At 32.9% G+C, this 72,089-nt stretch overlaps 1 protein-coding gene and 2 long non-coding RNA genes across 7 annotated transcripts; 2 read left to right on the forward strand and 1 right to left on the reverse strand.

The window, feature by feature from the left end:
* The first annotated feature begins 17,205 nt into the window (after positions 1 to 17,205).
* LOC139903008 (uncharacterized) lies at positions 17,206 to 20,587 on the forward strand. Of its 3 annotated transcripts, none has more exons than XR_011777866.1 (3): positions 17,206 to 17,726; positions 17,844 to 19,919; positions 20,031 to 20,587. It is a non-coding gene; the product is annotated as an uncharacterized lncRNA (long non-coding RNA). The 3 variants fall into 3 exon arrangements; XR_011777867.1 differs by having other exon boundaries at positions 20,390 to 20,587; XR_011777865.1 differs by having other exon boundaries at positions 17,844 to 19,122; positions 19,209 to 20,587.
* A 10-nt stretch (positions 20,588 to 20,597) lies between these two features.
* LOC139903007 (uncharacterized) lies at positions 20,598 to 23,683 on the forward strand. Of its 3 annotated transcripts, none has more exons than XR_011777863.1 (6): positions 20,598 to 21,563; positions 21,702 to 21,861; positions 21,940 to 22,107; positions 22,208 to 22,303; positions 22,811 to 22,920; positions 23,403 to 23,683. It is a non-coding gene; the product is annotated as an uncharacterized lncRNA (long non-coding RNA). The 3 variants fall into 3 exon arrangements; XR_011777864.1 differs by having other exon boundaries at positions 20,598 to 21,321; positions 21,481 to 21,563; positions 22,811 to 23,683; XR_011777862.1 differs by having other exon boundaries at positions 20,599 to 21,563; positions 22,811 to 23,683.
* A 19,251-nt stretch (positions 23,684 to 42,934) lies between these two features.
* Positions 42,935 to 44,752, reverse strand: LOC139902622 (uncharacterized). The gene is made up of 3 exons (XM_071885230.1): positions 44,626 to 44,752; positions 43,403 to 44,430; positions 42,935 to 43,321 (listed from the first exon to the last, which is right to left on the reverse strand). Exons 1-3 carry the CDS (start codon positions 44,750 to 44,752, stop codon positions 42,935 to 42,937), a joined length of 1,542 nt encoding a protein of 513 aa, XP_071741331.1.
* Between the last annotated feature and the right edge of the window lie 27,337 nt (positions 44,753 to 72,089).

The following is a 72,089-nucleotide window of genomic DNA, read 5'->3' on the forward strand; positions in this document are numbered from 1 at the left end:
AATCGAACAACACCTTTCCAAGGTGAAACTTTAAGCATGACCATCTCGCCAATTTCAAATTCTATATCTTTTCTTTTAATGTCAACGTAGCTCTTTTGTCGACTTTGGGCGGTTTTTAATCGTTGTTGAATTTGGATGATCTTCTCGGTAGTTTCTTGTATTATCTCCGGACACGTAATCTGTCTATCCCCCACTTCACTCCAACAAATCGGAGACCTGCACTTTCTACCATAAAGTGCTTCAAACGGCGCCATCTCAATGCTTGAATGGTAGCTATTGTTGTTAGAAAATTCTGCTAACGGTAGATGTCGATCCCAACTGCTTTCGAAATCAATAACACATGCTTGTAGCATGTCTTCAAGCTTTTGTATCGTCCTTTCGCTCTGCCCATCAGTTTGTGGATGATAGGCAGTACTCATGTCTAGACGAGTTCCTAATGCTTGCTGTAATATCTGCCAGAATCTTGAAATAAATCTGCCATCCCTATCAGAGATAATAGAGATTGGTATTCCATGTCTGGAGACGACTTCCTTCAAATACAGTCATGCTAACTTCTCCATCTTGTCATCTTCTCTTATTGGCAGGAAGTGTGCTGATTTAGTGAGACGATCAACTATTACCCAAATAGTATCAAAACCACTTGCAGTCCTTGGCAACTTAGTGATGAAATACATGGTAATGTTTTCCCATTTCTATTCTGGGATTTCAGGTTGTTGAAGTAGACCTGATGGTTTCTGATGCTCCGCTTTGACCTTAGAACACGTCAAACATTCCCCTACGTATTTAGCAACATCGGCTTTCATACCTGGCCACCAAAAATGTTTCTTGAGATCCTTGTACATCTTTCCCGTTCCAGGATGTATTGAGTATCTGGTTTTATGAGCTTCTCTAAGTACCATTTCTCTCTTATATCCAAATTTTGGTACCCAAATTCTTTTGGCCTTATACCGGGTTCCGTCTTCTCGAATATTAAGCTGCTTCTCTGATCCTTTGGGTATTTCATCCTTTAAATTTCCCTTTTTTAAAACTCCTTGTTGCGCCTCCTTTATTTGAGTAGTAAGGTTAGTGTGAATCATTATATTCATAGCTTTTACTCGAATGGGTTCTCTGTCCTTTCTGCTCAAGGCGTCGGCTACCACATTTGCCTTCCCCGGGTGGTAACGAATCTCAAAGTCGTAATCATTCAACAATTCAATCCACCTACGCTGCCTCATATTCAGTTGTTTCTGATTAAATATGTGTTGAAGACTTTTGTGGTCGGTATATATAATACTTTTGACCCCATATAAGTAGTGCCTCCAAGTCTTTAATGCAAAAATAACCGCCCCTAATTCCAAATCATGCGTCGTATAATTCTGTTCGTGAATCTTCAATTGTTTAGGCGCATAAGCAATTACTTTCGTTCGTTGCATTAATACACAGCCGAGACCTTGCTTTGACGCGTCACAATATATCACAAAATCATCATTCCCTTCAGGTAATGACAATATAGGTGTCGTAGTTAACTTTTTCTTCAATAACTGAAACGATTTCTCTTGTTCATCCTTCCATTCAAATTTCTTCCCTTTATGCGTTAATGCAGTCAAGGGTTTTGCTATTCTGGAAAAGTCTTGGATGAACCTTCTGTAGTAACCAGCTAGTCCTAAAAACTAGCGTATGTGTTTTGGAGTTTTCGGGGTTTCTCATTTTTCAACGGTTTCAATCTTTGCTGGATCCACTTGAATACCTTCTTTGTTCACTATGTGACCGAGGAATTGAACCTCTCCCAACCAAAATGCACACTTTGAAAACTTAGCATACAGTTTTTCTTTCCTTAACAACTCTAGCACTTTTCTCAAATGTTCTTCGTGCTCTTGGTCATTCTTTGAGTAAATAAGTATGTCATCGATGAAAACAATGACAAACTTGTCAAGGTATGGTCCACACACTCAGTTTATGAGGTCCATGAACACAGCTGGTGCATTAGTCAACCCAAACGGAATAACCATAAACTCGTAATGACCGTAACGCATCCTAAAAGCAGTCTTTGGAATATCATCCTCCTTCACCCGCATTTGATGATACCCAGAATGTAAATCAATCTTAGAATAAACCGATGAGCCTTGTAGTTGATCAAATAAGTCGTCGATTCTTGGTAGTGGGTAGCGGTTCTTGATGGTAAGTTTATTCAACTCTCGGTAGTCGATACATAACCTAAATGTATCATCCTTCTTCTTGACAAACAAAACAGGAGCTCTCCATGGTGATGTGCTTGGTCGAATGAAACCACGCTCTAAAAGTTCTTGTAATTGGCTCTGAAGTTCCTTCATTTCGCTGGGTGCGAGTCTGTAAGGAGCACGAGCTATTGGTGCAGCTCCTGGTACAAGGTCTATTTGAAATTCAACGGATCGATGTGGGGGTAATCCCGGTAATTCTTTCTGAAATACATCGGGAAATTCTTTTGCGACGGGAACATCACTGATGTTCTTTTCTTCAGGTTTAACTTCCTCGATGTGTGTTAGAATGACGTAACAACCTTTTCTTATTAGTTTTTGCGCCTTCAAACTACTAATAAGATTTAATTTCGAGTTGTTCTTTTCTCCGTACACCATTAAAGGTTTTCCTTTTTCACGCATAATGCGAATCGCATTTTTGTAACAAACGACCTCTGCTCTCACCTTTTTTAACCAGTCCATGCCAATTATTACATCAAAACTCCCAAACTCGACTGGTATTAAATCAATCTTAAACGTTTCATCACCCAGTTTAATTTCTCTATCCCGACATATATTATCTACTGAAATTAATTTACCATTTGCTAATTCGAGTAAAAATTTATTATCCAAAGGCGTCAATGGGCAACTTAATTTAGCACAAAATTCTCTACTCATATAGCTTCTATCCGCACCCGAATCAAATAAAACATAAGCAGATTTATCGTCAATAAGAAACGTACCCGTAACAAGCTCCGGGTCTTCCTGTGCTTCTGCCACATTAATATTGAAAACTCTTCCACGGCCCTGCCCATTAGTATTCCCCTGATTCGGGCAATTTCTAATAATGTGGCCTGGTTTTCCACATTTATAACAAACAGCATTGGTATTACTTGCTCCGACACTATTCATTTAGGCATTACTTGTTCCGACATTATTTGTTCCTTTAGTTCTGTTAAACTTTGTTCCGTAGACCACACACTTTGTCGCGCTATGACCATTTCTTTTACACCTGTTGCAAAATGTCGTGCAAAACCCCTGATGATTTTCTTCACACCTATGACATGGCTGTTTTTGGTTTTTGTTGTCGTTGTTGTTATTGAGGTTGTTGTTGGGGTTGTTATTGTTGTTGAAATGGTTGTTGTAGTAGTTGTTGTTGTTGGGATGTTTGTTGTAGTTACTGTTAGGATTGCAGTTATTGTTGCGATTGTTTTTGCGGTTGTTGGGATAGTTGTTGCGATTGTGGTTGTAATTGTTGTTGTTGTACTGGTGACTCTTGTCACCGTTTTCCTCCCACTTCCTCTTGAGTTGTTTCGTGTTGGCTTCTTCGGCCACCTGCTCTTTAATTCTTCCCTCAATCTGATTTATGAGTTTATGAGCCATTCGACTTGCCTTCTGTATAGAAGCGGGCTCGTGTGAACTCACATCTTCTTGAATCCTTACTGGTAACCCTTTTACAAACGCGTCGATCTTCTCTTCTTCATCTTCGAATGCTCCCGGACACAATAGGCACAACTCTGTGAATTGCCGTTCATATGTGGTAACGTCGAACCCTTATGTTCGTAACTCTCTAAGTTCTGCCTTGAGTTTATTGACTTCGTTTCTAGGACGGTACTGCTCGTTCATCAATTACTTGAATGCCGATCACGGTAGTGCGTAAGCAGCATTTTGTCCTACCTGTTCAAGATAGGTGTTCGACCACGTTAACGCAGTACCTGTGAAGGTATGCGTAGCGTACTTAACTTTGTCTTCTTCAGTACACTTACTTATGGCAAACACTGATTTGACTTTCTCGGTCCACCGTTTCAATCCAATTGGTCCTTCGGTTCCATCAAATTCCAAAGGTTTGCAGGCAGTGAATTCTTTGTAGGAGCATCCTACACGATTTCTTGCGCCGTTAGCTGCATTGCTAGATTCAGAGTTATTGTTGGTATGTAGCGCAGCCTGTACTGCGGCTATGTTTGCAGCAAGAAAGGTACGAAATTCCTCTTCGCTCATATTCATGGTGTGTCAAGTAGTCGGTGCCATTTCCTTCAAAATAGCCAACTGAATCGAGTTAATCATACAGAATATTAAGAGTAGTCAATAGTATTTCGTAGCATAATATGAACTCATTTCAAAAAGCTTTTTCTTCATATTAGCGTTTTATAAGTTTAAATTCGGGTACTACCTACCCGTTAAGTTCATACTTAGTAGCTAATATACAATTCAACAACTAAAATTCCATATGAAAAACTGATTATAATAATATATCACATACAAATATTCTTCAAACTTACAACTTCGCTATATTACATATAACATGAAATATAGTACACTATGATACATGACAGTTTTGAAGATAAATCTAGTTAATACGCAAGTTGTTCAGCAAAGGAAATAAAGACACTTAATTCATAAGTCCAGAAACAAGTCATGCATTCTGGTTTTACTAAGACGACTTCCCATCCTTGATCTTGTGGAAAATAACCGTTATGACCATTGGCTAGGCAGCATGTTGTAATGTCGTCAAAAGGACGAGGGTTTTGTAATGTCCAACAGCCCCGTAATAATCTAAAAACCTTGTTTCTCACCTCAACTACTGAATCCGTCACTTGTGGGAAGGTTTTATTTAAAAGTTGCAATCCGATGTTCTTTTTCTCACTTTGGTAAGATGCGAACATCACTAACCCTTAAGCATAACATGCTTCTTTATGTTGCATGTTAGAAGCTCTTTCTAATTCACGAAATCCTATGTTGGGATATGTTGAGTCAAAATAGGTTCTTAACCCGTAGCGTAAAATTGCATTTGGGTTCCCCGCATTTAATGCTTTAAAGAAAACACGGCGTAACTTACGGTCTCCCCAATGTGATATACCCCACCTATCAAAGGAAAGCCTTTTATAAACTAAGGCATTTCTGGAAAGTCTTTCAAATGTTTGACAAGTTAATTTCGCCATAACTAAATGTGCTGATGAATTCTGACCGACTCTAGACAAGATTTCCTCAATCATATCCTCTGGTTGGTCTTCTAAAATATTCGGTTGTCTACCCTTAACGTCCATTTTGTTTTTATACTGTAAAATAGACAAGGATTAGATTCGTAAAAGATAATTAACAAACAATACAAGCAATTTTTTTACATAGAACATAAAAGTACAAGCACACTACAATACATATAATATACAACATGATTACAACCCTCTAATCTGAATCACTGGTTTCTTCTTCTTCGGACTTGGTTCGTTTTCCTAATTTTCTAGGAATATATGGTGTTCCTCTAATACGAGCCGTCATTTTCCACAATGGTTTAAAAAAACCTGGTGGTTTAGAGGTTCCCGGGTCATTGTTACATTTTAGGAAATACGGATGTTGTCGATACTTATAAAGTTCATCGGGGTTGGAATCGGGTTTCTTTATTTTTATACCTTTTCCCTTATTATTTTCTTTTACTTTATTAAATTGGGTCGAGGTAATTTCTATAACATCATCGGAATCCTCATCGGGATCCGATTCATCGAAAAATTGGTAATCTTCCCAATATTTTGCTTCCTTGGCGGAAACACCATTGACCATTATTAACTTTGGTCCGTTGGTTGAGAATTTTCTTTTATTTAATCGATTTACTATAGGTATCAATATTTCTTCCTCTGGAACCTCCTCTTCCGATTCCTCCTCTTCTGGTTCATCTTCTTCCGGTTCCTCCTCTTCCGGTTCTTCTTCTTCCGGTTCCTCTTCGGGAATTTGTGAATCTTCCCAAAATATATTCGACTCTTCATTATTATTAGGTGAATCAATGGGATTTGTAATAGAGGTAGACATCTATCACACAATATCAAACACGTTAAGAGATTAATATATCACATAATATTTACATGTTAATAATATATAGTTTCCAACAAAAAATGTTAAACAATCGTTTTTGAAGAAAAACACGGTCGAAGTCCAGACTCACTAATGCATCCTAACAAACTCGGTAAGACACACTAATGCAATTTTCTAGTTCTCTAAGACCAACGCTCGGATACCAACTGAAATGTCCCGTTCATATTGATTATAAACGTTCCATATAAATTGATTTCGTCGTGAGGTTTTGACCTCTATATGAGACGTTTTTCAAAGACTGCATTCATTTTTAAAACAACCATAACCTTTATTTTATCTATAAAGGTTTAAAAAAAACATTACGTAGATTATCAACTAATGATAATCTAAAATATACCGTTTACACACGACCATTACATAATGGTTTACAATAAGAATATATTACATCAAAAATAAGTTTCTTGAATGCAGTTTTTACATAATATCATACAAGCATGGACTCTAAATCTTGTCCTTATTTTAGTATGCAACAGCGGAAGCTCTTAATAATCACCTGAGAATAAACACGCTTAAAACGTCAACAAAAATGTTGGTGAGTTATAGGTTTAACCTATATATTATCAAATCATAATAATAGACCACAAGATTTCATATTTCAATATACATCCCATACATAGAGATAAAAATCATTCATATGGTGAACACCTGGTAACCGACATTAACAAGATGCATATAAGAATATCCCCTATCATTCTGGGAAATCCTTCGGACATGATAAAAACAAATTCGAAGTACTAAAGCATCCGGTACTTTGGATGGGGTTCGTTAGGCCCAATAGATCTATCTTTAGGATTCGCGTCAATTAGTAGATCGGTTTACTAATTCTTAGGCTACCAAGCAAAAGGGGCATATTCGGCTTCGATCATTCACCCATATAATGTAGTTTTATTTACTTATGTCTCTTTTGTAAAACATTTATAAAACTGCATGTATTCTCATCCCAAAATATTAGATTTTAAAAGTGGGACTATAACTCACTTTCACAGATTTTTACTTTGTCGGGAAGTAAGACTTGGCCATTGGTCGATTCATGAACCTATAACAAGTATGTACATATATATCAAAGTATGTTCAAAATATATTTACAACATTTTTAATACATTTTACTGTTTTAAGTTTATTAAGCCAGCTGTCCTTGTTAGTAACCTACAACTAGTTGTCCATAATTAGATGTACAGAAATAAATCAATATATATATTATCTTGAATCAGTCCATGACCCAGTGTATACACGTCTTAGGCTATATAACAACTCAAACTATATATATTTTTGGAATCAACCTCAACCCTGTATAGCTAACTCCAACATTACTGCATATAGAGTGTCTATGATTGTTCCAAATAATATATATAGATGGGTCGATATGATATGTCAAAACATTTACATACGTGTCTATGGTATCCCAAGATTACATAATATATTAGAATACATGTATAATACAATATAAGTTAGCTAGGATATGATTTGTATAGAATTGTTACAATATTTCCCGCTACAACAATCAAAAAATATCCAATCTTGTTTTACCCATAACTTTTTTGTTTTAAATCCGTTTTGAGTGAATCAAATTGATATGGTTTCATATTTAACTCTATTTTATGAATCTAAATAGAAAAAGTATAGGTTTATAGTCGGAATTACAGGTTACAAGTCGTTTTTGTAAAGGTAGTCATTTCAGTCGAAAGAACGACGTCTAGATGACCATTTTGGAAAACATACTTCCACTTTGAGTTTAACCATGATTTTTGGATATAGTTTTATGTTCATATTAAAAATTATTTTCCCAGAAGAACAACTTTTAAATCAAAGTTTATCATAGTTTTTAATTAACTAACCCAAAAAAGCCCGCGGTGTTACTACAACGGCGTATATCCGGTTTTACGGTATTTTTTGTGTTTTCCGGTTTTAAATCATTAGGTTAGCATATCATATAGATATAGAATATGTGTTTAGTTGATTTTAAAAGTCAAGTTAGAAGGATTAACTTTTGTTTGCGAACAAGTTTAGAATTAACTAAACTATGTTCCAGTGATTTCAAGTTTAAACCTTCGAATAAGATAGCTTTATATGTATGAATCGAATGATGTTAAGAACATCATTACTACCTCAAGTTTTGTGGATAAACCTACTGGAAAAGAGACAAATGGATCTAGCTTCAAAGGATCCTTGGATGGCTTGAAAGTTCTTGAAGCAGAATCATGACATGAAAATAAATTCAAGTAAGATCATCACTCGAAATAAGATTGTTATAGTTATAGAAATTGAACCAAAGTTTGAATGTGAGTATTACCTTGTATTAGAAAGATATCTTACTGTAAATAAGAAAGATTTCTTGAGACTGGATGATCACTTTACAAGATTGGAAGTAAGCTAGTAAACTTGGAAGTATTCTTGATTTTATGAAACTAGAACTTATAGAATTTATGAAGAACACTTAGATATTGAAGATAGAACTTGAGAGAGATCACTTAGATGAAGAAAATTGAAGAATTAAAGTATTTGTAGGTGTTTTTGGTCGTTGGTATATGGATTAGATATAAAGGATGTGTAATTTTGTTTTCATGTAAATAAGTCATGAATGATTACTCATATTTTTGTAATTTTATGAGATATTTCATGCTAGTTGCCAAATGATGATTCCCACATGTGTTAGGTGACTCACATGAGCTGCTAAGAGCTGATCATTGGAGTGTATGTACCAATATTACATACGTCTAAAAGCTGTGTATTGTACGAGTACGAATACGGGTGCATACGAGTAGAATTGTTGATGAAACTGAACGAGGATGTAATTGTAAGGATTTTTGTTAAGTAGAAGTATTTTGATAAGTGTCTTGAAGTCTTTCAAAAGTGTATGAATACATAATAAAACACTACATGTATATACATTTTAACTGAGTCGTTAAGTCATCGTCTGTCGTTAGATGTAAATGTTGTTTTGAAACCTTTAGGTTAACGATCTTGTTAAATGTTGTTAACCCATTGTTTATTATATCTAAATAGATGTTAAATTATTACATTATCATGATATTAAGATATATTAATATATCTTAGTATGATATATATACAGTTAAATGTTGTTACAACGATAATCGTTACATATATGTCTCGTTTCGAAATCATTAAGTTAGTAGTCTTGTTTTTACATATGTAGTTCATTGTTAATACACTTAATGACATGTTTAATTATCATTTATCATGATTAAACATAGTGTATCAATATCTTAATATGATTCATATGTATTTAGTAAGACGTTATAACGATAATCGTTATATATATCGTTTCGAGTTTCTTAATTCAATAAACTCAATTTTATGTATATAACTCATTGTTAAAATACCTAATGAGATACTTACTTATCATAATATCATGTTAACTATATATATAATCATATATATGTCATCATATAGTTTTTACAAGTTTTAACGTTCGTGAATCACCGGTCAACTTGGGTGGTCAATTGTCTATATGAAACCTATTTCAATTAATCAAGTCTTAACAAGTTTGATTGCTTAACATGTTGGAAACACTTGATCATGTAAATAACAATTTCATTTAATATATATAAACATGGAAAAGTTCGGGTCACTACACATCTCACATCATAGACATACGTCTAAGCTTAGCACATGACATCGACATAGTCCAAGCTTAACACAATGACATGGATATAAATCCAAGCTTATCACATAACATGGACATCGTCCAACCGTATACATAACATGGATATAAATCCAAGATTATCACATAACATGGACATCGTCCAAGCTTACACATAACATGGATATAAATCCAAGCTTATCACGTGACATGGACATAGACGTAAAGTCTAAGCTTTTCATCTTGACATAGACACAATGTCTAAGCTTTTCACCTTGACATAGACATGAAGTCTAAGCTTTTCACCTAGTGAACTTGATCGACACCCTCTTGCACGGATGCAATCCGGGAGCATCAAGTCACTCATACCATATAATATTGCACATTTCTCATATATTTATCATGGCAATATCCGTCATTTTTAGTCCATTCGGATACGGTTTTGGTTATTATTAGCGATTATTTGGAGGATTATGATTTGAGAGCCGAAAAGTGTTAATTGATTGATTTATGGGGTTTATGGCGCTTTTACAGCAGTTTCTATGTTATCGGGTGAATTGGGTTGTGATCAAGACGAGTAATAAGTAAAAACACGCGAGAAATGCTGATTGCAGGGGTGCATGCAGCGCGGAAGCTTGCGCACCGCGCATTTGTGCTTCAAAACAGATCAACCAGCTTTAATTTTCGAGCAGCAAAATTCCTTCAGGAGTGCGCGCCGCGCATCCAACTGCGCACCGCGCAAGTCGAGTTGGCCTAATTTTAAACCCTATAAATATGGAGCAGTTTTTATCAATTGGGGTTATCTTTTGGGCAGCCGAATTTGAGAGCATTAGGGGCGATTTTCAGTCACTTTTAGGGAATTCCAAGGTCACTCTAATGCTCTAATCATTCCGATTTCAGGGATCAATCTCAGCACTCATCAAGATTCATCGTGTTAGGTTGATTCTAAATTATCAAACAATATTTTCTTTATTATTTATTATTTTGATTTCTTTTGTTGTCATGGTTATTGGCTAAGTTATTTAATGTTTGTCTAGACTTATAAACCTATGTATTGGATGCTACTTATCAGTTATTCTTTTAATTTATAATGATTTGATGTTTGAATTAAAGAACGATTCTTATTGAAGCTAGACTTTTCGATTCAATTAGTTGTGTATTTGTTTGATAGGACGAGAGTTCATTAATTTAATACATAAATTTACAATTGGTTTGTCTTAATTGGTTGTTTGCTTACTCGGAGATGAGAGTAAATTGAATTCAAAAGGCTAGACGAAATAGGGGTGAATCATACACAACGAGAGTTGGTGCGATTGTTGTTCGAGTCTTCATCTCAGTTGAGATATTTGGTCACTATTAGGAGGTCTTAGGCTACGGGGAATTCTGTGTCGTGTAATTCTAATTGAAGTGTTTGCACTGGGGAATTCCAGGTGAACCGACTAGGTAATTCACATATGTTAGATCATAACTGGGGCTTAATCTTAATGCATCCAACACTAGGTGTAAAAAGTCTAGATGAACATTTGTTCTTTTATTGATTACAACTATCCTATTTTTATTTGTTTGCTTTAAAGCTTAATTCTTAAAATACCAAAAATATTGTTCTTTCTTGTTTTTAGATAAAATCATTATTGATTTGGCTAATCGTTAAATAGCCACAAAAAACCATTATCTCGTACTTCCAAATTTATAGATTAACTTAGTTTATTTCATTAGTTGCAATCTTAATTCTCACGATTTAACTGTCCTTGGAACGATTCGGATTTACCAAATTTATACTATTGCACGATCGGGTACACTGCCCGTTAATGTGTAGTAATCTTTAAACCGGTATTTTCCATTATAAATTATAGACACGATTTTACACATCAAGTTTTTGGCACCGCTGCCGGGGACAGTTGTGTCGAAAATTAAGGTTGTTATCTAATTGTTTTTAGTTTAGTTTTAATTGTAGTTTATTATTATTTTTCGTTTATTCTCAATTGAATCGGTGCGTTTAATCAGTTGTTAGTTGTGATTTCGCAGATAACAGGTAGTGCATGCCGCATACGCGTTCTTCATATTCTCCGATTCTTCAACCATTTGATGAACCCGAAAGAGAGTTATTTAGAGCATTAAGTCAAGAGCAACAGTCTACAGTGGATTCATCAGCTTCTTCGAGTGATAATACAATTCATTTGGGTAGTAGTTCTGAGACTGTGGTGCCCAATACACCACCTGAAATCAACGAAGAGGAAGACACTTACGTTTCATTAGATATTTTCGAGACTGAAGAGATGGCTGATCAACCACCTCGTCCTCAGACTATGGCAAAAAAGTTGAAGGCCACCCGAGTTGGCCAAGGAAATTCGATTACTCAACCAAATCACAGGTCCAATTCTGAGTTTGATTTCTTCTGATTGCCAATTTCATGGCAAGGATAGTGAGGATGCTAACGAGCATCTCCGTGTTTTCAATGATATTTGCAATTTATTCAAGCTGAATGAGGTTGTTGATACTTCGATCAAGACAGGGCTTTTTTTCCTAGACTCTTAAGGGAAAAGCTAAGAGATGGTTAGATAAGCAACCCGAGGGAGCGATTACCTCTTGGGATGGTTTGGTAGATAAGTTTTTATCAAAGTTTTTCCATGTGTCTCGAGCTGCTAGACTTCAAGCAGAAATTTCACAATTCATGCAAAAGAGCAGTGAGACATTATTTGATGCTTGGGACCGTTATGCTAATATGTTACGCTCGTGTCCGCAACACGGGTTGAATGATTTACAAAAGGCCCATATTTTCTATAAAGGTTGTGACATACCAACTCGTCAGAGTATTGATCAAGCAGCAGGTGGTACTTTAATGGATAAGACAGAAGAAGAGGCACTAGAGATTATTGCAAAGCAAGCTGCCTACACTCATGAATGGCATCAAGATCATGAGTCATCCCGTTCAGCTTCAGTTAAGAGAATCGAAACCACAGGTGCGTATGATGATTTTGGGTCTATAAATGCTAAGTTAGATAAATTCGGTAGGCATTTAGAGAAGATGAATAAGAATATTCATGGTACGAAGGTTGGTTGTGCATATTGTGGGGGATTACATTTAGCAAAAGATTGTGATGCGGGTTTGTCTATGAATCAAAAAGAAGAGATCGCTTTTATTAGTCAACAGAACAACAATCATTTTCAGGGACGTGCTCAGTTTAATAGGAATTTCAACAATCCTTATAATCCTCAAGGTAATCAAGGTTCGAGGTTCTAGCCAGGATCTAGTGGAGGTTATCAACAGCAAGCTCCCAGATATTTTCAGAAGCCCCAAGCCAAAGAGAAAAGTCCAACCTTGAAGCTATGATCGAAAAGCTTATGATATCTCAAACTCAGCTTGTTACTACTGTTACCCAAAACAATGAGAAGAATGATAAAATGTTTCAAAATCAACAAGCAGCTATTCAGAATTTAGAGAAACAAATTGGTCAGCTTGCTAATCAGAGTAATGAGAGGAAACCGGGGGGGGGGGGAGGGGGGTTACCGAGTAAAATAGATACTAACCCCAAAAATGGGCACGTTAATGCTATCACCACCCGAAGTGGTTGATGTGTGCAGCGGAGTATACGAAATACTATTATTTTTATTACAAAATACGATACAATTTACACAAGTTTTATTTATTTATATAGATGGTATATACTTAAACCTTGCTACAATACTATAGGCAGTGTACCTAATCGTAGAGTAGTGTAGTTTTTAGTAAGTCCGGTTCGTTCCACAGGGAGACGGCTTATTGCGTACACTATATTTTTAAACAATTATATTTGTATAAATAAATATATACAAATATATATATATATATATATATATATATATATATATATATATATATATATATATATATATATTAGTAATATAGTAGTATTATTATTATTATTATAAAAGGGGGGTTTTACCGTTTAATAACCGGTTTGTCGATTTTAAATAAAGCGTAAAGATAAATGACGATAATATAAATGACAAAATTTAAATTGCGATAAAGTAAGTTGCAGTAATTAAAATGACAGTAAATAAAGGTACGATGAAATATGCAATAAAAGTATTATGCTTATTTAAACTTCCGTAATCATGATGTTTGACGTTTTGATTTTAATTAATTGTTACCCGGGTTAATTGTCCTTTGTCCTGGTTTATTTGATACCTATATCGTTTTTGTCCATAATAGTCCATCGGTCATAATTATAAAATGCTCGTCAAATTAACCTTATTCCCGAAGTCAAATATTCCAACTAATTAGGGATTCAAACTGTAATAAGATTTTAATACTTTGTTAATAATTACACCAGGTTATCGACCGCGTGTAATCCAAGGTTTTAATACTTTGTTAACAATTACACCAATTATCCTTGTATGTAATCCACCCCTGTTTTAATGAGATATGAATATTAATTTACCCACTTGATCAGAATGAATAATCAATTACCCAACCCGAATAATTAATTAAATGATCGTAAAAGATGTCGTATAAACGTTACTAAATAGGACATACATAATCATTTTAATAATTATTAGATTAACTAATTTGAAGATAGGTTCGACAGATTCTAATGAGTTGTCATTCGATTAGACAATACCCCCCATCTATTAATAGTCAATAGTCCAATGTCCACAAGTGTCGGTCTTTTGTCCAAACCCTAATTATGGTACAAAATCCAATAACCCCATTTTAATATTTAGTCTAACATCACGATTACTTAGGCTCAAATAAGCATAATAATAACTTAGTTACGAGACATTAATTTAAAAAGGAAGAACATAGCGTACAGTGATGATTAATCGCGTAGCGTTACACGGACAGAGTTCCGTCTTATAAAACCTTAAAACATTTCTTACATTAACCCAATTATTATTAAACTTAATTTAAACTTTAAATTATAAATATAAATATATATAATTCTTTACAGAAGAAGAAAGAAAATTGAGACGTGTTGAGCTTGTCCGAATTCGTGGCTATTTATAGCACTTGGCCAGATTTTGATGCCCATGCGATCGCATGGGTTTTGTGCCTATATTCCATGCGATCGCATGGCTACCTGATCCAGCTCATAATGCTTTGTTTTCTAGTTTGCCGACACTTTAATTAAATATATATATATAATATATATAATTTTATATAATTATATATATATTATATTATATTCTTGTGTATAGTTGACTTGTAATTTTAGCTCCGTTGACTTGCACGTTGATGCTCGGTTTATGTCCCGGTTCTGGATTTTTGAACATCCTTTCGTACGATTTAATATCTTGTACTTTATGTTTCGCGACTTGTACTCTTGTTATTTTTGGACGTTTCTCATCAATAAATTGAACCACTTGAATTATATCTTGTACATTTGAGCTTTTTGGTCATTTGCGTCTTCAAATCGTCGTTTTCTTCTTTTGTCTTCGCACTTATTTATTTAAACGAATATTACATAAAAATAGAACAATTGCAACTAAAAGCTTTACATATTGGGATGACATTGCGCCTAAATATATGTTCATTTGGAGCACTATCAAATATCCCCACACTTGAGCGTTGCTTGTCCTCAAGCAATGCAGAACTTGAAATTAAATCACACTTCACTCGAATCACTTTTTTTATTCTCACACTTTATACATCAGTGATTTTGATACGGCGGTATAAATAATGATAGTAACGATGTGGTTTACAGTCCCACATGACTATTAAAAATTTAGATCCTTTAAGAAAATTGGATCTTTATGAAAACATTTGATCTTTTGAAAATTCATTCTAGCTTTTACCCTAGATAAGTTTTCCGGAATAACCCTTCACCGGTGTTTGCAAAATATTTTTGTGGGTTTTGTGGGTTTCAGATTTTAAAATTTTAGCTCAAAACTTGCGGTTTTGTGTCACCCACTTGCTAACCTTGTATTAGAAAAGTACACGTCCAGTATATTTGCTCCGTATATTACCTTTCGGTAAACTACCATCCGGTTGTAAAGGAAAGCGTTGAACAACCAACTGTTAAGGCAATGTCTAATGACATGCAGATGTTCATGGTCTAAAACGTGTCGGATACAATTACTATCCTTTGTAGGAGCAATAGTAAATATCACCCTATAATTTTTTGGTCTGGCACAAGGTCCTGTCTTCGACCATGCTATGCAACCACCGTTCTTACGATTGACACCCGATTTGGTTCAGGTGACCTAATGAATTCCAGGTGAATTCCTAGGATTTTACGTTCAATGGTAATGAACGCATTGAAAATGGATTTTCAGAAAACAAATCGGTTTTAATTTGATCAAAATATTTTCTCGTTCAAGCTCGAGTTTAGATATCATTGAATTTCATGAGTTTGTAATTCTCAATCTTTAAAGTTAATCTCAAGGATTGAGTAATATCAGTCTTAAAAGCTGATTTTTGATCTTTAAGGAGATTATCCTTTCTGGAGGTCTGATTCATTAGTCTTATCAAGCTAATTTGCACGGCGCGCTCCCCATTTTACGAGACAGATCCTCTCATGGTTAGGATAAGTCTGACCACTTGGCGATCCCGTTTGATGTTGAGGTCCGTGAATTTCCAGCTGATTTTCGAGAAAACTTTTCAAGGTTTTTCGTAGACACTACAAATGGTCTGGACGACAACTTCCTGACCTAAATCAAGAAGAGCGTGTCTTTTTCGGAATTGATTCATCGTGTAGATCCATCTTTCTTTCAAATATATTACAGTAAATCGGGTAAAACTGATTAGTTTAGTCCAAAGCAAAAGTACCTGCAATAATCTTGTACAAATATGTGATATATGTAAATTCTTCCCACACTTAGTTTTTATTTTTCTTTGCCTTTTTATTCTCCTTTATTCCATTTTAAATTAATTCAAGCATTTTGGGTTGTTTCTCCATTTATGTTCTCTCCGAGGTAACAATAAACTCGTTCATAAATATGTATAAACATGATTTTGAGTTCATTTAGTTGAAAATTTTTCAAATTTTCACAAAATTTGGCAATTAAACTAAGTGTAAACCCGAGAGAATTTATAACCCTTCCCCACACTTGAGATCATGCAATGCCCTCATTTGCATGAAATCAGACTATAATTATAAATTCATGAGGGTGATTAGTGTAGAAAAGTGATTAAAAATACCTAGTTTGTAATTACAAAGCTCGTCAAATGATAGATTTCGCGCTTCATCGTTCATTCCTTTTGTTGTTTTATCACACATGTTTTTCTTCAAAAATGGTTGCTTTTCTGGACTGTTTGCTAATTTTTAAAAATGTGTATTTTACCCTGTTTTGTACATAAGATAGACTACAAACATACATATATATATATATATATATATATATATATATATATATATATATATATATATACATATATCTTCTATATTACTAATCCGGTAGTGTAAATCCACGTGTCGCAACCACATTACTCCTCAGCATTTCTAATTTTCTCAAAATTTTGAATTAAATAAATCCCTAATTACCACCTATTGACACGTGTCCTTCACAAACACGGATTTGAGGCCGGCAGTTACTTTCAAAATTAGGGTTAATAAACCAAAAATTCAATCTGGTGCGATTGATAAACCAAAAATTCAATCGCCAGAATATCATCATTGAATTCAATCGGTGATTGATAATCACAATTTCCGTTACCTCTCTTCTCATACGGCGATTCTACATCCCATCGCAGACAAACCCTAATACTTAATTGATTCTATCGTTAAATTATCCATTCTGAAACGATAGCCTGAATCAATTCATTCTTAAAAAGTTACAGGTCGCATATAATTTTGAAATATTAGCAGAGATTTGTGGATACACAAATCCAACTTCATACACAATCCAATTTTTAGAGTTTCATAAGCAATCCAATTTTTTGCGATTCCAGATCGACTTCCTCATCCAGGGTTTCATACTAAGAACCATTAAAATTGAATAATGTATCCATGGAGGTACTCGATTCAAACAATTCAACTTTTTTTTATTCATATGCTTCTGGGTTCTTCACCTCTTCAAATTTTATCACAAGAACCCTAGAATATAAAGGGATGTAGGTATCACTAATGCAAGTAATGACTAATTTAAAGGTATTTTGGGATATCTTAGTTGCAGTTTCTTTTTTTTTTTCTTTCTAATTTTCATCTTCGTTTCATCTTCTTTATGTTTTCTGAACGTATGAATTTGGATCATGACCTTGCGATTAGTAGTGTGAAGATCAATTTATTGTCCTTCAAAGCTTTATGGAACTATGCTACTTACAATACTGAAGGTACATATTTTTATTTTTGTTTTGATTTTCGCATTATGTTTAAATCGATGGGTGAAATCGTTTGTGTACATTACGGTTTTGTTTTATTTATGACCCCGTATTGCAGGATTGAAGTCATTAACATTCGCCTTTTTCATTGCAAAAACAAATGAGGTTTCAGTAGAGTAATCGTTTTTGTTTTTGTTTTTATTTTTATTTTCAGGTTTAGATTTTGGTTTAGATGTATGATTGTGCAAGTTTTGATAAAAGTTCCATTATATTCTATTTCGTAGTAGATGATCATAGTTCATTGGGATATTAGTTAGGTCTATTAATGATTTTTCTTTCTTTTTAATTAAACATTTTGAATTTTGATTGATTTGGAAGTGATTCAAAATATGAGGATGTTGTTAAGCAGATATGTTACGAAATTTGGTGATACTATGTTTGAAAAGAAGATTTTTCAAGTACTTTTTTTTTTCTCCAAACCCTAATATTGCTAATGCAATTGCTTTTTATTATTGATATGTTCGAAGAGCAATTTTTTCCCAGGAAAGCTCTTTCAGAAGGGATTGTCCCATTTGTAATTTTTCTGGAGTATAATGTTCATCCACTATGGATGTCTCTTTCGTATGTTTCCTTGGTGCATTTCATGTTTTAATAGGTATTCACAAATAGACTTTTTGTAGCTTGAAAATATATTTTGTCAAATATGGAGGTGTTGGAACGATGCTATATGACTAATAGCTCGGATAGTATTGTTTGGATAATTTCTATATCTTCTCGATTTCAAGATTTGCAACTATTAGTTTACCAAAAGTTTATACTATATGAAAATGTACTCAATTTCTATAAAAGTTATAATTTATAAATTGTGTTCATCATGGAAGTGCTGGAACAATGTTACAAGAATCAAGAGCTGGGATTTCTATAATAGTTAATTATATGTTCATTAGGTTTTCCTAAACTCCAACATATGGTTTTGGTTTTTAATTTTACAGATAATTTTTGATATATATGTTTCCGATTTCAATCGGCCATTTCGAGAGAATAAGTTCTACTTCAGTAGTTTTTTTATTGATTTTAATTTTATGTTCATTAAGTTTCCTTAATTAGGGTTCCACAACTTATCCGTTAATTATGTTCTTTCTTTTTAATTTTACAGATTGATTTTGATATGTGTGTTTTCCATTCCAATCGACCATTACAAGAGAAGAAGTTCTACTCCAGTTGCTGTAAGTTTTTTTTTACATCAATTGATTGTAAATAAAATTTTTAGTACAATTGTTTGCAACTTTAATTATTGTATTATCTACTGTAGATCTCCTGCAGGTCAGCCCTGTTGTTGCTTCACCAGGTTGTTTGTGCTATGTGTTTCCATTGTCTTAGAATATTGTGTTTTTTCAGTTACTATTGATCGGTTGTTGATATTGTTCTTTAATAGTATCAAAACTGACTAGCCGGTTGATTAATTGTCATTATAAAATATAAATTATAATATCATTGTGTTATTGAGATTTTTGCATCTGCTTACGCTGGCCAGGAAGGTACGCAGTTGTGATTATTTTAAAAGTTTTTAAATTATTTGTGTGTTGTTTTTATGTTGATCTGCAAACTTGTTGTTTGATATGAAGTGTTTATTATTATGATTTTTGATATTTAGTGATGTACCAATGATATTGACAAGTAATGTGCATCAAATAAAATTATTTTGATGTGTGACGTTTCAGTTCATACCTTAATAGATAGCAACACATGATGGTGAGACCAAAAATGGGTGTTAAAATACATATTACATGGGGGTGATTATCTTGACGGTTTCATAGTGTTATCAAATGTTATCAAATGCTTTGCTCTTGGTTAATTTTAAAACTGAAGGATGCTGATTATCTTGATGGTTTTAGAGTGTACTACTTTAAAACTGAAGGAGGCCGAATTCTCTGTCTGTTAATAAGAAGTGATGTTGTTAGTGACTAATCTCACAATGAGATCAGGGCTCTAACCACTGGCTACCATAGTACCATGCTCCAGAGTAAGTTCTTTCTTGATTCTTTGGTTTTCACACTTTATATTTTTATTTAGCTATTTATGAATACTAAATAATAATTCAGAATAGTGATAGCATTCCTTATAATGATGATAGTGAAGTGAAGTGATGGTGATGTGTAAGATTGTAAGGGGTTTGATAGGAACATTGGTTTGAGTAATTACCGAAACTTCAGTAAGGGTTTTCAATTAGACTACTTTGTTGGTTTTAATTAGAGTACATCTGAAATCTTGAGGTATAGGTATCCTTAAATAGGATATCGGCCAAAGTTTTAGCGTCGTACTAAGTACAACCCATAAAGGTGTTAAAGATTTTTTTATTAGACCACTCAATTTGCATTCTTAATCTGCATATATCACTTTGGATTTGGTAACGGGTCAAACAATAGAGTTAACCCATATAAAAAGTTTTTCGTTATTTGATATAGCCTTTGTAACTTTATTGTTTCTGTGTAGATATTCATAATGTTGCTGACGTTTGCTTTCTGAATATGATAATCTATTTGGTATATGAACCAACAACCAAAGGTGTGTAAAGTTTAATATCTAGAGCTAATTTAGCATGTACAAATATGGTATGATTGAGTAGATTTGGTTTAATATTTGAAGGTTTTTATATTGTCCAAGTATCATATGTTAGCAACTGACTGCATTTGTTTTATGTTTTTGTAATTTTTTTTATCCAAGTTTTTGCATCAGAAACAGACACAAAAACGTTCCAAGCAATTAGCAAAATCTGTTTTGGATTAATTTTCATATTGACATTAACACATACCATCAGTTACAGTATCATGTTCAGATTCATCTACAGTTACAGTTATCATCAGTTACAGTTACCATCAGTTCAGATTCAACTACAAATTAACTCGACAGCCTCATTTTTTCACCATCTTTTTACGGTGCTTATTTCTCTTTCGAAACCCTAAATCACAAATAACGACAGGAGAAAAACTAAGTTCAGAAGATTCAGTCCTTGGGATCTTCAACATCTGTTGGTTTCATTCAGGTGAAGATATGCTATAACGATATTCATTACTATGATCATTTAAGTCGTATTCACCATTTTAAGGACAATCGATTGTTCATCTGAAAGATTCAAGGTATTATGCCTAATTTAATCTCTGATTTTTAGTATACAAATATTTGCTAATCATGTTATGATAGTGATTGTTGATAGTAATTATGATACGTGTAGCGTTTTTGTAGTAGTAATTTTGGATTAGTAATTAAGCGAGTGTAAGTTTCTTTAAATTGATTGCGTTTACGATATAGTTTCATAATAATAAAAATATTATGTGAAATGTTTTTTCCATCTATGTAAATGTTGCAGCGGTTAACATAGATGGTGTGTTTTATACCCCATGGTAATCAATCAATAGATGTCGATGGTAAAGTTGCTTCTTTTTTTGTTATTTGATAAGTAGTTGAAATCTGATACTTATTATATGTGGTTAGTTTTAATTGTGTTACTCTATATTTTGCAATATTATGTAATTTATATGATTATGTAATAAATGGAACCATGGGATATGTAGTTGGTACTGCAGGTCAGAGTCGATATGGATCAAAGTCAACTGTTGATCAAGCTAGAGTCAGGCTGAGCCCGAAGCGGAACGACTATCACAAGCATGTAATTCATTCCTTCACTATAAATTTGTCAAACTGATAGTAGGGCAGATTGGGTTATGGGTTAAGATGAGTTGTAACTGAGGTACAGGGAATGGGTATGGTAGATTGACCCATAAACATATTTGATAATTTTTAACAGCTTTTGGAGCAAATATATTGCACACAATCGGATACTTATATGAAAGACAAGCTGCACAAGAATTAGGAAAGAAAGTAGTATATTTTGGGGGGTACCATTATGGCTGAGTGGGTACAAAACAAAATACATTTCTGGAAGTCACAGATTACTGCAGCAAAAGGTAACACTTCAGAAAAAAATAAGTTTAGAATTATCTTCAAATAGTTAAATTTTTGTTTATTTTTCTGGTGCTTTTCAGTTGCTGCAACTACAAGAAGTTGCAGACGGATTCTTTAAAATGGATGGAAGTGGCCCTGCAAATGATGTTGAATCGCATCGATGATCAAACAAAGATACAGTCATAAGCTTATTATGGAAGTCAAATTTAATTGATATCAAAGTTACCCTTTTACATGTTTGTCCAACGGTGAGCAGTGAGCCAGCCTTTTTTAGTCTCATTTTATATATCTTCTAACTTAACCATTATTTTTAATTTTCATAACTTTATTTCGATGCTATTGTTGTAGATATTTTATGCTATAATGACTTGGTTGCCTCTACGATGATTAGCATGGTTAATCTTAATAAGAATGCTGGAGATGGTCGGGGTGTTGTCATTCATGGTATGTTTTTTGTGTGTCCTTTTTATGTTCACTGTCTATTTTGGTAATTTTTTTGGGTCAATTAAGTAGTTAACTGTTATTTGGATCTCCTATTTATTTTTCTTGGTTGGCATGATGTTTTTGTGCTTATGGGTTGTTTAATTGTTGTACGAATATGTTTGATCTTCGCATTGAATGTGATATGCTGTTTCACATTAGATTTTATTTACATAATGCCGTATGTTGTATGAACTTATAACCTCGAAAGTGACACACTGAAGCACGTCGGACCAAACACTTATGTGGTGGATCAAGAAGAAGTATATACAAGAGCTCTTAAAAAATATTTGGTAGATCTTTAAATGGCACTGTTGGTATAGTGTAGGATTGAATTTTAGAATCAAACAAATGCTATTAAACATCAATGTTACTTCTTCTTGACAAATGATAAAATTTAGTCTTTTCATGTTGTATACAGTTAGGAGTTATCAGGCTAAGCACTTGCATACAATGTCTTATTTTGTATAGGAGGTTTAATTGAAGGACAACTTTGAAAGAATAATTCATTAAATGTCAGGAAAAGCACCAACCAATCAACCAAGTGCCTGGAAAAGCATCACCAATTCCAGTTCTAACAGGTAACTTACATACCTCTTCTCTTTGTTTTTCCTTGATACTATCATATAACCAATTACATTGCTTTTTTTTTTGTTCTCTCGAATCGTTGATTTCCAGGGCCATTTTCGCCCTTTCTACATATTGACAGTATCATCTTCTCTCTATCGTCTTCTCACCTGACTTCTCTTTTTCTGAAATTTTAGTACCATAAGTTTCTTCTTAGTTCAGTTTCTATGTCAAATTCTAATTCTTATGTAGACTTTGGAGTATGATGTTTATAGCACAAATTTATTCTACATATAATCTTTACTTATCAGTTATCCCGATAAAAAAGAGCTAACTACCCTGTCCAATGTTCTATCTTAGCATACACACATTCACTCCAATTGTCCAATTCAGAAGGATAGAAAACTGCGGTTTCTATATTGTATGTCATTCACCTTTTGTTGTCTGTGTGGTTATGTATACTCTAAAATGTTTTGTTTATAATATGTATTTGCAGGTTGATGTGTTGGATTAGAAACTGTTAAGTTTAGATTATTAAGTTTTGATATTTGTTTTTGGTTGTTTTATGGCTTTTGTTTCACTCATTTTTGTTAGTTTATAAGTTTAAGTTTTATTAGTTTTTTCTTTTCGTGTAAAGATTCTTGACAATCCACATCATCCTAATGTAATATAATAGTATATGAACTGTTTATGGTTCAGGCTATCAAAACTATGCTATATGAACAAAATTAGTACTCTATTATTTAAAGTGAGGTAAATGCATTTGTGTTAGTTATTGTTAAACTATACATTTTTCTAACATTTTTAGTTATTCGTTCACATTTACATGTAGAGTAATGCCATGGTTCCAACATAAGTCTTTATAGAACTCGAGATTCAAACAAGTTGTGGTGGATTAAGTTTCTTTAGTTAAATGTGTTATTCCATATGTAATGAATCTTAAAGTTGCTTTTAGTAAGTAATACAAAGCACTCTTAGTGTTACGAAAGTTTGTTTAATTCATAGTAAGTAAACGTTTTTTAAACATCTTATTGAGTTATTGTATTTCTCTCTAATTTTTAAGTTTTAATGAAACTGGAGTTCGTTTAATTCATTGTAACTTGTAAGTGAATGGTTGGTATACATTTATAAAAATATCCTTTATAAATCCAACTAACAAATACTACACTTTAAATGTAGTGTATTTGTTATCTCAATGCTCAACCATTGAAATTTGATCTTGAACCATTGAATATGATCATGGGCATTAGATACATATGTTTCTTAATGGATCTAAACTATAAACTTGCGATTACGTAGTCATCAAGTTAGCTATGACATTAGCTTTGGGTTTTTTTTCATTGTAATTATATTATAGATTTGCTCGGTATCAATATCAATGTTACAGAAAATTAGTATATACAATTTCCGTGTAACGGACGAGCTAAATAAACTAGCGCGGTCGTAACCCGGAGATGATATAATTGACTATGAACAATCGAAAGCTACATTGTAATTATATTCATCATTAACGTTTACAGTACTAATCGTTTCAATACATTTACTTTCAGTACATATGTTATCAATACTTAAAGGGCTTCATAATTATAATTGTATACTACATTTACTTAGTCTCAATACTAACGTCTTCAACTAACTGAAGATCTTGACACAAAATTGTATCACTCTATTTTTGACTATTTTAATTTTGAACTACTATCAATAACTCATTGTCGCATTTTAAAGATATTAATTTATAGCGTTTACGAAACTCATTTTTACCATTTTTTTAGTTTCAATACATATACTACTAATGTGTTTTGTCATTAAACTGAGATCATCGACAAACAATACTGTACAAATATCCACGATTACGAAAACTATTTTTAAGCAATTTTCCTTTTAAGTATGTTATGTCTATTATTTGTTGTATACATTTGCACATATTGAACAATCAAGCACAAGGGTAATTTCAATTATCTGTAGAGTGACCTAAAAGGTCTAATGCTTTGTAAAGTTGTATTATAAAAGGGTAATTTCAATTATCTAAAAAAGGACTGAAAGTGCTTATTTTGAACAAGAATAAAGAATTATCAAGCACAACTAAAAATGTTGTTTACAAAGAAGTTCTGCACCAACTGTAATAACTTTAAGTACCAATAACAGTACTATTGACACTTTTACTATAATAACATTATTTCATATATAAGTTTAAAAACTAATAATTTTTGCGAATGAGTCCCCGTGCCCACGGGCTCATAAATCTAGTGTGTGTATATATATATATATATATATATAACCTTTATTTAATAAAACAATTTAAATGAATATTTTTTTTTTTAAAAATGTTGTTTCCTTTTACTTTAGGTAGTTTCGATATGTTTACCTAGTCCGTCCCTCGACAAAATTTATAATTTGTCGTTAAAGCGATTGTTTTAAAAGCAAAGATTTTTTTTGGTTTTTTAATTTTTTTGGCATACTTTAGATCAATAATATTAAAAATAATGATAACAAATTTTTTCGCTCCGCCCTCGGGTAAAGCAATTTCGATTCTATGATCTAGTCTTTAACTCACGACGAATTTTAGAAATCATTTTTTTTTAAAATTAGTGAAAATAAAGTAAATATTTTTTTTTCACACAAAACTTAAATTTAAAAAGCATATTAATTTCATATAAAACCTACAAAATAAAAAATTCAGAATGGGGGGAGAAAACTAGTTCTTTAGTGTCTGCTAGTGGAAAAGACCAATCGGATTCCATTCTCGAAACTACACGAGAACAGAACAACTAACTCTAGATAGCGTTTTCTTTTTAGAACATTTGAATCTCCCCACACTTAGGTAGCTGTGGTGTCGAAATTGTGATTAACTTCATCGTCAATTTTTCTTGGACCATAATCAACTTGCATATCTGTGTCTTTTGCTTTAAGCCATTGGTCGGATTCCTGTGTAACATCTACAAATTCAACTAGTTTCACCTTTTTTTTAGGCGAAAGATTGGATACTAACCGGTTACATAACTTAAAGTTCCCCTTGGTTCTAGCATCGCGAATCCGTTTAATAAGTTTCTTCATTGAACTGTTAATAACGGGGTCATTTAATTTTGTATCAACAACGGGGTTCTTTGTTATCAAGTCATCATTAGGTGTTACTTCATCTTCCCCACTCTTAGGCGTTTTATTATTGCTAAGCACTACCGTTGGAGTTGGTAAAACAATATGGTTCTTATCAATCATTTTTGTTGGTTCAACGGTTTTGGTTGGTGGAGATTTAGCCTTTCGACTAACAAAGGTGATTGATTTTTCATCATTACTAAGTGTCATTCTACCCTCTCTTACATTAAATAACGCCCCAGTGGATGCTAAGAATGGTCGACCTAAGATTAGAGGAATGTTTGGGTCCTCTTTTATGTCAATGACAATAAATTTGACTAGAAAGGTTAAATTACCTACTTGAACGGGTAGGTTGTCAGTAATTCCAACTGGGTGCCTAATGGTTTGATCAAAGAGTCGAACACTCATTTTCGTTGGACTTAACTCACCTACTCCTAATCTCTTATATAATGAAAGAGGCATAACACTCACACTCGCACCTAAATCTGCTAGTGCATCATACATGACACAATCACTAAGTAGATAAGGAATAATAAATTCACCCGGATCACCCAACTTGGGTGGAATTTTTAGTGGAACTGTCTTCACCGGGTTTACTTCTACGGTTTTTGTTTCTTGCATTTTCTTATTCTTCTTCTTCTTCTTTCCAGAGGTATCACAAACTTTATTACCTATTACTTGCTCATACTCAACTGCTTTTCTTAGAAACGGGATGGGTGGTCTGTATGGTGCCACTATTAGCTTTACATACTCGGGTGGTGGTGGTGTTGTAACTTCTTCATTGTTACTCACATCGAAAACCTTCCCATCTTCTGATGATGGTTTTTCAGAATTTGTTGATACCATATTAACATTCTTATTCCGAGGATTTACTTCAGTATTACTCGGTAGCTTTCCTTGTTCCCTCTCACTCATCATGCTAGCAAGAGTACCTACGTGTTTTTCTAGATTCAAAATGGAAGCTTGTTGAGTTCTTAATGACTGATCAAACCTCTCATTTGTTTGGGTTTGAGATATAATAAATTGTGTTTGAGATTCCATTAGCTTTGCCATCATTTCTTCCAGATTTGGCTTTTTCTCTTCGGTTTGTTGTAGTGGTTTATATAAGCCAGGTCTTTGTTGATTGAAAGTGTTGTTTTGATTTATTTGGTTATTCGAACCTTGTTGGTTATACGAGTTATTGTTTGGTCCATTTGGGTTGTAAAGAATGTTTTGATTTCGATTGAATTTTGGCATTGGCGGTTGATAATTATTTTGATAATTATTTCCCGGCCTTTGGTTCATGTAGGAAACATTCTCTCGTTGTTCCATCGTTTGTTCAATGTGACAATCTTTCGTTAAGTGTGGTCCACCGCATTGCTCACAACTGATTCGTATTGTGTGAATATCTTTAGTCATCTTTTCCATTCGTCCCTCGAAAGCATCTATTTTTACAGAAACTGAATCAAAGTCATGGCTAGAATCGGCTCTAGCTGCTTTAGATGAATGAAATATATCTTTTTCCTGGTGCCACTCATGCGAGTGGGAGGCTATGTTATCAATGATCTTGTGAGCTTCGGTTGCGGTTTTCTTCATAATGGAACCACCAGCTGCTGTGTCGATGTCTTTTCGTGTAGCAACGACGACACCTTAATAGAATATTTGTACTATTTGATAAGTGTCTAAACCGTGCTGAGGACATCCTCTCAACAACTTTCCGAATCTTGTTCACACCTCATATAGAGTTTCATTTGGCTTTTGTGTAAACCTAATAATTTCTCCTTGATGTCTCACGGCTTTAGATGCCGGAAAGAATATTTTAAGAAATTTCTCAACTAAAACATCCCATGTGTCAATCGCTCCTTCAGGTAATGATTCTAACCAATCTTTGGCTTCTCCCTTTAAAGTCCAGGGAAATAACATGAGATAGATCTGTTCATCCTCAACTTCTCTGATTTTAAATAGAGTACAGATCCTATTAAAGGTTCGAAGATGTTCGTTTAGATCTTCTTTTGGCGTACCGCTATATTGGCATTGATTAATTACCATGTGTAGGATTTGTCCTTTAATTTCATAATCTGGCGCATTAATGTCTGGCTTAATTATGGCGTGTCCTTGGCCCGTGCGTGTGGCTCTCATTCGGTCTTCCATACTTAGAGGTTTAGTTACTTCCATAATTGAATTTGTTGAATACGAATCACTAGAAGATTCTGATTTAACGGTTTGTGGTTCAGGAGGAATAGTTAGTGGTTCAGGATCTTGGAATTGTCCTTGAATATCCTCCGGGTTCTCAATTGTGAGGTCGGGTTCAAAAGATGGATTATCGGAAATTTGAACAGGAGTACTTGTTGATTTAATGATGATTCTAAAGAAAAATCAACGGCAACAATATTGGCTAGATGTCTTGATCGAGTTACAGGTGGTGAACGTATGAAAGGTGGTGAACGTTTTGCTCGGTGCATTCACTGAATATCCTAATAGTTATAAAAATAAAAATTATATAAGTTATCAAATTAATAGACTTTTCTGCTTTTGCCCACGTTTCGAATAGCCAAAAGATGCAGCAGGGAGCCAGGATCCTTTAAGTCGGAAAATACACAACTCAGCCACTAACAAATCCAACTATTACTACGAAGCAGAAAATTTGGATGTCTATTAATTTAACCGCTTAAAATAATTTTTCCGTTGAAGTTTAAAGAAAATAAAGAAAATTCTATGTCCTAAAAACTAGAGCGTAGAAATGAGAAAGAAAAAACGCTTCAAAAAATAAGAGGTCGAAAAACAATCGTCGAAAAACAAAAATAAGAAAGTAAAGCGTCGAAACTTAAAAGTCTAAAAACTAAAAATTAAAACTTGCGTCTAAAGGTATTAAAGCTTAAAGGAATTCTATATCCAAAACGGCAATAACTTAATTAGGCACTAAAATCTATTAAATACTAAAGCGATAAGCGACGTCGTAAAATTCTAAAGCGTCTAAATCTTAATCTAAAGAAAAAGTACTTAAGGGATTTTACGGCAAACCTTAAGAATCTAGAAGTATAAAATACTACGGCAAAAACTAAGTTTAAAACTAATTACGAACAATAAATATACAAATTTCAAATTAAATGTTTAAAAAGATACAAAAAGTAAAAATAAAACTTAAAGTTATAAAAATACAATTTTTATAAAAATATTATTTTTTATATTATTATTTTATAAAAGAATTAATTTATATATTAATAAAACTAATTAATATTATATATTTTTTTACTTTATAATCTTTACCAAATTAATATAAGTAATATTTATAAACTTATATTTTTAAGGACTAAAAAAAATACTTTTATACTTTATATAAAAAAATATATATATATTTTTCTTTTTAAGTTTTTTAACACTTGTGATTAATACAAAATATTTTTACAAAATAAGAAATTTTATATTTTTACAAAAATATAGTTTTACTAAAATATAGCGTAAAAATATAGCGTTTCGCCGGTTCCCCGGCAGCGGCGCCAAAAATACTTGATGTGTGCAGCGGAGTATACGAAATACTATTATTTTAATTACGAAATACGATACAATTTACACAAGTTTTATTTATTTATATAGATGGGATATACTTAAACCTTGCTACAACACTATAGGCAGTGTACCTAATCGTAGAGTAGTGTAATTTTTAGTAAGTCCGATTCGTTCCACAGGGAGACGGCTTATTGCGTACACTATATTTTTAAACAATTATATTTGTATATATATATATATATATATATATATATATATATATATATATATATATATATATTAGTAATATAGTAGTATTATTATTATTATAAAAGGGGGGTTTTACCGTTTAATGATCGGTTTGTCGATTTTAAATAAAGCTTAAAGATAAATGACGATAATATAAATGACAGAATTTAAATTGCGATAAAGTAAGTTGTAATAATTAAAATGACAGTAAATAAAGGTATGATGAAATATGAAATAAAAGTATTATGCTTATTTAAACTTCCGTAATCATGATGTTTGACGTTTTGATTTTAATTAATTGTTACCCGGGTTAATTGTCCTTTGTCCTGGTTTATTTGATACCTATATGATTTTTGTCCATAATAGTACATCGGTCATAATTATAAAATGCTCATCAAATTAACCTTATTCCCGAAGTCAAATATTCCAACTAATTAGGGATTCAAACTGTAACAAGGTTTTAATACTTTGTTAATAATTACACCAGGTTATCGACTGCGTGTAATCCAAGGTTTTAATACTTTGTTAACAATTACACCAATTATCCTTGTATGTAATCCACCCCTATTTTAATGAGGTATGAATATTAATTTACCCACTTGATCACAATGAATAATCAATTACCTAACCCGAATAATTAATTAAATGATCGTAAAAGATGTCGTATAAACGTCACTAAATAGGACATACATAATCATTTTAATAATTATTAGATTAACTAATTTGAAGATAGGTTCGACAGATTCTAATGAGTTGTCATTCGATTAAACAATACCCCCATCTATTAATAGTCAATAGTCTAATGTCCACAAGTGTCGGTCTTTTGTCCAAACCCTAATTATGGTACAAAATCTAATAACCCCATTTTAATATTTAGTCTAACATCACGATTACTTCAGCTCAAATAAGCATAATAATAACTTAGTTACAAGACATTAATTTAAAAAGGAAGAACATAGCTTACAGTGGTGATTAATCGCGTAGCGTTACACGGACAGAGTTCCGTCTTACAAAACCTTAAAACATTTCTTACATTAACTCAATTATTATTAAACTTAATTTAAACTTTAAATTATAAATATAAATATATATAATTCTTTACAGAAGAAGAAAGAAAATTGAGGTGTGTTGAGCTCGTCCGAATTCATGGCTATTTATAGCACTTGGCCAGATTCTGATGCCCATGCGATCGCATGGGTTTGTGCCTCTATGCCATGCGATCGCATGGCTACCTGATCTAGCTGACAATGCTTTGTTTTCTAGTTTGCCGACACTTTAATTAAATATATATATATAATATATATAATTTTATATAATTAAATATATATTATATTATATTCTTGTGCATAGTTGACTTGTAATTTTAGCTCCGTTGACTTGCGCGTTGATGCTCAGTTTATGTCCCGGTTCTGGATTTTCGAACGTCCTTTCGTACGATTTAATATCTTGTACTTTGCGCTTCGTGACTTGTACTCTTATCATTTTTGGACGTTTCTTATCAATAAATTGAACCACTTGAATTATATCTTGTACATTTGAGCTTTTTGGTCATTTGCGTCTTCAAATCATCGTTTTCTTCTTTTGTCTTTGCACTTATTTATTTAAACGAATATTACATAAAAATAGAACAATTGCAACTAAAAGCTTTACATATTGGGATGATATTGCGCCTAAATATATGTTCATTTGGAGCACTATCAGTGATTTAGCATATGATCCACCAAGGAAGCCCGATGAGTATGATTTGCGAGTGCCGTTAGCTAAGGACAGTGAGCCGGTTGTTGTTAGTGAACCAGAGGGGGAAAAGGAGCTGGAACAGGTGATTGAGAAAGTTATAAGGGTACCGGAAACTATTGCTGCTAAACCGGTAGTTAAAGAGTATCAACCACCGCTCCCATTCCCGAGGAAGCAGAGATTGGAGAAGCTGGAGGCAGAAAAGTCCAAGTTCATGGACTTGATTAAAAAGTTAACATAAATATGCCTTTTATTGATGTGATTGCATGTATGCCAAAGTATGCAAGGTTTCTTAAGGATTTGCTAACTAACAGGAAGAAGCTGGAGAACGTGTCTTCAGTCAGGTTGAATGCCGCATACTCAACGGTAGTTGTAAACAAGCTTCCTGTAAAGCTTGAGGATCCTGGGAGTTTCACCATTCCTTGTTTACTTGGTAACTTAGATTGTGTAATGGCATTAGCGGACTTAGGGGCTAGCATAAATTTAATGCCTTATTCTATTTATTTACAGCTAGACCCCGGGGAGTTAAAACCCACGCGTATGGCTATTCAGCTAGCTGACCGCTCTATTAAATTCCCTCATGGAATTATAGAGAATATGCTAGTTAAGACCGGGTCGTTGGTTTTCCCGGCCGATTTCGTGGTTTTGGATATGGAAGTGGATGAAAGGATTCCACTTATTTTGGGTTGGCCATTTTTGAATACTGCTAGATATATCATCAATGTTTATGGCCAAAAGTTGACGATGACTTGAGTGCAACATTCTGAATCGACCATGCTTTAAAATACCCTATGTACACTGATGATACATGTTATTTTCTTAACAATGTGGATGTCCCGTCTGAGTTTTTGCAGGAATTTCCATAGTTACAGGGTTCAGGAGAATGCTCATTGGTTGAAATTGATGAAGAGTTGCGGGTTGAGGGGGTGGATATTTTGACCGCCTTGATGGAAAACGGCTATGAGCCAACTGAGGAGGAGTTCAAAGAACTCGATCGCGATGCTGATTACCGGAGCAAGTCTTCGATTGAAGAACCTCCCGAGTTAGAATTGAAGCCACTTCCAGATCATTTGGAATACGCTTATTTGCAGGAGGAATCTAAGCTCCCGGTAATTATTTTTTCTTCTCTTACTGCAGGTCAGAAAACTGAACTTGTAACCATGCTGAAGGCCCATAAACTGGCCATTGCGTGGAAAATTCACGACATCAAGGGTATTAGTCCCTCCTATTGCACCCACAAAATCCTAATGGAGGATAACTCCAAACCTGTGGTGCAACGTCAAAGGAGGTTGAACGCGCACATGCAAGATGTCGTGAAGAAAGAGATCGTGAAGCTCCTCGATGCAGGTCTGATTTACCCAATTTCTGATAGTTCGTGGATTAGCCCGGTACACTGTGTACCTAAGAAAGGTGGTATGACTGTTACCACCAATGATAAAAATGAGTTAATTTCCACTCGGACTGTCACGGGGTGGCGTGTTTGTATTGACTATCGTAAGTTGAATGACGCCACATGCAAAGACCACTTCTCGTTACCTTTCATGGATCAAATGCTAGAGAGGTTTGCGGGAAACAGCTTTTATTGTTTTCTTGATGGTTTTTCGGGCTATTTCCAAATTCCTATCTCGCCCGAGGACCAGGAGAAAATCACTTTCACGTGCCCGTATGGCACATTCTCATACCGTCACATGCCCTTTGGCCTTTGTAATGCTCCGACCACTTTTCAAAGGTGCATGATGGCCATATTCAATGATATGATAGAAGATTGCATGGAGGTGTTCATGGATGACTTTTCGGTCTTCGGTGACACTTTCAATTCATGCCTTCTTAATTTAGAACGGATGTTGGTAAGGTGTGAGAAATCTAATCTTGTGCTCAATTGGGAAAAGTGCCATTTCATGGTACAAGGGGCATAGTTCTCAGGCACAAGATTTCTAAGAACGATATTGAGGTGGATCCCGCAAAGGTAACTGCTATTAAGAACCTTCCACCTCCCACCGATGTTAAGGGTGTTCGGAGTTTTCTCGGGCACGCCGATTTTTACAGGCGGTTCATTAAGGATTTTTCCAAAATCGCTAACCCGGTGAACAAACTCCTCGAAAAGGACACACCTTGGAATTTCTCCGAAGAGTTCCACAATGCATTCTAACTTCTTAAGGAGAAACTCATTAATGCACCTATCATAATTACTCTGAATTGGTCCCTTTCATTCGAGCTTATGTGTGATGCATCCGATTTTGCTGTTGGCTCTATTTTGGGCCAAAGGGTCGAGAAATATTTTCGGCCCATCTATTATGCAAGCAAGACCTTGCATGGAGCACAGTTGAATTACACTACCACTGAAAAGGAGCTCCTAGCGGTGGTCTTTTCATTTGATAAGTTCTGGTCCTATTTAGTCTTGTCTAGGACTATTGTTTTTACGGACCATTCGGCTTTAAAGTACCTATTCTCAAAACTGGATGCCAAACATCGACTGCTTAGATGGATCTTGCTTTTGCAAGAATTCGACATTGAGATCCGGGATAAGAAAGGTGCTGAGAATCTTGCGGCTGACCATTTGTCTAGACTCGAGAATCCAAATCTCGAAGTCCTTCATGAGTCGAGTATTCATGATGAGTTTCCCGACGAGTATCTCATGAAGGTGGACAAAGTGGACGAGCCATGGTATGTGGATATTGCTAACTACCTTGTTGGGAGATTCTTGGAGAAAGGTTGGTTACATCACAAAAGGAAGAAATTCTTTAGTGACCTCAAGTACTATTTCTGGGAGGATCCTTATCTTTTTAGGCGATGTCCCGATGGGATGATTCGTCGATGCGTTTTCGAAGATGAGTGCACGCGCATTCTTATCCAATGTCATCATGGACCTACGGGTGGGCATTATGGTCCCCAAGTTATGGGCGAAAAGCCTATGAGGCCAGTTTCTATTGGCCTACTATCTTCAAGGATGCCCACCAAATATGTCAATCGTGCGATTCATGCCAACGGGTGGGTCAAATCACCCAATGAGATGAGATGCCTCAAAATGTCATTCAAGTGTGCGAGGTTTTTGATATATGGGGGATTGACTTCATGGGCCCGTTTCCAAAATCTAATAATAAGCTCTACATTCTCGTTGCCATCGATTATGTCTCAAAATGGGTTGAAGCGCAAGCTTTGCCCACTAATGATGCACGAGTTGTTGTTTCGTTTATTAAACAACTCTTTTCTTGGTTTAGTGCCCCGAAAGCTTTAATTAGTTATCGGGGAACTCACTTTTGCAATGCCCAACTTGAAAAGGTGTTGAAACGATATGGGGTGATCCATAAAATTTCTACATCATACCATCCTCAAACGAATGGGCAAGTTGAAAACACCAATCAAGCTTTAAAGAGGATTCTTGAAAAAACGATTGGATCTAATCCTAAGGAGTGGTCGCTCAAGCTTGATGATGCCTTATGGGCATTTAGAACGGCGTACAAAACGCCAACCAGAACCACTCCTTTTCATTTACTCTATGGTAAAGCGTGTCATCTCCCCGTGGAGATAGAACACAAAGCTTTTTGGGCTCTCAAAACGAGCAATCTTGATCTTAAGGAGGCGGGTCGCCTTCGTTTGAGCCAATTTAATGAGTTAGAAGAATTAAGGCTCGATGCTTATGAAAATTCATTGATTAGTAAGGAGAGGACAAAGAAGTGGCACGATAGTCGTTTAAAAGATCCTAAAGAATTTAAGGAGGGGGATCGTGTGCTTCTTTTCAATTCACGTTTCTGTTTGTTTCCCAGAAAGTTAAAGTCGAAGTGGCCGGGACCATTTATTGTTCGTAAGGTTTATCCCCATGGGGCCGTTGATTTGGTTAATTCAAAAGGGGAAGAGTTTAAGGTGAGCGGTCATCGGTCATCGGATCAAACATTATGTCGATGGACCGCAAGAGGTGGACGATGAGATTAAACTCATCTTTACCTCTAACGACGCATGATAATCTTGGTTATGATCCTTATTGTAGAGTTTGTATAGTATTTTTTTTTGTAGTTTGTATTTTTCATGCTTGAAACAGGTGCAATATGATCAACGTTATGGTTCTGGTTCATGGGAAATTGATTGAGATGAGTAAAAATGAACTAAGTGTGAAAAAGATGAAAAAATCGTGTCTGGGCATCTGCGCGCCGCGCACCACAGAGCGCACCGCGCAATTGTAAAGAAAAGTAGCTGGTGGTTTTTGCTTAATTTCTGATATTGTTTCATATTATAATGCGCATCCGCGTACTGAGCAAAATTTTCAATTTAAAAGCGCACCGCGCATAAACGCGCACCGCGCACATCAGGTTCCAGACCCCCGTCGCTGTTTAAATGACCCGAACCCAAATTTTTATAACCCGAAAATTAAATGGGTCCAGCCGGTTTTTAGGGGTGTTTAGGGTTATTTTAAACCATTTTACACCCACTTTAACACACACAACACATACGATCGACGCCTCAATCTAGGGTTTCTTCAATTTTCAAACTTTTTGTGATTTTCTCTCAAATTACTTGTGAATCATGCCTCCTAGGGTCCGTTTCTCTTACTCTTACACTTGATTTCATATTTATTTGTGCTATTTATGCTTAATTTGATGAGTAATTGAAATTCAAGTGTGGGGGTTAACCTTAATACGTTTATTGCTTAATTGTTCACATGATTAGTATTAATAATGACTAATATGCTTTGTTTGTATGATGTTTACATATGATTAGTGCATTTTATTGATGTTAGGGTTTGCTATGAGATTGAATCCGAATTTGAAGTTTTAATTTGGGATTTTTGTGTGTGAGATGCTTAATTGCTATAAAAGAGGTAGTTCTTGATAGTGTGGGGTAAAATGGGCAGGTCAAGTGTGACGTTGCTTGATTTTTGATATTTTGAGTTGGATTGTTGGTGAAGTTGATAATTATGAGTATGTTAGGAGTTTTTCATACGTTGTAGTTGTTTTAGAAAATGATTTTGAGTTGGTTAAATTTTTATGTTCATGAATTGTTAAGCCTAGTTTGTTTGGAAATTTAATTTTATTCTTATGCTAGCTTTTCATGTAACATGAAATGATATTGTTTATGTGGATTTAGTTGGTTGAGTTTGTAATGAAAGATATTGTTAATTTAAAAACATGCTTTAATGTGATGTTCAATTGGAAAAAGGAAAATTAATAAATAAGAGGATGTTTGCGAGTTTAAATTTAGCTAACACTAACTTTTAAGTTTTTGTGGTTGTTTTGTGGTTAAAATTGTGAATGCAGGGTCAAGCAAAGTGTACTAGAACTGCGTCAGGTGCTTCATCACAAGCACAAGCACAACAAGAGGATCCTAGGGATTGGATTGAGTACGTAAGGAACGAGTATCCGACTGAGTTTGCAAGGATAAATGATAGGGTTATTGGTCTCACTTGGTATTTTGATTGGAGCTTTCTCGAGGAAGCTCAAGTTTGCAGAGAGGTTGATACTATGCTGATGTTGTCTTATAACAACACGACTCTCCGCCCATGGGAGAGGGTGTTTTCACTTCATGATGATATTTATCCATTGTTGTACAAGGAGTTTTTCTCTTCGTTGGTAGTTACTAATACCCGCAATCCTAGTGAGCGTAATTTTATGCGGTTTCGTTTAGGTGGTCAGAATCAATCGTTGAGTTGTTCCCAAATTGCTCGAGCTTTAGATTTATATCCAGAACTGGATGATATCCGACTTCCTAATTATTTGATTAGGACTGATTTTTACAAGCAGGAACCTTTTAGTAATGTTGCTTTTTGGGGTAGAATAACTGGAGGTGATATTTTTCATGCAGGGAGAGTAAGTTATGAGAAAATTAAATTGCCATTCGATAGGTTGTTGCAAAGGTTGGTGGCTTGTACTTTCAATACGCGGGTGAATGGAAATGAGAAACCGAATAATAAGGATTTATGGTACATGGATCAAATCAAGAGGGGGAGGCATACTGATATTGTTGGTTCTATCGCTACTTACTTGAGCAAATGTGCAAGCGATACGGCTCCAGGAAATAAGCTTTTAGGTTGTCATTATATTACTAAATTCGCGAAAAATTGAATGTTGATTTGAGCAGGTTGCGTACTACAGATCAGAGTATGTCAGTGTTTGGTTCGTTGTTTTATACAAATGGGAAGATTTTGATGCATGGTTTTGAGAATCGGTTGGTTATGTATTGGGAACCTGTGGGTTCTGGTGCGGCAGGTACGAGTGTAGCTGGGGCTGCAGGTGGTTCTTCATCGGGACCTAGTACGGGAGCTGGTCCATCAGCTAGTACACATTTTGCAGGTTCTTGGTTCCCAAGTCAGGAAGGTTGGGACAGTTTGATAAACAGTGTGAATAGGATGGGTTTAGATTATGGAGATGTTGCGGGTCAGGTAGAGAATTATGTGTTTCAGTATACTATGGATCAAGCTGATAATGTGGAGTTTCAGAGTGACATTCGCAGGCATACCGAGGCAGTGGAGAGACATAATGAGGAGGTTAGTCGACATCATGAACGGATGTAGCAGAGTCAGCAGCGAACGAAGGAGCTCGCAAGAGCTAATCATTATGATACTAGGATGATTGCATATGGTGTTGATTGGGGACGCCATAATTCGCGTTTATACTATTCTAATCCGGACCAGTATTATGCTACTGCGAGTCAGGATTCAGCTTACTACTATGATCAGAATCGTCCCGAGCATCCACCGAGGTATAATGAGAGAGCGGCTATGAGGGACGCACAGTTGAGGTTCCAACAGGAGTACCCGGACGGGCGTCCGAACAGGCACGGTTCGGGGACTTCAGGATGGCCGTTTGATGACTATCAGGGATGAGGGCATGCGTGCCTATTGATCATGTCGTATCTTGTTTTTAGACATTTTTATTTGATTCTGTACTAAGATATTTATTTACTTTGATTATGTACTGTAAGACTTATTTGGGGATAAGGCGTTTCGGTTACCGGGTGGTGCTACCTTATCCCGTTTATATAGTTCTTTTGTTTTTTCTTTTTATTAGGTTGGTTGGTGAAACGAATTTTCAAGTCTGGCATTAAGTTCAACAAAACTACATGATTGATGATATTGGTGTGATGATCGGGAATAGACGATGTTCTTATGCTGGCAGTCAGTTCAGCGTCATCTGTCACTAGCATTCCGCGATCAGTGGTTAAACTCAATAAGTTTATACATTTTCTTTCTCACATTACCCTTTCGATTTTAATCTATTTTTGATCTCAAGTGATGGGGACATTACTTGATCTCAAGTGTGGGGTGGGGGATGTAAAATCTCTCGGGTTGGTTGTTAATTGAGTCATCATCATATTAGTTTTGATATAAAAAGACTTGACGCTTCACGGGTTTTGGTCGTAAAAAAAATTGAAAAATTAGGGGTATAAATAAAAAAAAATAGAAAAGTTAGTTTAAAAATAAATAAAAAAGTAGAAAAACAATTGAAAATTCGACCAAAACCTTAGTTATGAAAATTGGTTTTGATTTGGCTTGGTATTTTTATGGCATTTCATGATTTCAAAGAAGCCAAAAGTGTTCCACATGTTCATTTTCTTGGACATGAAATCCTAAGAGTTCGGGGAACTCAATAGTAGGTCACCTGTACCAAAACGGGTGAAAACCGTGAGAGAGCGGTGATTTCATTGCGTGATTGTGACCGAATCACATGCCAGATCAAAAACTTTTGGTTACTTGGTATAGCAGACTTTCGAAACTATACCATTTTATTATTACATCATCTAATGGTGTGATACTGTGGGAAGAGGAGCCTTGAGCTTGACCAGTGTTGTCCTTTTTAGGAACAATAGCTACGTGCTTGTGTTTGCTTAGACAACACAAACCATAGTCAAAAGCTATGGCACCCAAAGGTTTTTGGGATTTATCGAAAGGGTCGTATCTACTTCCTACCTTTCTTAAAACAAGCCGAAAAGCTTGTCATGTTGGAAGTAGGCAACTTGGAAATAATTCCAACCACGTTCATTACGATTGAATGTGAAATCCTACGAATTCTTTAAGAATTCAATCGTAGGTCACCTGCACCAAGGCGGGTGTCAACCGTATGAACGGTGATTGGATCTTGTGGTCAAAACCAGGCCATACGATAGATCGAAATATTTTAATAGGGCGATCCTCATTGTTTCTCCTAACAAGGACAATGTTGCATCCGACCACTTTGTATAACCCTAGGAGTAAAGTCTCCAAATCAACACACTTGCTGATTCATTTCAGAAGTTGTAGTCCAGACCAGTTGTAAGGTGACGAAAAATCTTAAAAAGTCATTGCTAAAATCGACTGGAAATCTACCAGGCCTCAACATCAAACAGAAAAACTGGTAGTCAGACTTATCTCGATGAGGGAGATATGTCTCGTCAAATGGGGAGCGCACCATGATACACAAATCTGTGATTGATCAGATTCCCAGTGGATAACCTCCGGAAAGGTAAGATATCAGCTTTTAAGCCTGATGAACTTCAATCTTTATGATTGACTTAACGGATTAGATGATTACCTCATAATTATCGATGATATCCGGACGTAATGTGTATCCTCCTAAGCACATTATTTTCTTACCGACATCTCGCGATGTTAGGTACTGTGGGAGGCATTGGCTTGACCAATCGTGGGGTAGCCCGTATGGTTCACATTGTTCACTGGCTTCATCTTCTCGGCTCATGGCTTCCACTTGTATCCTTTGTTTCATATATTTGAAGACATTATCAGGTTCGAGATCTTCTACATTTATTTGGATTACATATTTGGTACGCTTTGTTCGAGTTATTATTATTGTGCCGATACTTTATTTGGGGATGTTGGAGATTTTGGGATAACAAGTGGAAGTCACATTGTTGATATGTTTTCTTAAAACCGTACCCACGCTAGTTGCTCTTTTGGTTCATGTTCGTTGGTTCTACTTACACTTAGGAAGACGTTATCAATTGGTAGAAGATTATTTTCGAGTCGAATTTGCTTGAGGATAAGCAAGACTCTAGTGTGGGGTGATTTGATATTGCACATTTCTCATATATTTATCATGGCAATATCCGTCATTTTTAGTCCATTCGGATACGGTTTTGGTTATTATTAGCGATTATTTGGAGGATTATGATTTGAGAGCCGAGAAGTGTTAATTGATTGATTTATGGGGTTTATGGTGCGTTTACAGCAGTTTCTATGTTATCGGGTGAATTGGGTTGTGATCAAGACGAGTAATAAGTAAAAACACGCGTGCGCATTTGTGCTTCAAAACATATCAGTCAGCTTTAATTTTTTAGCAGCAAAATTCCTCCAGGAGTGCGCGCCGTGCATCCAACTGGGCACCGCACAAGTCGAGTCGGCCTGATTTTAAACCCTATAAATAGGGAGCAGTTTTTATCAATTGGGGTTATCTTTTGGGCAGCCAAATTTGAGAGCGTTAGGGGCGATTTTTAGTCACTTTTGGGGAATTCCAAGGTCACTCTAACGCTCCAATCATTCCGATTTTAGGGATCAATCTCAGCACTCATCAAGATTCATCGTGTTAGGTTGATTCTAAATTATAAAACAATGTTTTCTTCATTATTTATTATTTTGATTTCTTTTGTTGCCATGGTTATTGGCTAAGTTATTTAATGTTTGTCTAGACTTATAAACCTATGTATTGGATGCTACTTATCAGTTATTCTTTTAATTTATGATGATTTGATGTTTGAATTAAAGAACGATTCTTATTGAAGCTAGACTTTTTGATTCAATTGGTTGTGTATTTGTTTGATAGGACGAGAGTTCATTAATTTAATACATAAATTTACAATTGGTTTATCTTAATTGGTTGTTTGCTTACTCGGAGACGAGAGTAAATTGAATTCAAAAGGCTAGACGAAATAGGGGTGAATCATACACAACGAGAGTTGGTGTGATTGTTATTCGAGTCCTCATCTCAGTTGAGATATTTGGTCACTATTAGGAGGTCTTAGGCTAAGGAGAATTCCGTGTCGTGTAATTCTAATTGAAGTGTTTGCACTGGGGAATTCCAGGTGAATCGACTAGGTAATTTACATATGTTAGATCATAACTGGGGCTTAATCTTAATGCATCCAACACTATGTGTAAAAAGTCTAGACGAACATTTGTTCTTTTATTGATTACAACTATCCTATTTTTATTTGTTTGCTTTAATGCTTAATTCTTAAGATACCAAAAATATTGTTCTTTCTTGTTTTTAGATAAAATCATTATTGATTTGGCTAATCGTTAAATAGCCACAAAAAACCATTATCTCGTACTTCCAATTTTATAGATTAACTTAGTTTATTTCATTAGTTGCAATCTTAATTCTCACGATTTAACTGTCGGGTACACTGCCCGTTAATGTGTAGTAATCTTTAAACCGGTATTTTCCATTATAAATTATAGACACGATTTTACACATCACCATAATATCTCATATTCATAACAAACCATGAGTACACTTTCATATTTAAACTAAAACGTAGAATAATTCATAAACACGTCTTTTACCTAACTTGTGATCATGGAACTCCATGATCACTCTTGACCCGCCCATAATACCCCCATAACTCACCTTTGCCACTTGTTGATTGGCATCCAAGCTTATCTCTTTTCCTTGATTAGCACCTAATTCACAAATGCTAACCTTGTCATTTCACTTTCATCTTACTTTTCATTTAATCTTTACAAAGTTAAATTAATTAGTTAACATCATACATTCTTATACCTTATCCTACCCCATTTCTCATCATTCTTATTCATCTTTGTTTTCTTATCTTACACAATCATAACTACGTTAATCTCAACTAATTAACCTCATATCATACATAACATTTCTTGTTAAATTACAATTTCACTTTCATTGAAGCATTTTATCAAACACCTTATGTGCGCAAAACCATATTTACCTATTTCACAACCCATATGATCATCTTCTTCCCCATGCATAATCTTTTAGCTAGGATTATGCATATTCATATATCATAATACCATAAAACTAGTATTTATACATAACCATAACATAAACCCATCATAATCCACTCTTATACTTTCATTTCATTAACAACACCCATTTAGACATACACCATAGCACTTAAATCCGAAATTCACTAACTCAAAGCATAAAACATCCATTACATCATGATCTAAGCATAAACTAAACATAAACTTCAATAATTTCAAGTGTACAAGTTTTACCTCAACTTCTTCTTAAGAATTTAAACTTGAAAAACATGAAGAAAAGGATGTTGAGGATGACCTTCTTACTTCCTTGTGTTACTAGCATCATTGATTACACAATTACTTGATTACTTGAGTTTGGATCATCATTTGAAAATCAACCCTTGAAAACCCTAAATTCCTTTCTTTTCTTTCTTTCTAAATATTTCTTGAATCTTCCAAAATGAGCTATAAGCTCTTCTCCAGTCATTTAATATAACTTTAAATGATTGGCAACTTAGGTCCCTCTCCACCGTTACATAGTTTAGGTGGTCCCTCTCACTAACTAACCATCACATTACATACTTTGCAAGACTAGTCATTTTTAACAAAATGACTAACATGAAATTTTGGGATGATACACTATTAGTAACCTTATAAGGCCCCCATAAATCCAAGTGAATGAGATCACCCAATTCTAATTCTTTGGATTTATGGTCACTCAAGGGAAAAGGTTCCCTTGATTGCTTAGCCCAATGATAAATATCACATATACCAACATCAACAGTAATAATCTTAAGCACGGGGTCAGCAGAATGATCAAGTCTATAATGCCATAAAGTATTAGAAATATAGACATAACTATTCAAATAATTAGCATTAATCACATATTTATCATCAAACATATACAATGCACCAAACTGTCTACCAATCCTTTGACTCCTCACATGAATGAAATCCTGAGCATAACACAAATTCTCATAAAAACTAATAGATAATTTATTGTCCTTAGACATTTTAAAAACAGACAACAAACTTACACAATATTCAGGAATAATAAGAATATCATATAAAAAAATTTTATTTATTAACTTAAGATTTCCAATAGCAGTAACTTTAGCAAAAGTACCATTGAGATGACTAACAGTTAAACCAAGATTAGTAACATTAACAACATTAAACAGATTTTTTGTTGAAATGGTCATATGTTGTGTTGCTCCAGAATCAATAATCCAACTCAAATTTATACTTTTAAAATTCTTAGATGAATTTGGATGAAAAAACTTATTTATATGAGCATTAAAAAACTCATTGTTATTACGAAAATTACCTTCCATGTTGGAATGAGCACTTGTTCCAACACTTTTATCATTGATTAAACTCATCAGTTTAGAAATCTGTTCATTTGAAAAAGGCATACTACTAACACCATCATTAGTATTAGTATCAAATAAAGAATAATTGCTCACAAACTTATTACCAGACATGTTATTATAGGTGTTATTATTCCTTTTAACCCACCCAGGTGGATACCTAACGATATCATAACATCTATCAACAATATGACCTAATTTTCCACATTTAGTGCATTTCGTATTAGGGTTAGGACCTCTTCCAATAACATTTTTATTATCAAAAGTTTTTGAAACTAATAAAGCAGTATTTGGTGTTTTAGATGTAGTAGAAGAAAATGAAGAACCTCTATGAGATTCTTCTCTTGAAATAGTTGCAAAAGCACTTTTAACACTTGGAAGAGGTTCAGATAAAAGAATATTACTTCTAATAGTAGAATAAGAATCATCTAATCCCATCAAAAATTGCATAAGTTTAATTAGATCATTATGAGATTTAAAATTCTTATTAGCATGACAAGTACAAGAAGGCAATTTAACAAGAGCATCAAATTGTTTCCAGAGAGCATTCAACTTATGATAATAATCAGAAACAGATGAACCATTTTGACTTAGTGAATTCAATTTTTTCTGCAGATTAAATGTTATAGATCCATCTATTTTATCATAAGTTTCTTTTAACTCTTCCCAAACCAACTGAGCAGAACTACTGAAGACTTGTCCAAAAAACAAATCATCAGATATAGAATTAAGAATCTAAGACAAAACAACAGAATTACATCTATCCCATTGTTTCATAAGCACAGAATCATGTTCATGTTTAATACAAGTACCATATATAAATCCTACTTTATTTTTAGTTTGTAAAGCAAGAATCATAGATCTACTCCACACACTATAGTTCTATGTACCTTTTAGCTTGATTGAAATAAGAGCAGTAGTGCTCGTATCACAAGCATGAAGATACAAAGAATCACCAAAATCAAGGCTACTCACTTGAATAGTATTGGACAGACTAGTATCATCATCACCAGCCATAGCAACAAATCACAGAAAAACAGATATAAAACAGAGAATATGAAACAAGAATCCTAAAGAAAAGACAAGCAGTGATCCAGATGGAAGAGTTTTCTAGAGAAACTCAACCCATGTCTTACTTAAATTTCTCTCTTCTACAAAAAAGAAAGATGTTAGAACAAAATATTATACAAATAAGGGAACAAGTAACCAATCAATCACAAGTGATTGATGATGCAGCGGAAGACAGAAGAAATACTAACAGAAGAACACCAAACTCAAACCCTAATTTTGAAGAAATTAGGGTTTTCAGTGAATACACCCAGATCTTACAATCAAGTACACCCAGATGAATCTTCGTACCCAAACAAAAGAGAATAAACCCAAAATCATAGAAAACTTCGATGAACCTTCAAAACCCTGGAAAAATTCTTCGAATAAAAAAAAAGAACAAAAGACGATCAAACTCCAGTAGAATGATCCTTCAGCTCTGATACCATGTAGAAAATAGCAAATCGAATACACAATAATCTCCAAAATATATAAACAATCCAGAAATCTGATTACGAAAACAGAACCAAAATTACAATCGATATGATTGTAATTATAAGACTAAACAATACCAAAATTGTTCACCAGAGTGATGAACAAATACAGAAATCTAATATAGAAACACTTGATCATGAATAGATTGACTGAATCAAGAACAGATTGATGATGAATGAAATTAGGGTTTGTGAGTAGAACGAGCAGCAAAATCAACAACCCTAGGCTGCACTGTAGCCTTCTTTATATTGCAGCAACTTTCAATAAAGTACTAGCAAGTCCCTGCACTTCTAATCTCTACAGCAACTATGAAGAAATGACAAAGCAATCTCTCAACATCAACAACACTTTATAGACTAAAAAATAAAACAAATAAACAAATTAAATTAGATAAAAAGATAAGATTGAATATAAAAAATAACATAATTCAACAAATGGCTTACAATTCATTAGAGGGTATTATTTGGCTGATGAAATTTATCCAGAATGGATAACTCTAGTTAAATAATTTAAAAGTACGCTAAACCCGAAGGTAAAGAAATTTAAAAGATTCCAAGAGTCCGCAAGAAAATATATTGAACGAACTTTCGGCATGTTTCAAGGTCGTTTTGATATCATTAATTATCCAGCAAGACAATTCTTTATAAGCAAAATTCAGAGAATTATGTATACTTGTGTGCTCATACACAATATGATATTCGAAGAGGCCGACGAAGATGAAGAAGACACAAAAAATAGTTTTTATATTTTTACTAGTGCTTATGTTATTGTGTTTTGTGATGACCCGGAAATTTCCGATCAAATTTAAACTTTAATCTTTATATGATTTCGACACAATGAGCAAGTCTGTAATGTTGAGTAATAAAGTTTGTAAACTATATTCATAATACCCTTTGACTAACCCCGACGATTCACGTACAATTGTGTAAATAAAAATGTACATACATATATATATATATATATATATATATATATATATATATATATATATATATATATATATATATATATATATAAGTAACTGTAAATATATATAATAATGGGGAATAATAAAAGGTGATTGAACCATTAGAATTAAAAATGTAAAAATATATACAGAATAATTAAGTTACTATTAAAATAAATAAATATATATATAATCAAATAAGTTATTAGATAAAATAAGTATTTCATAATTAATAGAAAGTAAGGTGAATATACTATATATAAATACAAGTTAAAGTATAACTGTTATATTAATTATAAAATTTGTATTGTTTTATGTATAATAATAAGAGCATTATTAATATAATTATATTTATTAATAACATTAATTATAACCTATAAAAATATATATATATATATAAATATATAAAGAGATATACATATATAGTGATCTATAAATACAAATAAAAATATACATATATATTTATTAGGAAACCAGTATTGTTATTTATTTGTCATTAATATTTATTATTATCAATGTAATTATTATTAATACTAATATATATATATATATATATATATATATATATATATATATATATATATATATATATATATATTAATTACATCATCTATAAAACAGAAAATTGTATGAGTCACTGTATATCACGATCAATTCCATATTTCTTGTCTCTAATTTGGATTCCATGACAAATAAAATGATTCATACAGATACAAATTTAGTTGAACTTCCCTTTCAACTTTTATTTTTTTTCTTCTCTTCCTGTTTCAATTTGATTCCCTCTGTCGATGTTATCTATTGTATAAACCAAACAATTGCAGATAATGAATCACTCATTCAATTTACACCGTCCAGTTCATAGCTAGTTAAACAGAGGTATATAGTTATTATTATTATTTTTTCTTTTCTTTTTCTTCAGCGATACCTCTGTACAAACTATTTTCTTTCAAAATCCGAAATAGAAACAATTGTTAAAATCCATTATTACAGAGTTGTTTGTAATAATTCGTATAAACTACCTGCATAATTTCAATTTCTAATTCATCCTAATAATCTAGAATTTTGGAGTCAAAGTTTACAAAATAAAAGTCAACCTATTGTTCTTCATCAAAATTTGGATTCGTTTTTGTGTTTCAAGTTAAATTAATGATTTAGAAAGTTTATAGATACGATTTACAAACTCTTTCATGTAGAAATTATTAGCTAACAAGTTCTTAAAATGAAAAATCAATTTTTTTTTTTTTGAAGAACACCACGAACAGCGACGGACTGTTTTTTTTTATTTTATTTTTTTCGTGTTTGATCAAGTTAAAGAAACCCAAAAAGTTGATAATCTAATTATTAGTAAGTCCTAACCTCGACTCCATCATTATTGTTATAGTTTGTGGTGCCTGATTCGTTTGGGTGAGGAAGAAGAAGAAATAGAAACAGAAAACTAGATAGATATATATATCGGGTGAATAATATTTCAGAAAAACTAACTTAGCTCGATGGTTTGGAGTGTTTACATGTGTGTGAGAGGTCCCGGGTTCGAGCCCGGGCTGCTGCAGTTATATTTTATGGAGCTTATCTTTGTGAGGTAGTTTCTTATTATACTTATTATTATTATTACCATTATTATTATTATTATTTTATTGTTGTTATTGTTAATATTATGATTATAATTATTGTTATGATTATTATTATTATTAAGATTTTAGTATTTATTACTATTATTAGCAGTATTATTATTATTATTATTATTATTATTATTATTATTATTATTAGTGTTATAATTATTAAAATTATTATTTATCACTTATTATTAATATTATGATTACAACTATAAGTATGAATATTATTATTATTATCACTAATAGTTGTATTATTATTATAATTATTATTATTATTATTATTATTATTATTATTATTATTATTATTATTATTATTAGGATTATTATTAATATTATTATCATGAAAATAATACAAATTATCATTTAATTTCATTAATATTAGTATTAGTATCACTTTTATAGCTATCTTTATTATTATTATTATTATTATTATTATTATTATTATTATTATTATTATTATTATTATTATTAAACAAAAGTATCATTATTAACAATATCATTGTTTTTAATAAAGTTTTAATATTATTATTATTAGTAAATCATTAAAGATCAAAACTATCATTTTTAAACAAATAAATATTTTGCACATAAAACATACTTATTACACATGCTATAATTATACTAATATTTCATATAACTATATATAAATTTTATTAACATTATCTATATAAAAACTTACATAAAACAAATTGAGAATTTTTACTATAATACTAAATATATATAGTTATTAATATAACCATATTAGTCACTTTAAATATATATACAAAATAAATATATATAACATATAATATAAAATATAAAATAAAGTAAATGTTTTAAATGGAATCTAGTAAAAACCTTATATAACTACAAAATATATATAAATAATATATATTAATAAACAAATTTATGATATCTCTATTATATGTTTTAATAGAAATACAAATGATATAGGTTCGTGAATCTGAGGCCAACCCTATACTTACTCAATGTCGTCATATGTATTTTTACTACAAAATACAGTATGGTGAGCTTCATTTGCTCCCTTTTTAAATGCTTTTGCAATATATATTTTTGGGACTGAGAATACATGCGTTGTTTTTATAACTGTTTTACGAAATAGACACAAGTAATCAAAACTACATTATATGGTTGAATTATCGAAATCGAATATGCCCCTTTTTATTAAGTCTGGTAATCTAAGAATTAGGGAACAGACACCCTAATTGACGCGAATCCTAAAGATAGATCTATTGGGCCTAACGAACCCCATCCAAAGTACTGGATGCTTTAGTACTTCGATCTTGTTTTATATCATGTCCGATGGATTTCCCAGAATGATAGGGGATATTCTTATATGCATCTTGTTAATGTCGGTTACCAGGTATTCAATCCATATAAATGATATTTTTGTCTCTATGCATGGGACGTATATTTATGAGAAATGAAAATCTTGTAGTCTATTAAAATGATGGAAATGATTATTTATGTTAAACTAATGAACTCACCAACCTTTTGGTTGACACTTTAAAGCATGTTTATTTTCAGGTATGAAAGAAGTCTTCCACTGTGCAATTGCTCATTTTAAAGATATTACTTGGAGTTATTCATGATATATTTCAAAAGACGTTGCATTCGAGTCGTTGAGTTCATCAAGATTATTATTATTAAGTCAATTATAGTTAGATATATTATAAAATGGTATGCATGTCGTCAACTTTCGATGTAATGAAAGATTGTCTTTTCAAAAATGAATGCAATGTTTGTAAAATGTATCATATAGAGCTCAAGTACCTCGCGATGTAATCAACTGTTGTGAATCATTTATAATCTATATGGACTTCGTCCAGATGGATTAGGACGGGGTATGACAGTTGGTATCAGAGCAATGGTCTTAGCGAACCAGGTCTTGCATTAGTGTGTCTAACTGATAGTTGTTTAGATGCAATAATGAGTCTGGACTTCGACCGTGTCTGCATGTCAAAAATTTTTGCTTATCATTTCTAGTCGAAAATCATCTGTTTATCATTCTTAGTCTAGACACATCTTACTGCATTGATTGCATAAATAGTGTATAGACAAAAATCCATATCTTAGCGTATCTGTCACTGTAGACTTTATCTGACACGTTTCCTTAATTTTCTCCGTAATTCACGGGATCTTTGGAAGTATGTATAGATATTCTATATATAATTAGAATATCATTCGATATTCGAAAATCATTTCATATCAAAACCCTTTAACTGATCATGAGAGATGGATCCTACACCTAGCTTGGATTCCATTAGTTCCGGAAGCGATTTCGAGATGTATATTGAAGCAGACTCCGAAGTCAATGAACCAGAAGTGCCTCAACCATTTAGTTATTTTTCTTTCTGGAGGAGATGGGGGTGGGTCCGAGACTTACTTACTCGATGGAGAAATAAATAAGGCGAGCCCTACCGCGAACCAAACTTACTTCCTAACATCAGAGAAAACGATGTACTCACCGGTGAACCTATGCGCAACACTGTATTCACCCTTCTTGCTAAAGTTTTCCACCTCGAAGGTCGCATTACTGCAATCTCAGAAAATATTCAACCTCTACTTTCGAATACCACTCGAAGGGGAATATTAGAAGAAGTTAGGGAACTTCAAATTGATAATCAAGATCTATCGAATCAGATGAGTGGATGGATAGAAATGATAGAGGGTAGGATAGAAACCCTGACCATAATGGTGCGTGATCTACAAGCTATACTTACTACACCAACATCATCACCAACCTCAGCACCAACAACACTTGTAGCACCGACAGCAACAGTACCACCATCAGCAACACCAGCAGCATAAACCAGTACCAATAACAACAACATCATTACACGTCTCAACCTCGCAATCTATACCTCAAGCATAATCATCGTTCTACGAATCATTCTACATAAACTATCTTCGTCCTTCATGGCAATTATGTAATCTCTAATGTTTTAGAGATTATGTACTCTAGTTCTAGCTGTAAATCTAATGAGTTTAATATCACATTGACTCATTAAATCCATGATTACGTCCGAAGAAAATATATGTATATATGTTTTCATAAAGATTGTAATTAAAAGTTTTATTGTACAAACTGTTAATGGTGAAAATATTTTAACGGGTAGGTAATACCCGAGGAATATTTAGATTCCACATTAATAAGTTACACTGTACACTCTTCGAATCTGATTCAACAGTCATTTACTATTCTACTTACATCCACAGATATACGTATCCGTTCACCGCAGAATAACCATTTTCATTCAATTTCATATTTGGATTTTGATTTATCAGAATCCAACAAGTGGCATAATGAAGAAAACATTTGACAAAATAAAAATTTGTTAGAAACAAACAAATTAACTATGAGAAATTTTGTTAAGAATCCACGCTAACTGTTCCTAGCTAATTGTTCCTAGCTAACTGATTACATTTTATTTATCGCAATTTACATTCTCGCAATTTTATTTATCGTCATTTAATTTCTGTTATTTACTTTACGCACTTTATTTATCGTTATTTAATTTCTGTTATTTATTTTACGCACTTTAAATATCGGGACACGTATACAAGGTTTTGACATATCATATCGACGCATTTATATATATTATTTGGAATAACCATAGACACTCTATATGCAGTAATGATCGAGTTCTCTATACAGGGTTGAGGTTGATTCTACAATAATATATATAATTTGAGTTGTGATCGAGTCTGAGACATGTACACGGGTCACGATACGTATTAATTAATTCAAATATTATAAATTAAACTATATATGAATTATTGGACTGTTAACTGTGGACTATCAACTGTGGACTATCAAGATTGGACAATTAAAAATGAATTAAAATATTGATTATAACATATGAAACTAAACAATTCTTCAAGTTTGCCACTTGATTTCATCTTAGACCGCATTTATATCTTGACGATTACTGATAATGCTAAAAACAAACATATATTTCATAGCATTATTCCTCAAGAAAGACAAGCTTTTAGTTGCAATTGTTCTATTTACAAGTGATATTCGTTTAAATAATAAAAAGTGAAGACAAAAGACAGATTCGACGAATTGAAGACGCAAACGACCAAAAAGCTCAAAAGTACAAAATACAATCAAAGAGGTTCCAATTATTGATAAGAAACGTCTCGAAATTACAAGAGTACAAGATTCAAAACGCAAAGTACAAGATATTAAATTGTACGCAAGGACGTTCGAAAATCCGGAACCGGGACCAGAGTCAACTCTCAACGCTCGACGCAACGGACTAAAAATTACAAGTTAACTATGTATATAAATATAATATAATATATAATTAATTATATAAATTATATATATATTATATTATATAATAAACCGTCGGCAGACTAAGATCCAATTTAGAGTGAGCTGGAATTTCAAACTCCGCGACTCGCGGAGTTTGAAGAGCAAAAATGCCGCGAGTCGCGGAGTACCCCTGAACTCAATTCCCTATAAAGCCAACCGAATTCTGATCATTTTCATCATCCATAATCTATCTCTCTCTCAATATATACGTAAATATATATATATATAATTTATATTTTAATTTTAATTTTAAATTTAAATCCTAATAATAAGGGTATGTTAGCAAATGTTGTAAGGGTGTAAGTCGAAATTCTGTCTGTGTAACGCTACGCTATTTTTAATCATTGTAAGTTATGTTCAACCTTTTTAATTTAATGTCTCGTAGCTAAGTTATTATTATGCTTATTTAATCCGAAGTAATCATGATGTTGGGCTAATTACTAAAATTGGGTAATTGGGCTTTGTACCATAATTGGGGTTTGGATAAAAGAACGACACTTGTGGAAATTAGACTATGGGCTATTAATGGGCTTTATATTTGTTTAACTAAATGATAGTTTGTTAATGTTAATATAAAGATTTACAATTGGGCGTCCCTATAAATTACCATATACACTCGATCGGACACGATGGGCGGGGTAGTTATATGTACGAATAATCGTTCATTTAACCGGACACGGGAATGGATTAATAGCCACTAGAATAATTAAAACAGGGGTGAAATTATGTACAAGGACACTTGGTATAATTGATAACAAAATATTAAAACCTTGGGTTACACTCAGTCGACATCCTGGTATAATTATTAAACAAAGTATTAAAATCTTGTTACAGTTTAAGTCCCCAATTAGTTGGAATATTTAACTTCGGGTATAAGGATAATTTGACGAGGACACTCGCACTTTATATTTATGACTGATAGACTGTTATGGACAAAAACCAGACGGATATATTAAATAATCCAGGACAAAGGACAATTAACCCATGGGAATAAACTAAAATCAACACGTCAAACATCATGGTTACGGAAGTTTAAATAAGCATAATTCTTTTATTTCATATTTAATTTCTTTTATTTTATATTTAACTGCACTTCTAATTTTCGCATTCTTATTGTTATTGTATTTAATTGCACTTTTAATTATCGTACTTTTTTAATTATCGCAAGTTTATTTTATCACACTTTTATTATTCGCAATTTCATTATCGTTATTTACTTTACGCTTTAAATTAAGTCTTGTATTTATTTATTATTTTACATTTGGTTTTAACTGCGACTAAAGTTTTAAAATCGACAAACCGGTCATTAAACGGTAAAAAACCCCCTTTATAATAATAATATTACTTATATATATATATATTTTTATTTTTATAAAAGTAAACTAATATAGCGTTAAGCTTTGTTTAAAGATTATCCCTGTGGAACGAACCGGACTTACTAAAAACTACACTACTGTACGATTAGGTACACTGCCTATAAGTGTTGTAGCAAGGTTTAAGTATATCCATTCTCTAAATAAATAAATATCTTGTGTAAAATTGTATCGTATTTACTAGTATTTTCTTGTAAAATTTAATAGTATTGTATACCCCTCCGCTACCACATCAAGTTATTTTTGGCGCCGCTGCCGGGGACCAATCTAGCTTAAAAGCCGGAAGCGCAACGCTAATTAAAAAAAAACGCGTCAAATTTAAAACTGTACCAGAGTTGAATTTTGGAACCCCGCGACTCGCGGGGTTTGCTGCTTGGAATACCGCAACTCGCGGAGACAATCTGACACGCCACACAGGAACCCTAATCAGCATTAATTACGGAGTAATTATTAATTATTATTATTATTAACCCTAATTACTTATTATTATTATAATTAGTTTTATTTTAAGTTTCTTTTTATTTAATTTATATATTTAGTTAAATTAGTTTAATAAAATATAAAATTAATAGTTTTAATAAATAAATAATATAAAAATAATATTTTTATAAAAATTGTACTTTTTACAACTTTTTGTATATTTTTATATTTTATCCCTTTTTAATCGTTTTAGCGTAATATTTGTATTTTTAGCTCATATTTAGTTTTAAACTTAGTTTTTGCCATAGTTATTTTTACTTCTAGATTTTTAGGCTTTGCCGTAGAATTCCTTAAGTGCTTTTTCTTTAGACTAAGATTTAAGTACTTTAGAATTTTGCGACGCCTTTTTAAGTTTTAGTTTCTTTTTAAGTTATTTCCATTTGGAATATAGTTTTTCTTGTAGGCTTTAATATTTTTAGACGACTTTTACCTATGTATCAATTATCATTCCAATTAGTAATCTCAATTTGCGATTATAATTTTAAGTTAGTTGTAGTAATAAGGTTAGGTTAGTCAAGTGTTTTTAAGTGTTTTAAATTTCTTTTATTTTTCCGTCACCTTTTATTTTTCAACCATTTTTCTTTTTCGACCTTTTTCGACGAATTTTTTTTCTTTCTTATTTCTCGCTATTCTAGTTTTAGGATATAGATTTTTATTCTACTTCTTATCTAAATTTCTTAAAATTACGAAAATTTATTTTAAGTGGTTAAATTGATAGACATCAAAATTTTCTGGTTCGTAGTAATAGTTGGATTTGTACGTGGACCGGGTTATTGGAGCCAAACAGTCCTCAATTATATTGAGACCAAACGAATCCGGCCCCTCTGCTGCATCTTTTGGCTATTCGAAACGTGGGCAAAATCAGAAAAGTCTATTGATTGGATAACTTATTATAATTTTTCTTTCCTTTTAAAAACTAATAGGATATTCAGTGAATGCACCGAGCAAGACGTTCACCACCTTTTGTACGTTCACCACCTGTAACTAGATGAAGACATTTAGCAAATATTACTGCCGTTGATTTTTCTTTAGAATCGTCATCCAGTCGACCAAGTACTCCAGTTCAAATTTCCGATAATCCATTTTTTGAACCCGACCTCACAATTGAGAATCCGGAGAATATTCAGGGACGATTCGTAGATCTTGAACCACTAAACTTTCCTCCGGAACCACCAATCATTCAAACAGAGATTGTTGAGGAACGAACCATTAAATCAGAATCCTCTAGTGATTCTGATTCAACAAATTCAATTATGGAGAATCTGTAACCTTTAAGTATGGAAGACCGAATGAGAGCTAAACGCACTGGCCAAGGTCACGCAAATACTCATCCAGACATTAATGCGCCAGATTATGAAATCAAAGGACAAATTCTACACATGGTGACTAATCAATGCCAATTTAGTGGTGAATTCTACACATTTGACAAAAGATTGTCTCAGTATTGAATTAACAATGGAACAAAGAGAGAATATTTCATACATAAACCAAAGGCCTGGAAATAATTATCAGAATAATTATCAACCGCCAAGACCGATTTACAATCAAAACCAGAATTATAACCGAAATATTCCATACAACAACCAACAAGGTCCTAGCAATCAACATGTATCCAATAATACTTACAACCAGCAAAGACCTAATTTTCAAAACAAACCACCACAACAAACCGATGATAAAAAGCCGAATTTAGAAGATATGATGACGAAGCTAGTTGAAACTCAAACGCAGTTTTTCACATCTCAGAAACAAACTAATGAACAAAATGCTCAAGCATTTAGAAATCAACAAGCTTCTATTCAAAATCTGGAACAAGAAGTAAGTAACCTAGCAAGGTTAATAGGTGAAAGAAAATCGGGAAGTCTACCTAGTGATACAAATGCTAACCCCCGGAATGAAACAGCTAAAGCCATTACCACAAGAAGTGGTACAACACTTAAACCAACTGAAATACCTGTAACTTCTGATGAAGCTATTCCTACTCCACAAGAACCACAACCTGATCAAGATAAGGAAAAAGAATCGGTAGTTGAAAAGGTTAATGAAGACAACACAGTTAAGGCTAAACCTTATGTTAAACCATACCAACCACCACTTCCTTACCCGAGTAAAATGAAGAAAGAGAAACTTGAAGCCGAGCAATCCAAATTCTTGGATATGTTTAAACAGATAAATGTAAATCTTCCTTTCATTGATGTGATTTCAGGAATGCCTAGATATGCTAAATTCTTGAAAGATCTAATCTCAAATAGAAAGAAAATGGAAGAACTCTCGGCTGTTACTATGAATGCTAATTGTTCAGCAGTGCTGTTGAATAAGATACTAGAAAAACTATCTGATCCAGGAAGTTTCACAATTCCATGTTTTCTGGGTAGTCTTAGTTCAATAGAAGCATTGGCAGACTTAGGTGATAGTATAAATCTAATGCCATATTCACTATACGCTAAACTAAACCTTGGAGAATTGAAACCAACCAGAATAAGCATACAACTAGCCGATAGATCAATAAAATATCCTAGAGGGTTAATGGAGAACATGCTAGTTAAAGTTGGTACTTTAGTATTTCCAGTAGATTTTGTTGTTTTGGACATGGAAGAAGATTCTCAAGTTCCTCTCATATTAGGAAGACCATTCTTAAACATGGCTAAAGCAATGATAGACGTGTTCGGTAAGAAACTGACCCTAAGTATAGAGGACGAGAGTGTTACCTTTTCAGTTGATAGAGCAATGCAACAACCGCAATCTGCAGATGATACATGTTATTATATTCAAACTATAGATGCACATGCAGAATTGTTAGAAGAATTTCCAGAATTACAAGGAACAGGAGAATGTTCTTTAGGAGAAGGTAATGAACCAATTGATGAAGTTGAAATGTTAGCTACACTTATAGCTAATGGATATGAACCAATAACAGAAGAAATTCAAATGCTAAAAGAAGAAGACAGATATCGATACAAATCATCGATAGAAGAACCTCCGAAATTAGAGTTAAAGCCACTTCCAAACCATTTGGAATACGCTTATTTACATAGTGAATCTGAATTACCTGTAATAATATCGTCTTCTCTTACTGAAAATGAGAAATCACAACTCATTTCTGTGTTGAAAGCCCATAAACCAGCCATTGCATGGAAGATTCATGATATTAAAGGAATAAGTCCTTCGTATTGCACACATAAAATCCTTATGGAAGAAGGTCATAAAACGTATGTGCAACGCCAACGAAGACTAAGTCCTAATATGCAAGATGTAGTTAAGAAAGAGATTATTAAACTACTAGATGCAGGTCTAATTTATCCAATTTCTGATAGTCCATGGGTAAGCCCAGTTCAATGCGTGCCTAAGAAGGGTGGCATGACTGTCATTACAAATGAGAAAAATGAGCTTATTCCTACTAGGACTGTAACAGGATGGCGTGTATGTATTAATTATAGAAAATTAAATGACGCCACCAGAAAAGATCACTTTCCCTTACCTTTCATTGATCAAATGTTAGAAAGATTAGCCGAAAATAGTTGCTATTGTTTTCTAGATGGATTTTCCGGATATTTTCAAATTCCAATAGCACCCGAGGACCAAGAGAAAACCACATTCACGTGCCCTTATGGTACTTTTGCTTACAAACGCATGCCATTTGGACTTTGTAACGCCCCTGCAACCTTTCAAAGGTGTATGATGGCGATTTTTCATGACATGATAGAAGAATGCATGGAAGTTTTCATGGATGACTTTTCAGTCTTCGGTGATACATTTGAAACATGTCTAGTTAATCTGGAATGAATGCTTATTAGATGCGAAAAATCAAATCTAGTTCTTAATTGGGAGAAATGCCATTTTATGGTTAAAGAAGGCATCGTTCTTGGTCATAAAATTTCAAAAGAAGGAATTGAAGTGGATAGAGCTAAAGTAGATGTAATTGCTAAACTTCCACATCCCACCAATGTTAGAGGAGTTAGGAGTTTTCTAGGGCATGCCGGTTTTTACCGACGTTTCATAAAAGATTTTTCTAAAATTGCCACTCCTATGAATAAACTCCTAGAAAAGGATGCTCCATTCATCTTTTCAGATGAATGCATCAAATCTTTTAATATTCTTAAAGAGAAACTAACTAATGCGCCGATCATGATAACACCAAATTGGAATCTACCATTTGAACTAATGTGCGATGCAAGTGATTTTGCAATGGGAGCCATTTTAGGACAAAGGATTGAAAAATGATTTCAACCTATATATTATGCTAGTAAGACGTTACAAGGAGCACAAACGAACTATACAACTGCTGAAAAAGAACTCCTTGCTATTGTCTTTGCTTTTGACAAATTTCGATCATATCTCGTTCTAGCAAAAACGGTGGTTTATACCGACCATTCTGCTCTTAGATACCTATTTTCGAAACAAGATGCTAAACCAAGATTAATCCGTTGGATCTTACTCTTACAAGAGTTTGATATTGAAATCCGAGATAAAAGAGGAGCAGAAAATCTCGCCGCTGATCATCTTTCTCGTCTTGAAAATCCCGAATTAGAAGTTCTAAATGAATCGGTCATACAAGACAACTTTCCTGATGAATATCTATTGAAGATAGATTATAAAGAAATACCATGGTTTGCAGACTATGCAAACTACTTAGTATGTGGATTCCTTGAAAAAGGATTATCGTACCAAAAATGAAAGAAATTCTTCAGTGATATAAAACACTATTTTTGGGAAGATCCACATCTTTTCAAAAGTTGTCCCGATAGAATAATACGCCGATGTGTATTTGGAGATGAAGCTAGTAAAATTTTAAACCATTGTCACACAGGACCAACAGGAAGGCATTATGGGCCTCAACTAACAGCAAGAAAAGTTTATGATGCTGGATTCTATTGGCCTACAATTTACAAAGACGCACACCTTCTTTGCAAATCCTGTGATGCTTGTCAAAGGGCCGGAAAAATAAGTCAACGTGATGAAATGCCACAAAATGTCATCCAAGTATGTGAAGTATTTGACATTTGGGGTATTGACTTTATGGGTCCATTTCCAAAATCTCATAATAATCTATATATACTCGTAGCCATTGATTATCTATCTAAATGTGCGGAAGCACAAGCTCTCCCAACTAACGATGCACGAGTTGTAGTCAACTTTTTAAAACGTCTTTTTGCAAGGTTCGGAACACCGAAAGCTTTAATAAGTGATCGGGGTACTCATTTCTGTAATAATCAACTTGAGAAAGTTCTTAAAAGATATGGAGTAACTCATAAAATCTCCACCGCATATCATTCACAAACAAGTGGACAAGTTGAAAATACCAACCGAGCTTTAAAACGTATTCTAGAGAAAACCGTAGGATCAAATCCGAAGGAATGGTCCATTAAATTGGAGGATGCACTCTGGGCTTTTAGAACAGCCTACAAAACTCCAATTGGAACCACACTTTTTAGACTTGTTTATGGAAAAGCATGTCATCTTCCAGTAGAAATTGAACACAAAGCATTTTGGGCTTTGAAGACATGTAATCTTGATTTACATGAAGCCGGACGTCTACGATTAAGTCAACTAAACGAATTAGAAGAATTAAGACATGAAGCATACGAAAATTCGTTAATCTATAAAGAAAGAAAGAAGAAATGGCATGATAAAAGAATCAGAAGTTCAAAAGAATTTAAAGAAGGAGACAGAGTTCTTCTTTTCAATTCACGATTCAAGCTATTTCCTGGAAAATTGAAATCAAGATGGTCTGGACCATTCATAGTTAAAAGAGTTTTTCCATACGGAACGATAGAATTAATAAATTCAAATGGGATTGAATTTAAAGTTAATGGTCACAGAGTTAAACACTACATAGATAGTCCAATGGAATTCGACAATGAAGTTAATCACAATTTCAACACCACAGCTAACTGAATGTGGGGAGAATCAAGTCTTTAAAGGATAATATGTATTTCAGTTAGAGTTAGATTGTCTGTTTTCGTGTAGTTCTCGAAAATGGAACCCGAATGGTCTTTCCCTAGCAGACCCTAAAGAACTAGTCTTCTCCCCCCATTCTGAATTTTTATTGTTTTTAGGAAATGAAGACTGCCTGTGAACTAAACCATGGTCTAATGCTACACACTTTGATCACTAAACGTAATAATGACACACTTCCGAGTGAAATGGTATCAGTAATCAGAGAAAGATTGGACGGAGTTTGAAAAGAATCCAGATGCGAAGATAATAAGCTACAATTTGGTAAAGGAAAATCAAAATCCGCAGCGAAAAGAAGAGCACGACACCTAGAAAGATGTCACAAATGCGGAAAATGGTCACATGGAGGTAAATGTTCAAATAATCAAACCTATTCAAACACCGAATTTGTTACTTTATGCAGAGACGGACCGTTCATATGTTTAGAAGAAAAAACACTAAATGCTCGAGGTTACGCCTATGTAGCCATGGAAAACCAATTAAACCGACTATCTTATAAATGGGATAGATCATATAACTAAGAAATCTATTTCAAAGGTATGTATGTACAGTTTTTATTTATTATTTTTATTTTTAACCTTTTGATAATAAACGCTAATTTGTTCGCTATAAAGTATTAAATTGGTATTGAATAAAATTAGGTTTGGCGACCGAAATTATTGATATCATTCAAAAATTTATTACATCACTGCGAAATTTAACGTTTATTCTTAAGGTATAAATATCTTTAATCAATCAACCCAAAATATTTCAAAAATTCGTCATGAGTTAAATTAGGTCTTGGAACCGAAATTACTTTACCGAAAAGAGGGGCGCATATTTTTGATAATATTTGATTGATTAAAGTGGGATAAAAAGCCAAAAAGATTTTTAATTTTATTTTTACCATGTTTTTAAAATTAATATATAAATCTTAAATTAATATTGTAAACTTTGTAAAAACAATATATTTAAAATTGTAAATATTTGAAAAATTAATATAAGTTTGGTGTGAATTTATAATATGAATTTTTAAATTAAGTTTAGTGTGAATTTTTAATTTTTAAAATATGAATTTTTAATTTTATGCATTTCAAATTTTAAGTTTGGTGTGAATTTTTAATTTTATATTTAAGTTGTGTGAATTTAAAAACAAAAATTTACTTTATCTCATTAAGTTAAAAATATGATTTTTAAAATTCGTCGTAAGTTGAAGACTAGGTCTTTGAACCGAAATTGCTTTACCCAAGGGAGGGACGAGAACTTTTATTATCATTATTTTTAATCTTATTGAATTAAAGTATGCCAAAAACATTAAAAAAAACCCCAAAAATCTTAGCTTTTAAAACAATCGCTACAAAAAGACAAATTTTAAAATTTTGTCGAAGGACGGACTAGGACATCGATCCGAAACGATCTCGTCCTAAATAACAAGGGAAAAAAAAATTTAAAATTAATTACTTAATTGTTTTAATTAGTATAAGATATAAAAAAAAAAAAAAAAAATGCAAACTCCGCGACTCGCGGAGTTTGAAGGGTCAAACACCGCGACTCGCGGAGGGACTGAATTACAGAAAAAAATAAAAGGAGCTGGAACAGCTCAGTCCACACACCACAAAAACAAATACTGCGAAAATAAAACCCAAAAATACACGAGAAAACACCCCCAAATTCACAATTGTTGACCGTTAATCATCAAATCTTTTACTAAAATCATGTTGAGAAAGATGCTATCAAGGAATTACTCAAGAAAAACGGTAAATTTCTACACCCAAACACCATTTAATCCGAAAATTAGTGTTCTTGAGCAATTTTTTCCCCAATTTGATTTTGATGCTTTTTAGTGTAATTATGCTTAAATTATTTATGTATTATGCTTGTATAACCTAGATTGATGCTATTTAACATGATTAGAAGCCTTAAACTTCAAATTTTGAGTAATCTAGGGTTTGTGTTCTTGAGCAATTTGGGGCTTTTTGATATAAACATGTTATGGCCGATTTTTGTCATGAATTGTTGCTAAATTAAGTAGTGTAACATGTTTAGGTAGTTAAATGATCCAAACTTTGAGCCTAAACATGATTTTGAGAATTAAAGTGGACTTTTTCAAGTCTAAAAATTCATGAACTTGATTTTTGAGAGATAATGCCATTTGAAACTTGTTTAATTGCTAATGATGATTATTTTGACATGTTATTTGAGTTGAATGCTTATGAACTTGGCAAATATTTTCGTATATGCTTATTTGAAAAAGTGTAGATTTGATGAAAATATGAAAATGAGCTTAAGTTTGATATAAATTGATCATGTCATTGTAATTATTTTGATTGATGATTTTGCTGACACTAATGCATATTTGGATGCACAAAAATTGTGTTTGATGTGTTTTGCAGACTGAAAGGGGTAAATCTTCATCCCAAGCTCGCAATGCTCCTGCTGAGAATGCGGAACAACAGGAGGTGGATAACTACTACAAACAAGATATACCTCATCCAGTCATGACATTTTCTGATATGCACTTGGAAGATTTGCACCCGAACCTGAGATTTGACAGACTTTGGATAGATTATCCAAAATACCAAAGGGGTTTGCATACTCTTCATTCTAAAGTTGTTGAGGTACCTAGGGTCATAGAATGGGGACCATTAGAAGCTGTAGAATTGGCCGAGCCAATTAGGGAATTACTTGCACAGAGGTATGGTAATTCTACTTTTAACGACTGGGTACATTTATTCACCATGCGTAGACCTGTATATAAAGTATGGTGTGAAGAATTGTTGTGTAGTATAGAATTAAATGATCGGGTAGCTAGTTTAACCGATCGATCTTTTATTAGATTTTTGTTAGGAGGTTCGATGCGCCACATGTCTTTACTAGATATGGCTCAGGCTTTACGTATATATACACCTGAGGAGTTAGCATCTGCCGATTGTAGAGGGTTGATACTAAATGGTAGAAAGATAGATGAAAATTTTGATACACATGGTGTATGGAGTCAAATGACAAGCCATCACCGATTCAAAGGGGGAAATTACTCTTATTTGGATATAGATAGAGCTGAATTAAGAGTGATTCATAGGTTTTTAGCTAATTCGATTACACAAAGAGGTAAGAACAAGGAAAAGGTAAATGAACAGGATTTGTTTTACCATATGTGTATTCGAGACCCACAAAGCGCTGTAAGTATACCTTATTGTGTGGGTTATTATTTATCAGCTATGGTTAGGGGGATGAGACCGCATAGCATAATAGGAGGTGGTATATTTATTACTTTGATTGCTGAATATCTCGGTGTGGATATAAGTCGGGGGGGATTATTAGTCGAAGAACCAGAACCCCGCGATACAATAGGTTTAAATGTATACCATGGTACGAAAGTTTTGAAGAGGCGAAATAACGTCGCAGTATAATACCATGGTAGACATCTACAGGTTGAGAGAAACCAACAGCAAGGTAATGTAGGAGGGGGAAATGAAATGCAAGAAATGCAAAGGTTTATAGCTACACAGGAGTACGAAAATGCTAGACAGAGAGCATTTGAAGATTGGCAAGTTCATCAAAACCAAATCATAGCTTATTGCCAACATATAGGTAGAAACTATATTCCTACTCCAAAACCCATATTCCCTCCCTGGTCTATAGAGATTCAACCACCGTATCCTACGTATAACCTAGCCGAAGCATTTTATAGCACCTATGGTTATGCATGGAACCCCTATTGGTATCAGTATCATCCCTAGTCTACTTAGTTTTATTTATTTTGTAATTTGTTATGTTGATACGTTTAATACTTATGTTAATATTGTAATAGTTGTTATAATTTTCTAAGTTTTATTCTTAGATTTTAATAATTTTTGAATGTGGGGTAATATACCAAACTTCAAAAATATGTATATATGTTTGCAGTTTATCTTATGTACACAACAGGGTAAAACAACGCATTTTCAAAGACTGGCATTAAGTTTAGCAAAAGCAACTAATTTTGACGACAAGATGCAAAATATATGTGAAATAACAACAAGACGGAATGAACAAATGATGTGCACCATTTATCATTCAGCAAACAAACACAAATATGTTTGGAAACTTTGGTAAAATTTAATCATTTTCACACAAATCACCCTCAATAATTTAAATTGTTACTGATTTCTTGCAAATGAGGGCATTGCAAGATCTTAAGTGTGGGAAGGGGTTAAATTCTTTCGGATTTTAAAATTTTTATCTTAAACACTTAGTTACCATTAAAAATACTAGTAACGTAGTAGTTGTATTAGAATCTAGTGCTCTCTGATAATAAAGAACAGCCCTAGTCTTATATACTGACTACCCAATTCTAGTAAAAATTTTCAAAATTTTCAATTAAATGAACTCAAAATCATGTTTATACATATTTATGAACGATAAAACTAGGTTTTAACACCGAAATTATTGTTACCTCAGAAAGGACATAAATTGAGAAACAAACCAAAATGTTAAAATTCATTTAAAATGGAATAGAGGACAATAAAAAGGAAAATAAAAGCCAAGTGTGGAAAAATTCTCCAAGTTATTCAAAACATATGTCACATATTTTTGTACAAATAACTGAAAATACTTTTGCTTTGGACTAAATTAAAAATTTTTACCTGATTTACTGTAAGAAAGATGGATCTACACGATGAATCAATTCCATCATTAAAAGGAAGTAAAGTCTTTCGAAAAAGAAACGCGCTTCTTAATTTAGGTCATGAAGTTGTCGTCCAGACCAGCTGTAGGTGACGAAAAACCTAGAAAAGTCATCACTAAAATCAGCAGGAAATCCACGGACCTCAGCATTAAACAGGGTTGCCAAGTGGTCAGACTTATCCTAACCATGAGAGGATCTGTCTCGTAAAATGGGGGGCACCGTGCAAATTAGCTGGATAAGACTAATGAATCAGATTCCCAGAAAGGATAATCTCCTTAAAAGATCAAAAATCAGCTTTTAAGTCTGATATTACTCAATCCTTGAGATTGACCTTAAAGATTGAGAATTACAAACTCATGGAATTCGATGATATCAAAACTCGAGCTTGAACGAGAAAATATTTTGATCAAAATTATAAACCGATTTGTTTTCTGAAAACCCATTTTCAATGCGTTCATTACCATTGAACGTAAAATCCTAGGAATTCACCTGGAATTCATTAGGTCACCTGAACCAAATCGGGTGTCAACCGTAAGAATGGTGGTTGCATAGCATGGTCAAAGACAGGACCTTGTGCCAAACCTACAAATTATAAGGGTGAGCTTTACTATTGCTCCTATAAAGGATAGTAATTGCGTCTGACACGTTATAGACCATAATTAAAAGCATGTCAGGGGACATTGCCTTAACAGTTGCTTGTTCAATGCTTTCCTTTACAACCGGACGGTAGTTTACCGAAAGGTAATATACGGGACAAGTAAACTAGACGTGTTGCTTTCCTAATACAAGGTTAGCAAGTGGGTGACACAAAACCGCAAGTTTTGAGCTAAAATTTTCAAATCTGAAACCCACCAAGCCCACAAAAATATTTTGCAAACACCGGTGAAGGGTTATTCCGGAAAACTTATCTAGGGTAAAAACTAGATTTAATTTTCAAAAGATCAAATGTTTTCATTAAGATCCAATTTCCTTAATGGATCTAAATTTTTATAGTCATGTGGGACTGTAAACCATATCATTACTACCATTGTTTATACCGCCGTATAGAAATCACTGATGTACAAAGTGTGAAGAATAAAGAAGTGATTCTAGTATTTCAAGACTATATTGCTTGAGGACAAGCAACGCTCAAGTGTGAGAATATTTGATAATGCTAAAAACGAACATATATTTCATAGCATTATTCCTCAAGAAAGACAAGCTTTTAGTTGCAATTGTTCTATTTACAAGTGATATTCGTTTAAATAATAAAAGGTGAAGACAAAAGACAGATTCGACGAATTGAAGACGCAAACGACCAAAAAGCTCAAAAGTACAAAATACAATCAAAGAGGTTCCAATTATTGATAAGAAACGTCTCGAAATTACAAGAGTACAAGATTCAAAACGTAAAGTACAAGATATTAAATTGTACGCAAGGACGTTCGAAAATCCGGAACCGGGACCAGAGTCAACTCTCAACGCTCGACGTAACGGACTAAAAATTACAAGTTAACTATGTATATAAATATAATATAATATATAATTAATTATATAAATTATATATATATTATATTATATAATAAACCGTCGGCAGACTAAGATCCAATTTGGAGTGAGCTGGAATTTCAAACTCCGTGACTCGCGGAGTTTGAAGAGCAAAAATGCCGCGAGTCGCGGAGTACCCCTGAGCTCAATTCCCTATAAAGCCAACCGAATTCTGATCATTTTCATCATCTATAATCTATCTCTCTCTCAATATATACGTAAATATATATATATAATTTATATTTTAATTTTAATTTTAATTTTAAATCCTAATAATAAGGGTATGTTAGCAAATGTTGTAAGGGTGTAAGTCGAAATTCTGTCCGTGTAACGCTACGCTATTTTTAATCATTGTAAGTTATGTTCAACCTTTTTAATTTAATGTCTCGTAGCTAAGTTATTATTATGCTTATTTAATCCGAAGTAATCATGATGTTGGGCTAATTACTAAAATTGGGTAATTGGGCTTTGTACCATAATTGGGGTTTGGACAAAAGAACGACACTTGTGGAAATTAGACTATGGGCTATTAATGGGCTTTATATTTGTTTAACTAAATGATAGTTTGTTAATGTTAATATAAAGATTTACAATTGGGCGTCCCTATAAATTACCATATACACTCGATCGGACACGATGGGCGGGGTAGTTATATGTACGAATAATCGTTCATTTAACCGGACACGGGAATGGATTAATAGCCACTAGAATAATTAAAACAGGGGTGAAATTATGTACAAGGACACTTGGTATAATTGATAACAAAATATTAAAACCTTGGGTTACACTCAGTCGACATCCTGGTGTAATTATTAAACAAAGTATTAAAATCTTGTTACAGTTTAAGTCTCCAATTAGTTGGAATATTTAACTTCGGGTATAAGGATAATTTGACGAGGACACTCGCACTTTATATTTATGACTGATAGACTGTTATGGACAAAAACCAGACGGACATATTAAATAATCCAGGACAAAGGACAATTAACCCATGGGAATAAACTAAAATCAACACGTCAAACATCATGGTTACGGAAGTTTAAATAAGCATAATTCTTTTATTTCATATTTAATTTCTTTTATTTTATATTTAATTGCACTTCTAATTATCGCATTCTTATTGTTATTGTATTTAATTGCACTTTTAATTATCGTACTTTTTTAATTATCGCAAGTTTATTTTATCGCACTTTTATTATTCGCAATTTCATTATCGTTATTTACTTTACGCTTTAAATTAAGTCTTGTATTTATTTATTATTTTAAATTTAGTTTTAACTGCGACTAAAGTTTTAAAATCGACAAACCGGTCATTAAACGGTAAAAACCCCCCTTTATAATAATAATATTACTTATATATATATATATATATATATATATATATATATATATATATATATATATATATATATTTGTATTTTTATAAAAGTAAACTAATATAGCGTTAAGCTTTTTTAAAGATTATCCCTGTGGAACGAACCGGACTTACTAAAAACTACACTACTGTACGATTAGGTACACTGCCTATAAGTGTTGTAGCAAGGTTTAAGTATATCCATTCTCTAAATAAATAAATATCTTGTGTAAAATTGTATCGTATTTACTAGTATTTTCTTGTAAAATTTAATAGTATTTTATACCCCTCCGCAACCACATCAATTACAATCTGCGTTCAAACCTTTCATGATACTTGAAAACACCTCAATCGAGAGGATGAACCAACCGCATTTCATCTACGGAAGGAAAAAGTGATGCATATAGCTATGTACCTGAAAACACTCGGAACCTGAGTGAACGGTTAACATGTATCTGTGTTAGATTCTTTAGCATTATTATTACCCAAAATAACTTTACAATCCCTTTTCAAGGTAGTAAATTTTGTCACAGCTTCAGCAAGTCAACTTCGGCTTTTCGTTCGAAACAACCTTATTATAACCTTGATATATATGCGTGCTCTTTTATTGCTACTGGGGAACCTTTTATATTCCACCATGTTACTAGCAAATGTACCAGCAACCTCATCGCTCCTTGGTGGACAAATCACTATATTTATCTATTGAAGTCTCATCATGTACTCATCCGCATCTTGTAACACGAATTGTCATACCAATTACCGGGAATCAACTAATCTGTATGATGAGTCTCGCAACGTTTCCACATCTACAGTTATATGTATCCATATAACATTTATCTCTTAGAACTATGATCTTCCATTCTGAAATTCTGAAAAGCACCCAGTCTACGAATCTATACACTAAATGTTGAAAAAGCTGAAGGAACCAGCAAAACTATAAATCACCTTAACAGTCGAAAGTTTGATGATAAAGAATGGAGTGTTGGAAACGTTCAATAGAAAATTTAGTACCGAAAAACGGATTATGCGAAACTATGAAGGAAGCCGTGGACAAATTACAAAGACTAAGTTTGACTTCAAAGAATCCGAATGATTCAATGCCTGCTGAAGTCTTTAGCGAATATCTTGCTCCTTACTCTAAACCCTTGCGGACAATAGTCTCCATCATCCTCTGATCTTAGATATTCCAAGATATCATCGTATCTTTCATTATAAATATCCTCCATATTTCCGAAGATATTTTTATAACTATTCTTATCTGAAATCATTAATCTCTTCGTGATATCAGTGTTACATCATATAGAAACTGTTAGTTTCTATATTCAGTAAACTTCCGAGCTTAAAATATGAATGTTATTGAAGTAATGTTGGGAACTGATGCATGAGTTAGTATAATATAATGACACTTGATCAACATGATTATATTACAGTAAGTCATGCTGAGTTTCTAATGGGACGTGATGATTCACAGATCATAACGTCATCATGTGCCATGTTACATAACTCTTTTATTCTGCTTAACTTCTGAACATATCAAGAAAATATATTCTTGATAGTTCTTTTCTCAGTGATTCAGGTAATTTGACAAAACAAATCGTGCTACTACCTTTCCTTTCTACCTTATATATTATAATAATTCGAAACTCCATACCTATGAATTCTGGACCATTACTTGCGAAAAGTAAACAAAAGCATGAAGCTCCGAAATAGGAAGGGGGTATAAAATCGCAGCAAATAAGAGAGCGCATTAACTGTGGATGACAATAATTATAGGAGACAGAAGCAGGGACATTGAAATATAAGGGAAGATATAAAATCCAACAACAACGCAGAAATTACAAACCATGGATATTAATACGAATAGCAATATAAAGACACGATATAATTAAGAATAGTATCACCCCAAGGTAATAGTAGAAGTAAACAGATTCTTCTGATGGAAGATTGAAAAGAAGGATGACGGAAATAATAATTAGGAAAATATTAGGGATTAGAACTGGACTAAGCATTTTCACAATCTTTTGGATGTATGAACTAAGAAAGAAAGTATAGGAATGGTGAGAATAATGGGACGGAAGAGCTTAATTTATAATGGAAATATCAGACAGAGTAATCAAGGCATATCATTGCATTTATTTATGGAGATCTTAATTTCCTTATTCGCCGAAGAATCAAATCTTTTAGATTTCGAAGATTTCTTTAAATCCCTTGAATTCCGGAATTCAACCAAGACAACGCCAAAAGTTAAGACGCACCTTATTTTCTAAAACCAACCATGACTACGTCACCGGTTAAGACGAATTCCTATTCCTCATTTCACTCTGTTATAATAGCTTCAGCCATACGCTTCGAGTAATCGAATCGTTTTATCCAAATTATTCAATGATGATAAAACTCTATTTATCAACTCATATTCGTCATGAAAATATTTTTATAGTTAGCCATGACGACCTCGATCAAATTTCGGGACGAAATTTCTTTAACGGGTAGGTACTGTGATGACCCGAAAATTTCCAATCAAATTTAAACTTTAATCTTTATATGATTTCGACACAATGAGCAAGTCTGTAATGTTGAGTAATAAAGTTTGTAAACTATATTCATAATACCCTTTGACTAACCCCGACGATTCACGAACAATTGTGTAAATAAAAATGTACATATATGTATAAAAATAAATATAAAAGTAACTGTAAATATATATAATAATGGGGAATAATAAAAGGTGATTGAACCATTAGAATTAAAAATGTAAAAATATATACAGAATAATTAAGTTACTATTAAAATAAAATATATATATATATATATATATATATATATATATATATATATATAATCAAATAAGTTATTAGATAAAATAAGTATTTCATAATTAATAGAAAGTAAGGTGAATATACTATATATAAATACAAGTTAAAGTATAACTATTATATTAATTATAAAATTTGTATTGTTTTATGTATAATAATAAGAGCATTATTAATATAATTATATTTATTAATAACATTAATTATAACCTATAAAAAATATATATATATATATAAATATATAAAGAGATATACATACATAGTGATCTATAAATAAAAATAAAAATATACATATATATTTATTAGGAAACCAGTATTGTTATTTATTTATCATTAATATTTATTATTATCAATGTAATTATTATTAATACTAATATATATTAATTACATCATCTATAAAATAGAAAATTGTACGAGTCATTGTATATCACAATCAATTCTATATTTCTTGTCTCTAATCTGGATTCCATGACAAATAAAACGATTCATACAGATACAAATTTAGTTGAACTTCCCTTTCAACTTTTATTTTTTTCTTCTCTTCCTGTTTCAATTTGATTCCCTCTGTCGATGTTATCTATTGTATAAACCAAACAAGTGCAGATAATAAATTACTCATTCAATTTACACCGTCTAGTTCATAGCTAGTTAAACAGAGGTATATAGTTATTATTATTATTTTTTTCTTTTCTTTTTCTTCAGTGATACCTCTGTACAAACTATTTTCTTTCAAAATCCGAAATAGAAACAATTGTTAAAATCCATTATTGCAGATTTGTTAGTAATAATTCGTATAAACTACCTGCATAATTTCAATTTCTAATTCATCCTAATAATCTAGAATTTTGGAGTCAAAGTTTACAAAATAAAAGTCAACCTATTGTTCTTCATCAAAATTTGGATTCATTTTTGTGTTTCAAGTTAAATTAATGATTTAGAAAGTTTATAGATACGATTTACAAACTCTTTCATGTAGAAATTATTAGCTAACAAGTTCTTAAAATGAAAAATCAAAAATTTTTTTTTTTAAGAACACCACGAACAGCGACGGACTGTTTTTTTTATTTTTTTTTTCGTGTTTGATCAAGTTAAAGAAACCCAAAAGGTTGATAATCTAATTATTAGTAAGTCCTAACCTCGATTCCATCATTATTGTTATAGTTTGTGGTGCCTGATTCGTTTGGGTGAGGAAGAAGAAGAATAGAAACAGAAAACTAGATAGATATATATATCGGGTGAATAATATTTTAGAAAAACTAACTTAGCTCGATGGTTTGGAGTGTTTACATGTGTGCGAGAGGTCCCGAGTTCGAGCCCGGGCTGCTGCAGTTATATTTTTTGGAGCTTATCTTTGTGAGGTAGTTTCTTATTATACTTATTATTATTATTACCATTATTATTATTATTATTTTATTGTTGTTATTGTTAATATTATGATTATAATTATTGTTATTAAGATTTTAGTATTTATTACTATTATTAGCAGTATTATTATTATTATTATTAGTGTTATAATTATTAATATTATTATTTATCACTTATTATTAATATTATGATTACAACTATAAGTATGAATATTATTATTATTATCACTAATAGTTGTATTATTATTATTATTATTATTATTATTATTATTATTATTATTATTATTATTATTATTATTATTTTTATTATTATTATTATTATTATTATTATTATTATAATTAGGATTATTATTAATATTATTATCATGAATGTAATACAAATTATCATTTAATTTCATTAATATTAGTATTAGTATCACTT

Source organism: Rutidosis leptorrhynchoides, chromosome 3, assembly GCF_046630445.1.
Source record: "Rutidosis leptorrhynchoides isolate AG116_Rl617_1_P2 chromosome 3, CSIRO_AGI_Rlap_v1, whole genome shotgun sequence".
Classification (NCBI taxonomy): Eukaryota; Viridiplantae; Streptophyta; class Magnoliopsida; order Asterales; family Asteraceae; genus Rutidosis; species Rutidosis leptorrhynchoides.

Bases quoted from the DNA above. Each gene is read 5' to 3' on its own strand.
- LOC139902622 (XM_071885230.1), bottom strand. From the start codon at position 44,752: ATGGCTGGTGATGATGATACTAGTCTGTCCAATACTATTCAAGTGAGT. The intron at 44,431-44,625 runs GTACATAGAACT...TTTTTGGACAAG, and splicing joins TATTTCAATCAAGCTAAAAG to TCTTCAGTAGTTCTGCTCAG. The intron at 43,322-43,402 runs GTAAGTTTGTTG...TGTTATGCTCAG, and splicing joins TTATTATTCCTGAATATTGT to GATTTCATTCATGTGAGGAG.